The sequence below is a fragment of the Lathamus discolor genome, chromosome 2, assembly GCF_037157495.1.
Source record: "Lathamus discolor isolate bLatDis1 chromosome 2, bLatDis1.hap1, whole genome shotgun sequence".
In the NCBI taxonomy this organism is placed as follows: domain Eukaryota; kingdom Metazoa; phylum Chordata; class Aves; order Psittaciformes; family Psittacidae; genus Lathamus; species Lathamus discolor.
The window spans coordinates 117412804-117484892 of record NC_088885.1 but is presented as its reverse complement, the minus strand read 5'-3'; the positions used below and the strand labels follow the sequence as shown (position 1 = coordinate 117484892).

Genomic DNA, 72089 nt, shown 5'->3' with positions numbered 1-72089 from the left:
GTGGTTTCTGATTGCACCAGAAATTTCATCTGCTTGGTATTATTTTCAGGTTGGGGGTGTCTTCCTTTTATTTAATATATATATATTTGTTTTGTTAAAAGGCATCATATCGGGTAGAATTTTGTCTGATGTTCTTGGTGTATGGAGAAAATCATTCTGCAAAATGAATGCAAGAAGTAGCAACGGACATGGCCCGGATCCAGCACAAGGGTCCCTAAGTGTATATACACAGAAAGATCCCACAAAGCATAAGTGGTCTCAAGATCAGCAGCTTCTTCATTTCATAGATATTAAAAGTCAATTGCATATTCTGAATTTTGCTTTAATCCAAAGGGTACTTTTAATCAATTAGCAAGATCTCAGAGGATTTCTCAGAAGCATAGCAGTGAAAAACTGATCTTAGATTAGTGGGTATTCTGTTAAAACCTTTGGAAATCAAGTCTTTCATGTCCTGTTCTCCTCATGTTCCAAACTGCCCTTAGGGCATAGAGTAAATAAAATCAAAATACAACCAATACATACTTCAGTTCTGTCAGAAAATTCCAGGAGACCAATTTGTATTAATATTCACTATGAAAGCCTGGACTGTTTCTTTGTATTACACTCTCTCTCCTAGGTCAGATCTAATAGAAATATTATTGCATGGCAATACGTATTTTCTTATAAAGCCACAAATATTCTACCTAGATAGCCAAAGGCAAACTCCACTCCTCAACCCCCCCACCCCCCCACTCCCAAATTCTGATTTCTACAAAGACATGAGGCATGAGTTTCAAACAAAACAAGAAAAGGTTAGCAAAGGTGTGCATAATTTCCATGTTAAAATGGTTGGGTCTGATGCACTCAGATGCTAGACCATGTAAGATGGTAAGATGCATAAACTTTTAAAATACATCACAAATTGGCTAGTTAAATCTTAGTAACACTGACAAATATGATTGGAAATATGTCTCTGAGATGAGGCAAAAGAAGACTGGGAAACAACAATAACTGTGTCCATCTTCAAAAAAAGAGGCAGAAGAGAAAGAGCAATTTTTACACTATAGCTCCAGGTTGCCAGAGAAATGCTAGAACAAATAATCAACAAACCATCTGTAAATACCTAGAAAATAAACAACACAATAAGCATGAGCCAGTTTACATTTGCCAGAACAAACTGTGCAAGACCAAAGTACTTCCTACAACCACATAACAGAATTTGCAGATAAAGAAGTCATAGCTGTTCTATAGCTCATCTGAAGAAATGTACCAAACAACATGACAGGATGTGCTTTAGGGAAATTTATGGAAGTGTGGACTAGGTGAAAGGAAAATACAATTCTTCAGAAGGGATCAATCAGTGCTTAAAGGGTCTTTCCTACATCAAGTATTACTCAGTTTTTCAACTAATGATTCAGTAAATAAAATAAAATAAAATATATTTACCAAATATCCAAAATAACTTCTTTATCAAATTTGAAAATGATACTAAGAAAAACTCTTAATGCACTAGGGTACAGAAAAGATACCATAATCCTCCTATACTGGTGTTAACAGTCAGAAAGCCATAGGACACTGCCCACAGGGGAGAGACTATCGCCTCTGTACAAAAATAAACTACTGCATGAACAGCAGATAGAGAATGCATGTCTAAAAAGTATTTAGGTAGGAAAGAACTAGAGGTTATGTAGTGGATCACAGGGTGAACGATGCCGTTGTTCTAATGACACACAGGAACAGCCTGCAAACGAAGATATACAACCTGCAAGAGACTCCCCTTTCAGAGTTTGTGAGGCCTCAGCGGATCTGAGTAAAATATTGAGCATTGAAGACTCCACAGGAGAAATACAAATTGAAAGTCTATAAAATGCGCCTTAGAGGAAAGATTGAAAGATTTGAGGTTGTTTGGCTACTGAAAAGAGGATGGAGGGAATGTGGTAATTGCCTTAAAAGAGACAAAAGAAAGTTATGAGGAGAAAGAATACATTTTCTATGCCCTCGGTGTATAGGACTATATTAGTGGAAAGATATAGATTAGGCATTAGCAAAAGCTTACTAATAATATGAACAGTGAAGCTCTGGAGTGAACGCATAAAGAGACTGTGGACTCTTCAACATGAAGTGTTTCAAGAAAGTGATCAAACATATATAAGACATGCTATGAATATGCTTACTATTGTCTTTCCTTGTCAATAATTTTGATGTCCTCTTTATTCCTGTGGTCCTATGGAAACACAGTCCACAGAGAACTGATTGGCTCTGAGGTCACGGTCTCTAGACCCTTACAAAACAGTGCATCTCTGTAGTACAGTTCTCAAATAAAAGTTTAGTAGCAAGGGCAGACAGTGTCCACAAAAAAGATTGAGGCTTGGCAGTGGTCAGTTAGTTGAAAAAGCTTGAAGATACCAGCACAGGCCCTACCTCAGTGTCTGAACTTATTTTACATTCCACTTTTATTCAGACAGAATCTCACTGAAATAGGGGGAAAAAAAATACTTACCCTCCTTTTTTTTTTCTTAAACTCATAGAAACCAGGAAATTCTCACATTTTTGCCAGCAGTTCAGCAGTACAATTTTTTTCTTTCTTTTTTCTTTTTTTTTTTTTCTTCATACAACTAAAGTAGAGTAACTTTAACCACCCAAGATGTATAATTATCACCTTGAAATGCACTGCCTGGAACGTATTATTGCTGTCATGAAATGGAATTTATACACAGTAAGGAAACAGCCCCACAGATTTACTGGACATTATCGGCAGGTCTATGACACAAGGGCAGCCAATCCAACAGCTCCAAGTGAGCTCAGCACTTACAAACCATTTCATGTGTCTAAGTACTTATTACCAATAAAACAAATGTTATGATTGTGTATTTTTAGGAAGTCCAGTTGATTTGTCAGCCAGTATTTTATATGTTGAAGAGGTCTATGTGGCACCTTGGAGAACTTGAAGACAAGGTGTTTTCTTACACAGCTTTGGTTCTGCATTTCAGGAGCTGCTGAAACAGAAGGTCACATGCAGAATGAAACTACTGCAAACAATCATTTCTTCTGATGGAGAACAAATCCTCATACCATTTTGGCATTTATGGGTATCAAGCTGCAGCTGGACTCAAAGAAGAGGAAAGAACTCCTGGATATTCCTGCTGCAGCCCCAACCACAGCAAGCCCAAAAGGTCTGGCAATGGCTGTGGGTGTCTGTATAACACCTACCCTGGTCCAATGGAGACACTTTGAGCAGTATCTCAGAAAGGCTCCAGCTTATCAACACCAGACAGACCTCACCACACATTAGGATCTGGCTAAGTTTTAGAGCCATGGCACATTTTGGCAGGTTGGTATCCAGCAGTTCAAATGCACCTGCTTGCAATTAGTTACAAGAAATTCCACATAAAATACCTCATTGCTTGGATCCGGGTACCTTGTTTACATACTCATATTTTAACCCTTTCAGTATCCTAGTTTTATTTAAGGTTAGCCACAGAAGTTCCTTTTGACTTTCCTTGACCTTTTCTCCATCTGTGCTTCCTTTTAAGAGTTCAATTTAAAGACCCAAGATTGAGGACAGAAGAAAAAAAGCCATTAACAGCAGTGCAGGAGAGTGAATTGGACTGCCTGAGGACAATTAAAGTAAACATAACCCACTGAACATTCACTGTGATTCTGAGCAGAAATACATTAACTCCTAATATGGAGTTAATACTCTTCCCAAACATACAATAGCATTTCCTTGTACTACTAATTATGACTATAAAACAACTGTGTTTGGAGAGGAAATGAAGAAACACCAGAAATCACCTGGTCACCCAATACACGTGCATTATTGAGCTATAAACTTCCATTTTTGGATATCACTACCACATTCTGCTGCTACACTGATATTTTAATGCCTCACAATATGAACTTTAAGAGAGACAGATTGCCTGGTTTATATACTATTGTGGGGAAATAGAGATTTATACTGGGACACAATAATGAACTATCAAACAAGCATGCACTAATTGTAGCTAATAAATAGTCACAAAATCCTGTTAACTCCAAAAGCCTAGGGCAAAAATGTATTTATTTCAGGAAAATAAGTAGTAAATTAATTTGGGATAGGATGCACCTGGAGGAAGTTTAGAACTGTTGGCCGAAACCTAATGTGAAGGATGTCTGGATCCAGTTCCATATTCATATTCCATCTTGCTTCTATCTCGACAACATGATGGAATGGGAAAAGCCAAACTCCAGATCCAGGAATATTTCAAAGATTAAGATAAAACCTTTTTCTTCTTCAGTGAAACACAGAACATCCTGGTAGTCAGCATGGCACAAAGTGGATGCAAATGTGAGCATAGAAGAATTCTGACACTAACTTCATATCCCTATTGCATTTTTCTCTCAAATGAAAGAAGAGTGAGGCTCATCAGTATCACAATGCTAGAGCAGCAAGAGATACAGAATAAGGATTGAGTACCAGTCTTTTAAAAAACCCTTCCATTCCACTAAAAGTGGGTAAGGAAATTTGTTACCAAAAAAACATTTGTGCTGCTGGTCTCCCATTCTTTTTATTTATTTTTTTTTTTTATTTAGACTTTAGTTACATTAAAAAAAAATCTGGCATTTAGACTGAATGGGCATTTAGAATATGTTGACAATTAAATCAACACTTTCTTGTAAAACCATGGGATTTTTTTCTTTTCTTTTTGAATCATTAAGGTCAAAATAATGTGGTATATTTATCCTCCCCTACTCTAGCTGGCTACTCTCCTGCTTCCTTTCTCCAACTGGAGGGGAAGGTGAGAGGCTGTTTTGCATTGTCTGGCAGGGGACGTTTGTCTCATGGGAGAGAAAATGCCTTCCTACAGACTACAAAAAAAGTCTTGGCAGACAGGATACACAGCACACTCCGTGTAAACTTAATTTTGATGTAATTAAGTGAGACTCCTGAGGCACATCACTTTATGTGTTACTAAGTTTGCTCTGGCATACCCAGGACCTAAGCCCATCTGGGGCCAGAGAGCAAGGAAAATGGTGAAGATTGCAGACTTCCGAGCACAAAACCACCTGGTAAGCTTTAGATGCCTAAATCAAATTGTCACATATAGAGGCACAGTCTGGTTTAGGCCATGTGGCTCTTAATGTCATCAGCATTAGAGAAGCTATCTAATACACTTAGAAGGACTAATACGCTAAGAAAGACTGGAAAGGACACAGATGTTCCTTACAAACTTAAACTGTTAGTAATAGGGTTAATCAAGAAAACATCTCTGACACTTTAGAAAACTTTCAATCTAGTAAAAAAAACTAAGAATCATTACTGCAATGTACAAGAGGAGGGGAACAGGAAAATTACTGTCCACAGCTTTAATTGATTCAAACTTCTATATTATCAATGCAATACAACCAAAGTACTTTTTCACATCTAGTCTACAGAAGCCAGATGCACTTAAAGCGTATGTGTATACATATATGCATGTATACATATAATTCCCATCAAAGTCAGTGGGAGTTGTGTGGCCTCACAAAAGCAACACAGAATTCTGACTTGAAGCACTTCAGCCATGGAAATTACAGAGAACTTATCTTGTTACTAGTTTCTTGGGCTGCCTCTCTCTCCCATTCAGTAGTTCAGGTAGAGCACTTGGAAAAAAAAAAAAGGCAACAGAAATGTTCTGTGAGGTTTTATTAAACACTTCTGTGTAGAGCAAGGTTCAACAAGATGTTTGCCACTCCAGCAAAGATTAATGCCAACGAAAGCCAACTTCGGTCTTCAATATAAACCAAAACCCCCTATAGTTAGTTGAGCTTAGAGGATTCAGTATCACATTCATGTGAATCTAACAGCTGAAAGGATAGAATCTATAACTTATATTTCTCTCCCTATAATTCTTGTTGACTTGACAGAGTACCACTCCCTCCTAACATATTCTTATTTCCCCAAAGCTTAAATCCTAGTGAGAGCTGTAACAGCATCTCAGTTCAACAGCTTTCTGATTGCTCCCTCTTCGTATAATGATTTCCCTGAGTTCTGTGCTTTCTTGACAGCTCTTTTTCATAAAAAGGCTTTCCCTATCTCATTACTCAATAGCCTAGCCTAGCCTAGCCTATACTGTCCTTGAACACAGAGACTTCCCCTTCCCACATTTCAAGTCTCAGTAGGAGACTATGACTCATTTTTGTACTCCCTCCCCAGGAACTATGAGTTTCCCAGGTGCGTTTCACAAGGGAGAAGGCAAATGGTTGCTTAGGCAAAAACATCTTTCAGGTGAATGCACATTGAGGCAAGAGACCAGCAGCATAGAGGAACCAGATTTACCTTTCCCATTGTTTACTTATTCCCAAATCTAATTCCCTTCATAGACTGTATCACCAGTTCCTCCAATTCCTCTTGTTTTTCACATTGGCCTCTGCCTTCCTATATCCTCTTCCCTCTTAATTTTAGTATTCTTAGGAGAGGCAATTCACCCCAAAGAAATTCTTACGGGAAAGCCCTGATGCAGTTATGAAGTACATAAAGAAGAGCTTGTTTGCTCAGCTTATTGACGAGTAGAAACTTTGCCAAGCTGTAAAGAGCAGGAGTGTTACTACTTGATTACGGACAGCTGCTTCACACTGTTACAAAAGTCAGTTTTGCTGAATGTTTGAATTTTGGCTGGTTTGTTCATAACTATTCTGTAGACGTCTGCAAAAACCTCCAAAGCAACAGCTTAACAAATGGTATTTACCATCCTTCTTTTCCTATGGGAGTCATCATTACATTATCCTTACAGGTGTTTTCCTTACAGCAGCCTGGTACTCAAAGTGGGGATCGGCAGCTCTGCTGCATCATTCTCATTTTCCTTTTACTCATGCTGTTTTGTCAAGATTGTTCTCCCTTCCCCCCCTGGTGCCTCCTCTGATCTGTCTTTCGTTGGTACCAAAAGTCTTCCCATTGAATTCCTAGTGAATTGTAGAGGGATTTATTGTCAAATGTGCCTCATTTCCTGTCACTTGTTGTGGTGGATCTTCCCAGAAATCACTGTGGTCAGATCAGCACACTGTGACCTTGTTCTTCCATCAGATTTCCTTCTCATTAGAAAAGATTGATGGAGCTCCAACACAAGTATAAATACTTGGGCAATTTCTTAGCTGGTATCACCAAATAAGTTCATTCCTCGACACTAAATTCTTACCAAAACTGAACCCACAGGAATGCACAGGGATTTCTACTACAAACTGAGAAAACGTCAATCTCCATCATTCCATCTAAAATTAGTAGAAATATTATTAATTTCTCCAGGCCTCATAGATGACTTCTGAAAGGCATAAAACTTGCCAGAAGTGTAAGAAAGGAGACCACAGAATGGAAAGGAAGAGCAAAGGAGGAGAGGAGGCCCTATGTAAGAGCAGCTGGGGAAAGATAAACCCTTCCATTGCATCAGGGGGGCTGTGCTGGCTGCCTCCAGCCCTTTCCTCAGAGTCCATGCAGGTGCTGGGTCTGCTGCTGACCTGATGGCATGGGTGATCAATCACATGCTGCAGCCAGCAATGGCCGGTGTTCTCCAGGTGGGAGCCCTGCCCAAGGCAGGGGACCTTCGGTGGCCACAGGAGTGTGGTGCAGATGCACCTGGCAAAAGGAGATGGATGAAATATATCTCGCCGGAGGTGTGAGGTATGCTATATTCCCAAGAGTAGACTGTGCCGCTCTGCTAAAACCCAGGCTGGATACAGCACTTGTCTTCAGCAGGTTTATGAAGCACATTAGGAAGAAGGTCAGTGTTATTCTTTATATTTCATAGATGGGGGAAATGGAGTGCAGGTGAATGAAATTACTAAGATCACCCAGGAAACGTCTGGCAAGGCCAGGAGTTGAACCCAGTTCTAGCCTAGTGCCTATGTATGGCTTTGGTTAAAGACTATCCTTTCTGGCCTGTCATGTATAAGAACAGATATTTTACAGGCAACCTTTCCTAACAAGATTTTTTTTTTCTATTACTATTCCACTTAAAATAAACCTGCCATTAAAGCACAAGTGAATTCACAGACATAAAACTCCATTTAAATAACATTATATTGACAGAACCTGACACAAAGCCTGGAAATTCAGAGTTATGGTTGGCAGTCCCTGCTGAACTCGAGTCACTGTGCCTTTTATTTTCCACATGAGCATTAGTGTCAGCCTTAAGTATGGATTTCCTGACTTTTTCAGCCTGTGTCACAACCTTCACTTTATTTAAACACAGAATTTTTCCTGCAAATATCTACTGAATAGGTCACCAGAATTACAGGATCATTTTGCTGCTTCTAAAGTAAGATCTGGCAAATAAAGTAGGAAACAATACAAATCTCATCTTTATGAAAAAGAAAAAAGATTGGCTGTGGGTTTCCTTAAAAAAGAAAAAAAAAATAATTTTTTTTCTCTTTCTGTCCAGGGCTGGAAGGAGAAATTGAAAAACACACAAATGGTCTGCTCTCATGGCCTTGTTCTGGTTTTGCAAAGGCAGGGAGTGCAGACAGTTCAGTTACTGCCATATATCTGAGCAAATGCTTTTTATCAGATAAGCCCCTTTGGAAGAGCTGTCAGGGCTTCCATCAATGTGTTGTTGAACTTTTGGCCACAATGAACCAGACAGGCAATTACAGTTCCTAGTGCACACAAAAAGGAGATGCCAAGCCAATATGAGCTGTGGAATAGTTAGTACAGGGAAGGAACATACGCACTTTACTGTCAACATGCCATGCTCTCACTGCTAGTTGACAGACACATGTCCTGATATATGGCATCATGTGCACTTGGCATGTGCTCAGGTGATATTCTGGGCTCATAAGCAGTTTGATGCAAGCAGACCTATCTTATGAGATCAGGACTCAATGTGCATGGACATACACACTGTACGTTCATGTATGCCTGATGGAGACAGGATGAAGTATGGCAAGGACAAGACCAGCAAAGAGCATACTGCCTCAGGAGCAAAATTAGTTTTCCAGCCTCATCTCTGAGAGACCTGGGAAAGAAGGTGATAGGCAGTCAGGCCACAGGTCATCTATGTAGTGCTGCAAAGTCAGATATGGATACACCAGATAGAAATTATCTATTCACTAGCCTTATGATGTACCACTAATGTATCTGTAGTGCTTTCTCTCTAAAATTCTCTCATTCTAAATTCCCTAATTTTGACATGTGTTGTATATTAAACCAATTAAAAGTACAGATGTACTGGGACTGCTCAGCCGCATCTGTAGAGGACTGAAGACATAAACAGCTGGTTATAGCTTCACTGATCCCTGGCCCAAACATGGCCCACAACCCAGGAGATTCAGGGATAACCTTCTTCAGCAAACACTGACCCAGCACACAGGCTTCTCTCCCTGTGCCAGCAGATTGGCTGGTCCAGAGAGCTGGAGGGGATGAAGGAAAAGCTCCAAGCAGTGTTCAGGTCCCCTCCTTTGCTGGTGGCTCCCCTGGGGACCCAAACGTATGTATGGGCAGAGTTTTGGCCCTTGTTCCTTAAGCAAGTACATGTACAAGCAGTGTTTGTATAGACTGCATTTGTACAGACTGACACAAACAAATAACAATTCCTCACGGCAATTCTTTACCACATTTGCTTAAATTCTATTGTTATTGACAGACATCAGGGCTTATTTCCCTCTGCATTAAGGCCACGTCTAACTTAAAGTTCTTGTTGTTCTGAGATGGCAAATTCCAATTTTAAGGTGATATTTCAGTTTATCAGAATGTTTCTGGTTGACTAATTCCCAGATTCTCAAAGACATGGCTCTAGGATGTAACTCAGTAGAAAACTGGGAAGATTATATCTTTATTTGTCTCAAACATAGCCTGGTATTTTAAAACAAAATACTAGATAAAGACCATTTCTATCACTTACGCAATCTCTAAAGTCTGCATGAGAAACTACAGGAGAAGGTCCAGTTCACATAATCCTCTTTAAGATAGAAAATCAGACAAGTCCTTATCACATATTTTACATAGAAGATCACTATATATTGTAGCTCATTTAAGGCTTGGTAGCAAAGCTGCGATGTTGAGATCAAAGTAGTGTTCCAAAAGATAATCTTTCTTTAAGAAGAATCTGTAGATTATGCAGTCTTTGCTGGGTACGATAAACAACCAGCTTCATGAAACCTAATCATTTAGTAGTCTTAAAACAATGATACGTTCTTATAAAGCTTGTCTGGGACAACTCGTTAGTACAGCAGAAAGCTAAACTAACACGTCCTTAGGCCTGACCACTGAAAGGTCTATTCTCAGTTTATGATCACATTCTGACTTACAAAAAGAGAAAACAAAAAAAGGGCATTGTAAAGCCAAAAGAGAAAAAACACTCCCCAGACTAAGGACAGCATAGACTTGGGCTTATGCATGTCAGCAGCACACCCCAGCATGGTGATCTGTAGATTTATTCATATGATCCAGGAGGCAAAGGCCAACACTTTACATCTCAGTTGCTCTAGTGCAAGAGGCATGCAAGGCTGCTGGGACTTGAGCTTACCCTGGGGTTTGCAGCCACTTCTGTTTCCCCAGTACCAGAAATGTGCAGCACAGAGCTGGCCCAGCACTGCTGACAACTGTCAGAAGTTCAAGGGAATGAGCAGCCATAGCTATTATGCATGTACCACAGCATAGCTATAGCATAGCAAATGCATGTAGCACATTTCTGCAAGATCTCAAGACTTTATTCGTTCTAGACCAAGCCAGGGATCGCAATGACTACTCTCATCTATTCAGTGAGGAAGCAGGCATCTGATTTGCTCTGTTGATATGGCCTCTTTGCCAGGATGGTTAATATAGGATTTAACATTATCAACATCCTATGTCTGCTAGTACTTAAGCACAACTATGTACAGTCTTTTTTTTTTTTTTTCTGCTACAATGTTCTTTTTTTTTTTTATAAGCAATTAAAAAGGGGTGAGATACCATTAGTTTTCAAGATTGCTTTTGTAGCATGAATATATAACTAGACAGAATCAAGCAGCACACTAAACTCCTTCTGCCAAAATCTCAAAGATGGAGCAAGAAGAGGAACAAAAAGTGAAAGCCCATCTCTTTTTCCCACCAAGAAGTGAGCACAACTGCAGCTCCTGCTTGGACACAGCAGGAACAAGGAGACTGTGGCAAGAGCAAGCTTCCTCTCTCTGAAATACTGCCATGAAAAGTCCTATTTGGGATCTGTAAGGGCTGGGAAGCTGCTGGCTGTGAAGTTGGTAACACCTGTCAGTCAAACTCAAACCACCAGTGCTGACGGGATGCACCCTCAACCCCAGCTCCAGCTGCCCCACTGGCACCCACACAGTCCCCAGCTCTCCTCCCACATCAGGACATGCAGTGGTGGCTCCAACCCACAGGGTATTGGTAACAAAAAGTGGCAGAAGGTTTTTAATCCACAGGACAGTCTTTTCCTCAATATGTAGCATTGTGAAATCCAGTTTCATGCTTTTGCAATTACTAACCCACATGCAGTGCTTGTTCCTAAAATTACATTGGAAAGGCTTGAGAACACGATGCATAAACATGCCTGTTACAACATAGAGGCTTCTCCCAAAAAGGTAAAAAAAAAAAGAACATAAAAATCTATTTTTCCTCAAATCCAGAAACTTTGACATCACATGTATGCATAAGAGATTAAGCAAAATGCCAAAAGTAACAGTTTCAATTGGATCTCATTACGCTGTGATGAGGTTGTCCTCTGTTATTTTTGGTATAGCTCTTAATGAGCAGAGCAACCATGCCAGTCTAATAAGCATTAGCTTTCAGTCTTTCTTCAATTTAGAGAAAAATTATTTGAAAATAATCACAATTCATTCTGAAGAAGGAGTGACCTAAAAGACTCAGTTACAGAGCAGAACTTTTCTTTCTGGTTCACATTCACGTGGATAAGAGAGTTGCGTTGCTGACCTGCTTTACATTGCCCTTTTTTCTCCTTTTTCTTTTTTTCCTCTACATTTCCGCAAAGCATGAACTGTTCTTTTAATGGTCTGGAACTAGAAGTTTCAGGGGGTGGAGGTGAAGAAAATCAGAGAGAGGAAAAATAATTTCACACTTAATACCTGATAGGGTGGGTCATTTTTGCAGAACGGAATATGGCAGGTTTTTTTAACTGAGTAAAATACGTTTGTCCCATGTTCCTTGCACCTCATTCAGGCGTGAATGTCTTCTTTCTTCACTTATGCTGGAGAAAGATGTCTTCACTCTGGAAAAGACTACGTTAGACAAGTAAGAAGATTCTCTGAGCATGAAGTTGCTTAACAAAAATGGCATATTTCATAACAGAAATGAAAACTCAAAAAGACCTCTCCATGCCTCTGCATGAATTCTTTGTTTAAATGAGTGCCACATGTCAGAGCTTCTCATGGAGAAAGGGCAATTTTTCTTTCTGAAACTCACAAATCAGATGGAGATAAAAATGCAACCAAGCTATGCACAGTTTCACTATGTGGGCTCTTAGGATATTAATGGTGCCTGCTTATCAGAAAAAGCAAATTTAATTTTTTTTTTTTAACAGAAGATACTCATTTTACAGCCACTAGGCCCCTCTTTCGCGGTGAGATTATTAGTGATGAGGTAGAATGCAATCTCATTAAAGCTTGATCTAATTTCCACTTCAGATGTTTTTCCACATTCCTGCAAGTGATAGGCACTGTAAAACTTGAAGATCCATCAAGAGTTTGTTTTTACACCTCAGGAACCTTGTCATTCTCAAAGTCATGGAAGACCTTTTGATGTGTCAATGCAGTGATGCTACTCTGTAACTGGAGGCTTTGGATGCAGGACCTCAAGTGTAGCAGATGGCAGGATTAGGTCCCAAGTGTCCTTGTACACCTCCTTAAACAGCTTCTTTGCAGAGTCCTGAAGATTCTTGATGGGCCTGAAACACAAGAAGGTAGTAAAGGGGAAAAAATGTTTTCTTTTTAACCAGTGTTTGAGAAGCAACACTATATAATGATGAACATATTACCTTAAAATCCTCACAAATAATGACACTAACATATAACTTTCTAAAATAATATTAATTTTGATATTCCTTCAGTGCTAACCATACAAAAAAAAAAACAAAAACAACCAAAAACCACAAAACCCAAACAAACCCACGATTACCTGTTGTCTAATAAATTACTTTTTCTATTTACCCTACCTTTCAGTCTTCTAGGAATAGCCTGGCATATGCTTGGGTGTCTGTTATAAATAGAGATTAATAAACTTATGTTTTAAAGGACCTTAATAAAGTCCAGAACAAATTAAACCAGAAGTAGCACAACAAAAAGCCTATTAATATTGCTACACCAGGGACCTCTTAAAGGCACACAGCTTTGGTGTATTCCAAGTTTCACCTTGCACAGTACCTTGAACAGGATGTGGATTGAGAAGGTTTCACAATGCATCTGGTTCTCAGTAAATCAGTCATTAACTTTAGGGTTACTTTTCACTGAAATTTTCAAATAATCATTGCTCCCAATTTGATTTCTAGAGCATTTGTTCCCTTATTAGATATGTATTTTAGGGCACACAATGACACACACTGGGTTTTGTTTGATCTACCTCTACAGATTCAGTTAGAAAGTTTAATTATTCTAATAACCCTCACAGCTAGGAAACGCTTCTGCCCCAGCACAGTACTTATACCCTCACAGACCACGCAAAATAACTCCCTTTACCATGGAAATGTAGTATTACTTTCAAGTTAGTGATTTGTTACTTTGGGAGTCAAAGAATAAAGTGGGGTGTAGAATACATCCCTGGGATGAGCAAAAGGAGAAGAGAAGGAGTAATTCAGCCATGTTCATTAATCATCTATTAACATTTAGGGCACTTCACTGAATTTAAGATGAGGAACAATTACATGAATCAAAATGCTGAGCTAGTTAGCTGCTTAGTTTGCATTTTCAAAAAGCTGTATATATTTATTTAAATTTAATTAAAGTTCAAAACAACAAAAGATAAAAAATAACTTTTGAATATGAGTAATCATTCATAAATAGCAATAATCATGTAAAGGAAGCAGAGGGAAATATGTCCATATCAGCAAAACCATATCCCATGCATAAGCAGAGCAGTGTTAAGTCAGCTGACTATTTATGGTTAGGTATCTGGGGCTAAATGCACAAATGGATGTAAGTATGGCACCTCTTCCTTTTGAAGTAGCTAACTTTTGGGGCCAATGTTAAATCCATTGCCTTACATCCCTCCCACCATGAGCAGGAAAATAGGGAGTATGGAGCAACGCAAGCAACAGGGACACCCATGGAGACAACATGGGTTAAGGAAGGAGGGAACATGTCTGAGATCCTGTCTCTCTCCTCGACCTATAGGCACCGAATTAGGCACTTGTGGGAAATTGTTCTTGCACTGGGCACCTATGGTTTCTTCCTGTGTATGCATGACAGGCTTATGGTTTCTTTTGAATCACAGCTGAAAGAAGCATCAGCACAGCCCTTCTTATATACAAGGACCTGAGCAGCAGGCCCCCTTTCTTCTAGCTTGGAGCATGAAGTTCTTCATGCACAATGGACAATCCATCATACAAAATACACAGAGGCGGGTGAGAAAGAAAAAGCAAGAGAATGCATTACTTGTGTCTTAACAGCAAGGGCACTCTTGCTGGGAGAGGAAAGACATGGATGATGGCCAGGCAAGCTTATGTAACACAAATTTCTATCCTACTAGGTTTTGACACACAGACAAATGCATACCTACCTTTTATTAAACTTCACCTCTCCCCTGGAGGCTCTTCTCAGTTCTTTTGAACTGTAGGGTGTTTTCCACCTTCTGATATCTCATGCTTTTAGTAACCTTCCCTCAGCCTCTCTGGACCCAGCTCCTTCTCCTTCTCATCCTTGTTGCTGTTTGAATGAGACAGACAAGTCCCTCACTCCAGGTGGTGCCATTCTTTGTTTCTCTCACATGGCCTCCATGCCTGAAGTGGAGCATCCAGCTCAGTCACTCTGCACAGCACCATAGCTAGCAACCATAGACCAACTGTGAGCTGTTAGAAAGCACACAGTATATATTGAATCCCTTTGCTTGTTAGAGTCAAACTTTTATCCAAATACCGCATTCAGCAAGAAAACTATTCCTGGAAATTGCTCTTCAAGTGAAACAAAAGACCCTGTTCTGCCATGCTTTCTTCTTTCAACAAAGAAAATTATAGCATGATAGGAAATAGGTTGGAAGAGATGTCAGAAGATTATTTGACAAGATACCAAAAAGGCCTAAATCTTCTTTCCTCAACGCAAGCTGGAACCAATTTCATTTGAGATAATCCTGATAGGATGTATATGCAACATATTCTTAAACATCTCCAGTACAGCAATTCTGCAGCCTTCCTCAATATTGTACTTAAGATCTCAGTTATCTTTACAACCAGGAAGTTATTCTGAATATATTACTTAAATCACACTGGAGCACAGTTTATTCTTTTTCATTTTATTGATACCTTTTATAAGTTTAAATACTGTTATTGTACTCCTCAGTCTCATTTTCCAGATAAACAAACTCAGTTTTTCCAGTCTTTCCCGTATCTCAGATTTCCTAGCCTCGTCTGGATCCTTCTCAAGAGTTTTATGTCTTTCTTGGCATGCAGGACCCAAAATGGTCACAACTCTCCAGCTGAAGCCTTGAGAGAGGAAAGATGGAGCAGGAGAATTATTTCAAATAGGTGAAAAATGAATTTTACTCATTTCAGAGAAGTGTGGATCTTGGTGAATGAGGCTGGCACAATGACAGTAAGATTACAAAACCTCTTAGTATTTGCTCAGCTACAGGGTTTTTTTTTACAATGTAGACAATTCAGTACTCTTTGAAAAGCAGAGCCTTCAAATGCACGTTAGCAGCATTATGTAGAATCAAACTGTCATTTGCAATGAATATCCCAGAGGTACGGGTGGCCAAAGGCTGATGTCAGCTCTTATATCTGAAACTATTAATCATTAAGTGTGCTTCTATAATTTTTAGCTGAAGGATGAATTTCAGTCTTGATCTTGCAAAAGACTATATATTACTTAAGCCATATTTCTGTGCAGCATTATGGGGGGCCCTTTGCAATGGCATTATTTTCTGTTATGTCGAAAACCAGATTACTTTACAAAGGTGGAATGGAAGACAGAAGAAATTTTGGGGTTCCCAGAAGCTATAAAATTTTTTTGCTTTGAATATCATTTTAGCCAAAAATAGCTCTCATAGGAAAAAATCATTCTCCCTTTGTCTAACACTTTCCAAAATGGAATAAAACCTTTAAATGAGCTAGAAGTTTTTATACCATGGTATTCTACAAGGTTTTAAATTATAGGTTCCTGATTCTTCCATCCCTAAACAGTAGCCAAATATAATAATGTAGGGAATATAATGCCAGTTTAGCAGGTTTGGAAATAATATTGTTGTGTTTCTTAATACAGAGCACTTTCACATGCTGCCTTCTGTGTGACTTTCAAGAATGGTGATGTGGCAATGTATAGTTGGCAAGTTACACTCCATGACAACAGTTAATTAGTAAATAAATGATCCCAGGCCCATTTCCACTGAGTTCCAGTTGTAATAGCACAGTATACAGGTTTAAGCTCCAAGCTGACTAATTCTAAATTATAAATTAAATGTTGCCTTTCTTTCATATATCCTTTAATTTCCTCACTTGACAAGCAATGGATCCAGCATCCAGATATAGTTCTGGTCTATGGCACAGTGACTCAGGGCAGCTTTCCAATATCTGAAGGAGGCCTACAATGATGTTAGAGAGGGACTCTTCATGAGGGACTGTAGCAATAGGACAAGGGGTTTAAACATAAACAGGGGAAGTTCAGGATAGATATAAGGAAGAAGTTCTTTACTGTGAGGGTGGTGAAGAACTGGAATGGGTTGCCCAGAGAAGTGGTGAATGCTCCATCCCTGGCGGTGTTCAAGGCCAGGTTGAACAGAGTCTTGGGGTACATGGTCTAGTGTAAGGTGTCCCTGCCCATGGCAGTTCTAGGTGGAACTAGATGACCTTAAGGTCCTTTCTAACCCTAGCTACTCCATGATTCTACGATTCTATGATTCTATAACTCTAAACCGTGCCACCAGCTAGTGAAACATGTTGAGATGGTAAAACCATCTATACATTGACAAATTATTTTAAACCACTAACTAGAACTGTTCATTCACAGATCTCCATAAGGAGCCAGGACTGTTCCCCTGCCCTCGCCTGTACTAAACCTACACTGGGAAGACTCCTACATGTCCTATCATCAATCTCAAGAAAAGAGACTACAGGAGGTCACACAGGGACCACATCATACAGTTATTTCTAGCAGGAATTTAAGCTTTCCTCTTTGACTTGGCTTTAAGGCACAGTGGCAGCACTCACATGGCAAGTTACAAATAGGAGGCAATTCAGGAAGTTACTACTTTTCAGAAACAGCCAAGAGAGCTCCCTTAATGCAACAGTATGGGAGAATTCATCAGGCACAATTCACTGGACACTCACATGAATTTTGCATGCTTGCTGTGATGGTGAATGTACGCTGTCATTTCACTGGGTATAACCTGAGGAAGAAAGGCTCATCTGGCAGTTTGGAATTGAAAGTCTTTATTGGACTTCTGCTCCACTAAAAGGCCTCCACATGACTAGGGCAAGCCATCAACATTCACAACATTCACCTCGCCCAGCAGGATCTGTCTCTGTCTCTCTCTCCATCTCCCTCTATTCTCTATGGGGGACTATCTTTAGTACCATGCTCATATAAGACTATCTTAGGTACAATGCTGACACAAGTCTTCTATTTTAATAATTTAAACAGTGAAATCCCCTGCAACTTATAAATTAAGGAAGCAGCAAGTGCTCTTTTTTAAATTGCTAAGCATACTATCTAGGTCAATTGAGCTTTGTCATAAATTCTAGGTCAAGATTTTCACATGGTGAGGAAATTTATATGTCTCTTTCCTGTCTTGTTTCTCTAGTTTCTAATAAGGCAGAAATTTATGCTTCAGCCTTAGGATACTGTTAGTCAACAGCAGCAACGTACAAATGCCTTAAAAAGCAGACTCTTCTGCATTCACTGAATGACTTGTTTGGTCAGATCCATATGCTTAATATTGCTACCAGTTTCTAAACAGAAGAACTTAATAACAAAGAGGCCAAATTTTCTGCTGCTGTACATGAGTAAACTTCAAGGAACTCCACGAATATTCACACCCACAGTGATTCTGATCCAAAACACAGTATTTTCTACATGTACAAGTCTGGAGGGTGGCTGAAGAGTAAGATGCCCTGCAGTCATACACAGAACTTCTGCTGATGCCAGTGGGAAGGTCTGGGGTAGTATAAATATTTTACACACACATGGGTATATCCTGTGTCTGTAGAAGAAAATATTTATTTAATTTAAAGTAAATGCATGTAGTGGGTCACATCCTTAACCTGACTACTCTGGCTTCTGTACCAGAACCAGGTCATATTCTGATACTGAAAGAGTGCACAACGTTTTGGATGCTAAAATCCACAGAGAAGATTGAGGATATTTTAAGATTCATAATATACAAAAAAACTTTTACTTTTTATATATTCTCTAAAAATCATTGCCATGGAATATTAGAAAGGATATAAGGAAGACAATAGCATAGACACTTCCACAGTCCATTTAACATGAAATAAAAACTCAGATTCCTATACTTCTCTGAAAAAGATAATTTTAGGACAGGGGAGAAATTTAAATATTCAATAAATATTTTCCATTAAATAAGATGCATGTAGAGTAAACCTTGTTGTTAGACAATCATTTAGATGATATTCTGACTCTCATCAGCTATTACTCTTCTGAAAAATGTGAAAAATCCAGCTATTGCTATGTTTTCTGCTGTTTATCGCCGTTGAACTTTCTAATAACATAAAAAGAGACAGCATATTTCACCTTCTTATGGTAAGGTCAGCTGAGTTAATGTAAGTGCTTTTTGAAAATTATATTTTGTCATTTTAGGGTGCAATTTCATTAAAAAAATATTATTTCATAAGCCACAGTTTGCAAAAAGACACTTAAAAAAAATAAATCTTAACCAAACTTCTCAGAACTTCATTGTAGCAAAAGTCAGACCAGCTACCTCACAAGTTCTGTTTTATATATCAAATGTCCAGTCTTGAGTTGATAAATATATAGTGGCACTTTACTGCAGCCCTGGTTCATCTGTGTGAAGAAGGTGTCACCAAGTAAAATCTGTCAGTAACTGTATCCAGCACAGCTCCAAGCAGGGGTTCACTTTGGTTTATACCTGCACCCATTCTTAATCTCCAAGCACAGAAAACATGCAAAGGATCCAGATACACTGTTTCACTATTAGAAAAGATGACTTTGAGTCTGACTTGAGGGGGGGAATTAGCTCAAATGGTAGAGCGCTCGCTTAGCATGCGAGAGGTAGCGGGATCGATGCCCGCATTCTCCACTGTTATGTTTTTTCAGTCTATAAGAAGGGCAAGAAGGAGGACCCGGGTGATTATAGACTGGTCAGCCTTACCTCCATCCCTGGAAAGGTGATGGAACAACTTATTCTTGACTCCATCACTAGGCATATCAAGGATGAGGGGGTCATTAAGAGCAGCCAACATGGTTTTATGAGGGGGAAGTCATGTATGACCAACCTTATAGCCTTCTATGAGGAAGTGACTAGGTGGAGGGATGATGGTAGAGCGGTAGATGTAGTTTTTCTTGATTTCAGTAAGGCATTTGATACTGTCTCCCACAGCATCCTCATAGATAAGCTAAGGAAGTGTGGGCTTGACGATCAAGTAGTGAGGTGGATCGAGAACTGGTTGAAAGGAAGAAGGCAGAGAGTTGTGGTCAATGGCGCAGAATCTAGCTGGAGGTCTGTGACTAGTGGAGTTCCTCAGGGGTCGGTGCTGGGACCGGTGCTGTTTAATATTTTCATCAATGACCTGGATGAGGGAACTGAGTGCACCCTCAGCAAGTTCGCTGATGACACAAAACTGGGAGGAGTGGCTGACACACCAGAGGACTGTGCTGCCATTCAGCAAGACCTGGACAGGCTGGAGAGTTGGGCGGGGAGAAACTTGATGAAATTTAACAAGGGCAAGTGTAGAGTCTTGCATCTGGGGAAGAACAACCCCATGTACCAGTACAGGTTGGGGGTTGACCTGCTGGAAAGTAGCGAAGGGGAAAGGGACCTGGGGGTCCTGGTGGATAGGAGGATGACCATGAGCCAGCAATGTGCTCTTGTGGCCAAGAAGGCAAATGGCATCTTAGGGTGCATTAGAAAGGGAGTGGTTAGTAGGTCAAGAGAGGTTCTCCTCCCCCTCTACTCAGCCTTGGTGAGGCCGCATCTGGAATATTGCGTCCAGTTCTGGGCCCCTCTGTTCAAGAAGGACAGGGAATTGCTTGAAGGAGTCCAGCGCAGAGCCACAAAGATGATTAAGGGAGTGGAGCATCTCCCTTATGAGGAGAGGCTGAGGGAGCTGGGTCTCTAGCTTGGAGAAGAGGAGACTGAGGGGTGACCTCATCAATGTTTACAAATATGTAAAGGGTAGGTGTCAGGATGATGGAGCTAGGCTTTTTTCAGTGATATCCAGTGATAGGACAAGGGGCAATGGGTGTAAACTGGAGCATAGGAAGTTCCACGTTAACATCAGGAAGAACTTCTTTACTGTAAGAGTGACAGAGCACTGGAACAGGTTGCCCAGGGGGGTTGTGGAGTCTCCCACACTGGAGATATTCAAGGCCCGCCTGGACAAGTTCCTGTGTGATGTACTGTAGGTTACCCTGCTCTTGCAGGGGGGTTGGACTAGATGATCTTTTGAGGTCCCTTCCAACCCTTGGGATTCTGTGATTCTGTGACTTCTCTAACCTCTGCCATAAGTTTTGCAAGGGAAGCTCCTGCTTTAAGACCAGCAGCTGCTTGACTAGAGTGTATCTATCTTTAGAAAAACAGTCATGATCTGAATCATATCAATCAAGTCAATAGTCTTCTGATGGTGGAGGCAAAAATGTAATTCGTACCTAATACCAGCTATCCACAACTGAAACACAAAGCTTATTTCTACTTGATATGTGTTTGACTTTAACTTCAAGTCAATGGATATTGCTATACCTCTTTCTCAAGATCCACTTTTGGTGATTCCCTTATGCTTATGTAGGTATTTCATAGTATCATCATAGAGTGACCCTCTAACATTTGTTTCGGAAAAAAAACCAATTCCTGCACCTCTTTTGATATAAAACTGCTTTTGTAATGTTGTGTTCATCTGAAACCAGCCACCTTATATTCGGCCTTCTTGAGTTGTGAATACTAGAACTGGACACAACATTGCTGTAGCAGTGCTTCTCCACCACACAGAGCTAATGCAACCTCTCAGTTCTCAGTCATACACCGCCATTCACATATTGTGTTTTATCTCCTGTAGCCAAATATTAAAATGAGAACTCATGGCCTCAAAAACCCAACTTCTTTTACCATTTTCTTTCTTCCCAAGCAGACCACTCAGCCTCTGCCTTTCTGCAAGTGACATATGTTTCTTGATGTACAACCTTAAATAGAGTTGAAATAAAAAAAATTACCTAATTTTATAATTCATCATTCCCATCTTTTATGTCACCAACAGTAATTATTAACACCAAATCCATAGGGCTGTTTGTAAAGTATTGAGGAAATTGTTAATGTTAATGACTTTCCATGGGAACTTGTCATGCAGTGATGATTTCCCATTTCAATTTATATCTAAGCCCTATGACTTAATAAAGTCTTCATCTGATTCACATATGACACACTAGCTTTTAATCAGTCTATCTTATTAATAGCCACCATGCCATGTGATCCCTCATCAAACAGCCTACACAAGCCTCGTTATATTCCATTAACATTTATTGATTCCACTAACCTTTATTCGGGCTGAAGACAGAAGGCTATAGACAGGTTGAATAACATTTACTAGCAATAAATAATTCCACAAAGACCCATAGGCAGACATCTAGTTTCCATCCCAGGGAACCCTTAACCTGCTATGCCTGAGTCCAAGTCCGAGTTTCAATTCAACATTTGGACATAGACCCTGGCTATCAATCTGGATTCACTTGCTTTTACCAAGCAAGGGATGGCTCCACCATTCAGTGTCCAATCTACCAGTTTATTCATTTTCAACCATATTATCAAATGTTTTCAGATTAACCAATTTTTCAACTTCCAGTGCATAGTTAGTATGGCTGAAGAAGCCCAGTGTAGTTTTATACAACAGGTGTAACAAACAGGTAATATAAATGTATCAAATCTCCTGATGGGGAAGGCTCAAAATGGAGATTGTTGCCATGGGCTGGATTTATAGCCAGAGTCTGTTGAGTCTTAACAGCGTTTTCTTTCACTCTGCACCAAGTTTTGCTGAATTTATTGATGTAACACCATAGTGATTTACTCTTCAGGCAGTGCCACTTCATGGAATAATACTTGCATGGTAAAAGAACTGCGTCCAGTGAGATGCGTAACAAGAGAAACTTGGGCAAGTGTAGATTGCCTGCTTCTCATTTGAATACTAGAGAATCACACAATTCAGCCTGGAAAACCACACCGGTAAACTTACCCACTTTTCTATGTATCACAACATCATTGAATCATAGAATCATAGAACAGTTAGGGTTGGAAAGGACCTTAAGATCATCTAGTTCCAACCCCCCTGCCATGGGCAGGGACACCTCACACTAAACCATCCCACACAAGGCTCTGTCCAACCTGGCCTTGAACACCGCCAGGGATGGAGCACTCACAGCTTCCCTGGGCGACCCCTTCCAGTGCCTCACCATCCTTACAGTAAAGAACTTCCTGCTTATATCCAATCTAAACTTCCCCTGTTTAAGTTTTAACCCATTACCCCTTGTCCTGTCACTACAGTCCCTAATGAAGAGTCCCTCCCCAGCATCCCTATAGGCCCCCTTCAGGTACTGGAAGGCTGCTATGAGGTCTCCACGCAGCCTTCTCTTCTCCAAGCTGAACAGCCCCAACTTCCTCAGCCTATCTTCATACGGGAGGTGCTCCAGTCCCCTGATCATCCTCATGGCCCTCCTCTGGACTTGTTCCAACAGTTCCATGTCCTTTCTATGTTGAGGACACCAGAACTGCACACAATACTCCAGGTGAGGTCTCACAAGAGCAGAGCATTGACCCAAACTGTGTAAGGAGTTCTACTGAAATGAGGGAGGAATCACATTTAGTGGCAGGTTCTACATTGCATATTCGCACATGGCTGTTTTCCCAGCAGATGTTACTTGCTCTGTTTGAAGAATATTCAGTCAGCAATGCCACAGTGCAGGGCCAAACTGTTAGGACACTGTGACACTGCATTCCTCAGCATCACAGCAGGAGGTACCATTTGTGCAAGGAATCATGGAGTAGCAGTTTGTCCTACACGTCTGGCCACTGTGCTTGCAACCTGAGCATACTGGTTACCATCACAGGTTCATACTTTAAAGGACCATCCCAGCACAAAGTAGTCTTAGGCCTGTAAGAGTTGAGAGGTGAATTTTCCCTCTCCCCTTCAAACTTCATAATGTGTGAATCAGCCAGACCCTGGAGGCTGACCTTGTGTGCATATTTATTCAATCTCCTCTGTATCTTTTACTTCCCAAGCTCCTCCACCCTACCCCTGAGAATTCACTTTGCTAACAGGATTTATTAAGAGATTCAGGTGCCAAAGCCACTCAGCAATTTGGTCATCTTGCTGATGCACTCAAACTCTCAACACCACTAAAAGAAATACACAAAAAAAGGTATGATTTCAACATCTGCTCCCTTAGTCTGAAATAAATAAAATGCAGTAGAGGAAGTCTAGGGGGGGAGGAAAACAAACCCAAGATGAGGAACAGAGTAAGTAATGGAGAACTGAACTCCTTTCAGATGAATTACAGACCTTTGGAAAAGAGGAGAGAGACTGTAGTCATAGAGACATCCCAGAAGAGTCAAGCTCCACACCCAGGACTGGAAGTCTCTGTTACCTTGTCATGGTTTAACCACAGCCAGCAGCTAAGTACCACACAGCTGCTCACTCACTCCACTCCCCTACCTCTGGTGGGATGGGAGCAAGAATCAGAAAAAAGGTAATAAATATGGTTTAAGAATAATTTAATAACTGAAATAAAGTAAAATAGTAGGAAAATAATAGAAAATAAAAAGGAGAAAGTTATAAAACACAATAAATGCAAGTGATGCACAACGCAAGTGCTCAGCACCCACTGACCGAAGCCCATCCCATCCATGAACAGTGAACAGTGGCTCCTGGCCAACTCCCACCAGTTTATATACTGGGCATGACGTGCTGTGGTATGGAATACCCCTTTGGCTAGTTCAGGTCAGGTGTCCTGTCTCCGCTTCCTCCCGGCTTCCTGTGCGCCTCCTCACTCGCAGATCACGGGAAACTAAAAAAGTTCTTGCTTTAGGGTAAGCACTTCTTAGTATCAACTAAACATCGGTGCTTTATCAACATATTCTTGCACCAAATCCCCAACACAGCACTGTACCAGCTACCAAGAAAAATATTAACTCTATCCCAGTCAAAACCAGAATAACCTACAGCTCATGCATGAGTGCAGATATAGGTAGAGATTAATAAGTATTAAGGAGAAGGAGAATTTTGTGTGATTTTTAAAGTTAAAAAAGCATATTAGATTAACATTTTATAGGGAGAGATCTAGTTTATCAGCCTAGTATATTATGGTTTACCCCTAATTTCTCAGTCACAATACTGCATTAAAAATCACGTGCTATACATACATTGAGAATATGACAATATGCTGAATTCAGGAGAGTGCTAGTCAAAACATATGGGTTGCCCATGTAAATGCTCAGGGCACTGGCGTTCAAACAGTGGCAAGAATTTACTCTGCAAGATCCTTGACAGGTCTTGCAAGGAGGCTGATGGTATTACCAGCTTCAGCTGCCTTCACAATCCCTCTCATCATGGTACTCCTGCAGAGCAGACCTGCTAAAGGGAAACACATGCCTGAGCTTCAGCTTCCCTGGTTTACAATTAACATTTACAATTAACAGCCACAATTAACATCCACATGGGTTCAATGAGATGGTATTTGAACATGGAAAAGAGCAACTTGTGAGAAGGAGGTCCAGGATTGATCCCACCGTGACCTAATTCTGAGATGCCCCAAGCAGAATAACAGTCCATCGTCCGAGGTCCTGATGTAATGGCTAAATTATGGTTAAAACACCAAACTCCTCCTCTGCAGGTACAAATGAATAGCCTCACAGTGTACTTCTAACAGTTTAGCATCCACAGATTTCACACGCACAGTTAAGAGCGATGAAACCTGCTGGCCTCTCTCCGCCTCTAGAAAAATGGTTACCGAGCACCTGAACATTACTTGGAGTATTAAGGCATGAAGGAAGAAAGACATGTGGATGAAATAAGGTAAGTTTTGCAGTTGGAAATTAATTCTCCTTTTCAGTGTTCTGGAAGGCTTGACAGCGCCCTGTGAGCACACACAAATGAGAAAGGCATCCTTGAGAATGGAAAAATAGATCCACTAACAAGTCCTCATCACATCTGCCTGTGAGACCTGCCCAGGCTCTCTGAAAATTGCCTGTGTCCAGTGACTGTCCCCCTATGGCTGATCTTGGCAGTGAACAGTGAAGAGGGAGGAAAAGGGCAGAGCCAATTACTACCAGCATTCCACCCAACCACAGTCCCAGCATGCTGTGACTGCAGAGACAGGGCTGCCGCAGGGACCCAGGAGAGACAAGGCACCGCTGGAGACGTGGCCAGCAAGCCCAGCCAATGCACCAGCTTGCAGGCAGCCCATAAAGTCCCTGTGGAATGGTGTCTCCATGGCTAACAAAATATCCCCCCTCTTGTCCCCATCAACACCTTCCTTCACTGACCCACCCTCTGTCGTCACTCTTGGTAAAACCCCCCTGCAAGCTGTGATGCTACAGAAAGTCAGGGAGATGGATGGGGTAAAGTTTAACTGGCAGCACAGAGGGTGCTGGCACTAGGCAGGGGGTTCAGGCTCCCTTTATCATCAAGTCCATGGGAACTGACTGGGCTCCTCTGTCCTTCTTCCTTTGCATCTTGGCAGTCCCCTCTGTGCTGTCAGGCACAAGCAAACCCTACATTAGTCACAGGAAAAACTTTCAGAAGTACTTATTATGGATTTATTCAGTATGGTTAGCTTGCAACCATATTTTCAAATGCGAGATCAATGCCATCAATTTTTTTGTATGTAACAGATTCGTTTTCACACCAGAGTCATGAAGAAGCACAATTTCTAAAGGCCAGCATATTTCATGCTGGGAGAGCACTGTATAGCTACCCCTAATTACGTGCAATACAGACCACAGCTAGAGCCACGTACAGCATGTGATAGGTTGATTAAAGTGAACACTGTGGGCCATAAACCAAGCGCCTAAAACTGTAAATATTACCTAAGCTAAACATGTGAAGAAAAGCAATGCAGAAAACAGATCTGACAAGTCCTTGAACAATGTTTCAGCTTCTCATGGCTTGAAATAATTTGGGACTGTTATTTGCACTAAAGTGATTCTTATGTGAGGGCAAATTCACTGTAACCTTTCCCACACGCCTTCTCTGCAGCACGTACGTGGCTTAAAGAGTAACTTCCATGCTCTGGAAAGCTCACCAGCACACTGGCATTAACTGCAAATTTCCTTCACCTTCCTCGTGGTTCTCTTCATTAGTCTCCTCAGAGGTGCTAATTACCTGCGTTAGTTGTGTCCAAAACCCAGGCTGCTTTCTCTTGAAAGCCCACTTTGCTCTCCTCAGAGAGCTTTCTCCTCCTGAGCTTTCACAGACAACTGCAGGAAGAGGGGATGCATTTCACCCATAAGGGTACATTTACATAGAAAGGCAGACCCTTGCTTCTCTGCTCTTACTCCACCAAGGGCACAAGCTGGTTGCATCCCAGAAGTCATATGGCTCTGTAATCCCAGTATTGTTCCAGGATGAATCTGCCATGTGGCCTCTGCTGTACTGGGCCAGCCCAGGGTACAGCAAAGCAAGCTCACATCTACAACTGATATATGGCCTGAGAAGAAGCAGAAGTGGTTTCTCAAAGTCCCTCCCTACCTACAAGGGACACTTGAGCTCATGCTCCACTGGTGTTTTGAAGCCCATTCCCCTGGTAGCACTCAGCCTACCCCTTGCACCGGAGCCCACAAGGGATCAATCATGTCATATTTATTTGCCCATTCCTATACACTCAAGGATAACTTCCCACCACAAGGGTACATGGAAGATACATTACCTCTGCAACCCACACAGCTGTTTTCTTTCACTTTTGCATAAAGTGTGCAAGGCGATGGGACAATTAGCTCATGCTAAGGACACCTCACTTCAGGCTGAGACAATCTGGCAGCATGGCCTAGATGCTCCAGGGCTTATGGAAATCTTATTCTGAAATCCTTCTTCTATTCCGAATTTATTCTTCTCACCATAATCAGAGTCATTTTATCCTCTCCTTATCCCTGCCCCTGCACCTAAAGCAGCTCCTTCCCTCCAGCTTCCAAGAGTTCCCCTCTCCAAGCTATATTTTATCAAGGGAGTCTCAGTTTTGGCACATTTTGTTCTGGGCTCAGCTGGCTGATGTCTTCCCATCCCGTGCATTCCTCAGGTCAAAGGTATACCCCGAAATGTACTCACTCGCTCTAACCCAAGGGAAGCAATGGAAATTGTCGGACTTGAGGACAGCAGCTGGATCAGAAAAGACAGCCAAAACTGTGGAGTCCACATGATTAATTTCAGGGAGGTACTTATTGAAATAATGTTAGCTTTAAAAAACAGAAAGGGGGGGGGGGAGAGTTCAAAATCTGGGCTGAGGTTCATGGCAGTTGCTATTTTTATCGAAGCAGTTTGCCCATCCCTGGTGGATTTGTGTTATCACAGTCATTCCTATGCTGGCAACTGTCTGCAATGTCAGAAGCACTGAAGTATGATTTCACTACAGCATTAAGCCAGGGGAGAATCTGGATCATGAAGGAGCAAGCTCTGACCAGAACACAAGTAGTTTAAGAACTCACAAATACAGTTTGGGTGAATTTCTTTTTCCTGAAATGCTCCTTCTCCCCACTTCCAGTATGGCATCCCAGAGCCACCTCTTCTGTGCCTTTAGGCTTCAGCCTTGGAAAGAGGGGGCTGAGGGAAAGCAAAACAGGTAGCAGAGGGAATGACTTTTACTCTCAGTCTTCAGACTGTAATCTTTTCATTTTAATGCGTGAAAGAATGTCATAAAATGCAACCCCTATATATGTGAGATTCCTGCTGCAGAGCCTGACTTATTGTAAAGTCATTTATTTCCTGAGAAGAAAATAACAAGCCTTCCATAAATGAATATATGTTTAAGGAACATGGATGAAAGCAGTACAAGGTAACAGAAAACTTATGGAAAATGTGTGTCTCCTGCAATCAGTTTTCCATGAAGGAGGATCTCCTGAGGCAGCAGAAGCAAAACTGAAAGACTTTGGTATTGCTGGAAATAAAGATTTTATTTCAGCATTCAAGAACCTGGTTTGCGCTAAAAGAAACAAAACTTCTATGTAACCTGATGATGATGATGCATAAATTATCTGTGCCCTACAGACCACTTGAAAAACAAAACCTGACTTCTCTTGGTTGATTTCACTTTTTCTGGTGCTGCAAACAAAGTGTCAACTTACATGAAGCGGAAAAGGTGTTTAGTGCTCAGGAAACATGTTCTTTCTAGTGCACAGGGAATGCAACTCTCAGGCAGAAATAGCCCACCAAACCAAAAAAAACCCTTCATGATTTATCATTCTGATTTCCAAGCATGACAACTGTTACCTTTTGTAAAAGGACCACTATTACATCATTGCAGAAACCTATAAATGCCAAAACAAAAAGCAAGGTTTTGTTATCTTGCAACAGAAAAGTTAATTAGAGTGGGTTGACAGATGCCTGTGGAAGTCCTTGAGCCATTTGGTTCCCAAAAAATCCTTATATGCCCATTTCTCTACCTATTTCTCGTTCTGAAAAGCTGTAGGAAGCTGCTGGGCTCACATTAAATCTGTGTGGCCTTCTTACCACAGCCAGCTTCAGCTCAGTTCCTCTAGAACCGACACTGTTGTGTGTCATGGCATGAATAAAACACGGACTGCATCCATGGTGCTTATCACAGAAATGGCAGGCATGGCATACTGCAGCTGCAGTATAGCTGAGGTGCAGCTCGCAACAGGGAGAAGTACTGAGAACAACCCTTTGCACCAGCACCTTGGCACGCAGAGTACAGCTTAATCGAAAAGGTGGCAGGGATGTCTCTCTAAACTAATGCAAACTGCAAAATTCAGGAAGTCCTACTGTGAGGAGGCAAACAGCTCAAGGACTTCCACAGGCATCTGTCAGAAATACTCAAGACAAGAAGCCTCGGGTCAGAGGGCTGAAGCAGATTAACTCCCTCCTAGCTCTAGTTTTCCACCGTTTTTCTTCACTAGAGCCCAGGGAAATTCTTTACCACCACTAAATGCAGTCATGTACGTGCTGCAGAGTGGCTACTTTAAAAAAGGTATTCCAAGAAACCTTGTGTTAACATCTTTAGGATTATGAAACAGTAATATAAAAGACAAATGAATACCTTACAAGTTATATATGCTGTCAGTATCTTGGGGTCCTGAAGAATTTTATCATGAAACAATGAAAAATGGACATATATGATGAAACAAAGACCAGCTTTGATTTCTTGACAGTTACCATCCACTGTCTAAAGGTATGTAACACAATCATGAACAAAGCGGTAAAACAGATACCATGTGCTGCATGTTTTCTCTTCATTGTTTTTCACAGATTTCTTCTGAACTAACAGCAAATGTAACTTGACAGAGTCATATGTCTCCAACATTCTGCAAAAAGCAAAGCACGCTCATAGATGAAGTAGAAATAGACTGGCTGAGGTCTCCTGGAAAAAATCTGGGGGACATAATGTGAAACTTCAGGCCCACAATGGGCCCAGTCACTTCACTGAGATATATTTCATCTCATGGCTTAGTGTAAATGGTATTAAAGCTGAATACAAAAGTAAGCTGATGTACCAAACAAGTCTTAGTGTCAGTGAGGGATGAAAGAAACTGGTTTTTTTTTAATATAGGTCACATTTGCCTTACATTAACAGTAGTCACTCATCAAATCCAACTAATATTATTTGGGAACATGTCAGAGCTACGATAACAATACAAACATTTAGGCTGCATTGGGAATACACTAAACACACAATAAACTATTCCAAGTGCAAAAACAATGTGGGCAGTTTTCTGGCTGAATCAAAACTAGCAAGAAAATAAGGAATTGAACAACAATAACAAAAAGCAACAGCAAATGTGGTTTCAAAGCTGCATGGCAAACATGTTAACAATGTAAAATCAGTGGGTCCATCAACCCATCCACTCCTCTCTTAATGTTTTCCTGTCACGTAATGGGTAATTCTCACAAAACTACAAGAGTCATGTACAAAACTCAGTTACAAAGCCATTCCCACTGAAGCACACAAATACAGCCTGACCTGCAAACAGCAAGGGAAGCTAATAACAGGGTAACAGAGAAGGTGCAAAAAGCTCTGATCTCTTATGAGCTGCTGAGTCTTTTTATTCAAATTATATTTCATATATATGAGACAGGAAGAACGTAGGTGGTTTCTTTGACCCTGGCTGATCCGAGGACCCAGGTGTTTCTGATAACAGCAGAATCCTTTTGTCCTCATAACATTTCATCTCTCTTGCTTCAATATCTGGTTTCTTGCTAAACATTTGCCTTGAAATCTGTCCCAAGGGTGTAGAGTGGTATGATCCCTCAAGAGAGCAGCTGTAAGGTAGTGTGCAGAGGGTTAGTTCTATTACAGCTCTCCCAACTCTGCTGTCCTTTCTCCTCCTCAAGAGAAGTCAAAGCGTACTGGTTTCTTGAGAGGGTCTCCATTAGCCTTCCTTAATAAATTAGGCCATGGGGAGATAAATGAAGTTTCTCACTGCCATGCCAACGGGAATCAGCCCAGCAGTGCTCTCTTTGAGGACAGAGCTTGTTTTTCACAAAAAAAAAAAAAAAAAAAAAAAAAAGAATATCTCAAAGACTTTTAAAAGGTGAAGACAAAGAACGCATTAAAATCAGACTGCATTGCTCTGCTGGCTCTCAAGAAGAAGCTACTAATAGTTGTACCATTAGAAGAGAAAGGAGAAGAAAAAGGCTGGTTATACTTTACAAAAAGAGGAAATGTAATAAAAGGCACACCCACAAAAGGCTGAAAAACAAAAAGCCTGCAAATCCTCATTTCTTTCAGTGAACACTTAGTCAAAGATAATCATGGTACTTTGACTGACTCTTCCCTGCACACTGCCTTTGTTATCTCCTCCTGCATTTGGAAAGGTTTTTCTCTTCCCTTTCTCAGCAGCTGTTGCTACAGGCAAAATTAGCATCTTCTTCACCACTTGCAGGAAATTACAGCGCTAGACATCACTCCATTCACAAATTGTGGCTCCACAACGACTACAATGATGTGAAGCCTGAGTAGCCCAACTGGTTTTAATTTACATCAGGTAACTGGATTTGCACTTGTGCCAATGGGAACAGTACCTGGCCCAGAGAGCCAAGCCATAAACAGGTGGGAAGGAGTTTGGAGAGAGTTCATCACGGGGGATATGAGAAATGTGCGCATGAAAACACTTTAGTCAGCAATCAGTCACCTCTAATTTTTATTTTTTTCCTAACCACAAGGGGTTTATCCAAGAGCCCTGTAGACTTTAATCTGGGTACATTACGCAACCCCGTCTACCCCAGCATTAAAAGGCAGGTGTATTCAGAGACGCGCACGCAGAGATCATTCGCAATCTCTGAATCACGGGGATGTTTCTGCTGGCTCCTTGCTCTGCCACCTGTACACTCATCGTTAAGTCAGAGAACAGACCCGCCAGCCGATCCTACGAGCTCAGAAAATCAAAGCCAGGCAGATGATGGCGTGGGAGGCTGAGCATGAATTGTTGCAAGGCTCTGACTAACGCTCCGGCAGGGAAGCACGCAGGAAGCTGTGCAGAGCCAGGAAGGACACTGCCCCGGTGCTTCCTTTCTGCCACTTCAAAAATATCGACTAACAGACCTCTTCTTAAAAAAAAAGTGCTTTGGACAGACCCTGACGTTAGCTCTTGGCCTTTGCCTCATATTATCTTACCGAAAAATAGAAGGAAAGTACTGCAAGTAGCTAATAGCTTCTCTTAGACAGGATGCTGAGGATAGTGATTACAAGGCACTCTAGAAAAAGATTTTGAAACATGCAAGCTGTGTATTCACAGTCTGGGCATGAATGCAGTTTGTACAAGTCCTTATTGCTGTTTTGTGAACACAGAACACAGTGTTTTCTTTTATTTACTCCCTTCGTAGTCCCTCTTGATGTACTCCCTCTCCACATATTGTTCCAAAAGAGAATGCCAAACAACAAAACAAATGCTTTGTACTGGTCATACTGTATGCAGTCACTTGCATCGCCTTTAGTTGAGGAGTTCACAGAGTTGGAGCCACGCTGAAATTTACGTCTGACATAAGCCATCTAATCGATCTGTGACCTTGAACAAGGTACTTAAACTCCTGGTGCTTCAATTAGTCATGGCATAAAATGTGGTAAAAAGCAGCACCCCAAAGAAATTCATACGCTTCTTTAAAAATGAGGCCATCACCCATAAATAACACACACAGAGGCATACACACAAAAGTGTCTCACACTTTCTTACCTTGCTTTGGTAGCTGCTTTGCTGAAATGCTGCACCATTTCACATCTGTCCTAGTAGTATCAGAATATTAAATTTGCACACAAAGGCATACCTGATTCAAAGCTGAAAAGCAGCCCTTATAAAGTTCATCTTTATGCAAAGTGCCACTATAAGCCTTACTGAGCACATAAGCCATTGCAAGCAGGACTTAAAGTAGCAGGAAGCTTGAACTTAAGAAATGGCAGCTCTGTAATTGCTCCTTGGTTTAAAATTGATAGGTTTGACCTTTTACATTTATCATCTTCTGTGCTCATTAATCAGTTGTGAGGTGAAAGCTGAAGTTGCAACATGCTATGTCATTTCACTATTCATTTTTACTTAAAATTCTAATCTTGCACTTTGCTTGATATTCCACACTGAGAGTGGGTGAAATGGTCCCCAGGAGCTTGATAATCCATGCATAGCAAACCAAGTGCCACACATTCATTGTTAAATTAATTAACAAAAGTGAACACCAAATTATATAGTCTTTTAAGGCTGTAAAGGGATTTCACTCCTACCTCCCAGCTACCTCCAGAAAAAGCTTTAGGATTTATGAACACTATTACAGCCACTGTATTCCCTGCAAAATTTCAGACAGAAAACCTCAAAATCCATCTTCATAAATTCTTGAATCACACTCTTTGATCAATGTCAACTGTACCATTCAAGGATTTTTGTAAATCCTGAGTGCCTTGGGAAATGCAATGTACATGTAGCAAAGAGGCTACCTAACGGCCATATGGAAAGCGGTTTACTCTTGCCCACTTGCAAGTAGCACAGAAATGCCTGTACAAAATACCTCTGGGGGCCTGGTGCGAGACAGATGAAAATTCAGGAAATGGGCAGAGAAGGGAACAGAGGAGCAGCTTTGAATGTTGAACTACCATTCATATCAGCAGGATGTTGAGTCAAAAATGAGGACAGAAATGGATTATCACCTTTCAAAAAGAGCAAAGCCTCTGACATGATTTAAGAGTTGCATCATAGGTACAATCATACCTAAGCTGATGTGTGCCGCTCTATCTGCAGGGCTGCACACATTAAAAACTTAAGCAAACTTTAGGAACCTTAATACTACACAAAGCCCCAATGCATGACCTTTGTATTTATTTCTGAACCAAAAGCTACCTAAAAGAATGAACTTGAAGAAAGTTTGATGTTGACTGACCAGGTCTGACTGTAATTAAGTTTATGAACAGAGAGAAAAATGCCAAATTTTATTAACTACCTGTGGAAGGGATGTCAGGTCCTTAAGTGCCCAGCAAGTTCGTGAAGACAAAAGAGATCAGTTTACAAGGGTTAAGTAAACATAATATTTTATATTACAGTTCAAGTGAATCCAATTTCAACAAGACTGTGTAAGAGTCTAAAAATTGGTTTACCAGAATGAACATTTTTATGAACATTAAAACCCATTACATTGCTCTGAAGTATAGCCACCGAACAACCAGAACCACATAAAGAAACCATTTGTTTCTAAGCCTTATGGGTGAATTGCTTCTAGCCTCCTTGCTATTCATGTCTGGTGGGTTCCCTGTATTTATTTTTACACGCCTACATGTTGTGTCTTTTGTATTCCTCTAAGTTTCCAAGGCCATGTAAAAACAAAATGCATTCCTGAGTGGGTCAGCATAGGAATAGCCGCACCAGACATTAACGTAATAACTTGATGCTTAACTGCAAATCTGAGAAAAGTAACCAGCTGTTGTGAAACACAAATTTCTGGTAAGGGAAGGAGGCAGTACATGAACACAGTGCTCTGAAAAGTGCTGGTTTAACAGTAATTGACCTTAAGGTCCTTTATTTATCTATAGAATAGACATGCATTTATAGCCTCCTCATTCTATTTAACTAACCACTAGGTCTGATGAGGCTGCAAACAAAGCTGCCAATTAGAACTAATTATGATAGCAATATTTCATTCAGATTAACAAGTCTGAACCACTGAACTCCCTTGGAGAGGAAAAGTCCTTTTAAGCAGTTTTCAGAAGATCCACAGCATCCCAAAGAACTAGACCACAGATATTATAAGTGTGTATCTAATGGTGATAGCTCACCATTTGAGGGAAAATAAGCACTAGATAACGGAGATACTGTTATGCAGCATGACACAAACAGAGCGGATCCTGTGTGTCTCCCATAGATTGCAGTACAGTTCTCCCACCAAACCCCACAACTACCTCTGCAAAACACCACTCGTTAGCAGCCACAAAATCCAAACAGCCCTCATCTTGCAACTGATGACGGCTTTTCTGCACAGCTGCTGCTATTACAAGCATTATCAGTTGTCATGGTCTTACTTGGGTCATGTCTGCATTGTGGCCAACACAAAATAGCTGAGGCAAGCCACTCACTCTGGTGAGAGCCCACGGGCCAAAGGCTGCCCTGACGTATGCACCAGAGGCAAGCCATTGAAGACTATGTCAAGCAAAAAAATTTACCTTGGGCATTCAAAGCTGTAGATTTTTATGGCCGAATTACAGGGTAGATAAAACCTTAATGCACCTCGTGAGCAAGCCACACTAGTCCAGGCCTAAGGCTAACAGGTGAAGAAAATCAAGGAAACAAAAAAGTGTGTGTTATACTGCATGCTGAGCTACACTGGCTCAGGTTCTACTGGCCCAGCAGCAGCTCCAAATGTGGCTGTCCAGGGCCGTACCTTGTCTAGTACAGGGATCTGGCACTGTGAGAGAAAATCGATGTCACCACCAGTGGCTCCACACATCAGGAAGGAGACGTGTTTTATTGCACCTGAAACACAATGCTTGGCTTCTCAGGATATGTAAGTAACACATTTGTCAGGTAAGCCAAAAGGGATCCTCCCCTTAGGCACGCCAGCAGAAATGAATGTCAGGCTTGTCTCATCCAGGACTCCACTCTTGCAGCTCTTGTGCTGAAAGGATATGTTGTGGGAAGTGAATTAACACACTGGCATCTGTATTAGCTACATTAAAACCACCCAGATCACCGACAGAGTTGCACATACCATGTCTCCAGAAAGGGAAATGCAGCTTTGTTTCGTGATGAGCTGTGGCTCTTCCTTGCTCTCCTCAAGGTTGGTGATGGGCAGGCTGCCTGCCTACACAGCAAGAGAAGGGTTGGGAAAGGGTCCAAAATCCGAAGGGGAGCTAGGGAGTCACCCAGTGACTGAAGGTCTGGTTTGACCAGGAAAAGCGCAGCCTTCCCAGTAAAGACGATGATGAGTTGCAATAAGAGTGGGTGGGTAGGGTGGGGTGAGAGAAGGCTTGAGAGAATTGAGCCCAAATGACTCCCACACTCCAGAGAGCTGGAGACTGGGAGCCATCCTTGCTGGAAAGCAGTGTGCCGGGGTGTGTGAGGAGCAGAGAAAGACATTACTTCTCATAGAGTTGGCTGGGAGCTGCACTATTTGGATTTGAGTTTCCAATACCACCAAGTACAGAACATGTATGGCTCTGAGCATGCGGACCTAACAGGCCCATCTTCGTTTCCTAAGAATCATGAAGGCAATCTTGCAGCAGCACAGAACACGATTTGGAAAGCCTGTGTTGCTGGGGGAGGCAAAGAGGCATGCCTTAGCCTTCATGGAATAAAAGCTGTTTTGGCAAGGGCAGTAATTAATGAGCCAGCGGTCATTTAAGGTGGGCATAAATATTTGCATCTCAGAAACATTTGCCACCTTCTCCACGCTCCCCTTCTCTCGGTCTGTTTTTCCCCTTCTCTGCAGCCTCCTCTCTCACGCGCTCTTGTTCTCTCCCCTGCTCTCCCTGCCTGCCTGCCTATCATCTTGCTCTAATTGTTTCCAGATTTGTGTGGGAGGTCAGGGCCCGGGAGTGCTGCTTCATGCCAAGTTTATAAACAGAGCAGTGTTTCCAGATGGCCACTGGCTCCAGCCTGGCTAGCAGGTTGATTGGGACCAGAATAACAACAGGTGGAGAACAGACAATGAATTCCTTGACACTTATTTTACTCCCTCTGCTTCTCCCCCCATTCCCTCCTCCCTGCAGCCACCACGGCTACCACCAGCAGACCTTCAAGCTCTTGAATCAGGGCAGGGAGGCGGGACACGGGGGAGGGAGAGAGGAGGAGGAGGAATGATGAAAGAAAGTGCAAGTGACTTCCTTGACCGAAGAAATGGCAGGGCAGGAAAGGAGACACATGCTGCTACTTCCCTGCCAGCCAATACTGCTGCTGTTAATTAAGGTGTCCTTCAAACCTTCATGGAAGAGACCCTAGGAGAATAAACAAGATTTCTTGGACAAATAGGGAGAACGGTAAGATTGATTTAACAATGCTCCTTAGGCAACTGCATGTTGCAGTTCTTGGCACAGAAGCCTGAGCCACCAAGCCCACTGGCAGCGACGACACATCTGCAGTCACAGGGAGCTCTGTACTCTATTTTCCCAGACAGAACTATTCTTCCCCCAGGCTCCAGTTTGCTATCCCCTCTTCCCAGGCTCCTGCCCTTCCCAGTCTCCTTTGCCCCCTCCAAGCTGATGTTTTCTTCCCACTCCCCACACCGAATTCCCACTCTCCTCATTAGAAGTTGTTTATAGAAATTACAGTGGCAGGGAAAAGAGGCTCTGGAAAGTAATAGCAGAGGTGCTTTTCTTTCTGTTTCCTTGCTCTTCCCAGTGCTTTTGGGGAAAAGTTCATTGCTTGGATGACTGGGTTTAAAGCAGATCAAAAGGTTGCCACAGATGACACAAATGCAGATGACTGCAGTTTGGGCCTACAGTAACATAAAGGCACACTTCAAGTGCATACACAGAGTTTAGGCAACCCCTACTACCATATTCCTACTTGAAATTCCCAAAAGGAAGGCATATCCAAGGGGCAAATGGAAGAGCCGGGGTCAGAGGAGTAAAGATAAACTTTAAATGTCTAGGCTGCTTCAAGCTGTGGTAAAACTTCTATGGAAGCATGAATAATAACCCAGCAGGAGGAATTTGCTGCAGCACATTTTGGTTCTGGTGGCTGTGACTGCCACCTTCCCTGTCCCAAAAGAGGACATCAGGACACATGAGCTGGATGCGGTCCCAGCTGGATGCTGGGGTGCCGGTGCTGCTCCTCCTCCTCTCTGAATGCCACAGGGATCCATACACCTGGGAGCCCAATTTCAGAAGGAGGAGATGGGGAAAAGGGAGTGAAAGGGGTACTAATGAGGGGAAATGGGGAGAGACAGTCAGTCTTCCAGATTAATTCATTATATATCACTGAACTGCGAAAGTTCCTATTTCCCTGCGTGGACAAGTTCTGCAATCCTTAGGGTAAGACAGCAGAACCGTTAAGAAGCAAAACTGTAAATGATCAAAAACCATTATAATCTCAAGTGAATCAATGAATAATGAGACTAAATTATTAAAACTGCTGGACATGACTCACCAGGATAGGCTCAACAAACTTGCTATACACAAGAGAAAGAAAAAAGGCTAACGTTTTCTCTCCATTTCCCACTTAAGCTTACACTCTCCAGATGGCTAAATTTAAACTAGGATGACTATCCTAGAAATAAACCCATGGAGAAGTAGTAAAACTGCAAAATTAGAAGCTGCTGTCCTCAAAAAAAAAAAAAGAAAAATTCCTTAAAAATTCAATGGCTGCCTTAAACAGAATGTTATCCAAAGTTGGTAATTAACCCAAGACTCCAAAGCTAATTGTTTATTTTCTTTCTATTTGCTGCACTCCTCACACATAAATAGAGAAACTCAAAAGGCAGTGAAATGGCATACAGCCTCCTCTGTTCAAATAAAGTGATTAGTAAACTGACTAAATTGCTCACATGGGTAAAGCAGACAGGATTTGCCACGTTCATTATTAATAGCGTATTTTCTTATTTGTAACGTTAGATTCAGATTCTTAATGGTTGACATGTACTCTTGAATTGTCTATAAAATACCCCAAAAAACATTTTTGGCACAAGTGTCAGCGTGAAGGTGAACTGAAATTTAATAGCACTACAGTTTGCTGCTACTCGGAAAGCTCTTATATAAATGGTGTGTGAAAAGCAAGCATGATTTAAAAAGCATTTGCTAATATTTGCAATGCAAAAGACTTCAAATTCTTGCATATGAATACCTGGAAGCAGATTTGGAAGCATTTAAGGGTTTTCATGAATGTCAGCAAATTGTTAACAGGTTTCTATTTTCCTGGAGAAATTTCATGACTGGTCTTAGCTGTCAAATTTTATACTGTATAAGTCCTACATCTACAAATAAACACAAAAACATATTAAGCCTGTTAAAAAATCTTTGCACTTCCAAAGCTTCTTATATCTCATGATCTCAAAATACTTTACGCAAATATTGTGCCTAATCCTAAGGATTGGTTTAAACGAGGTCACTCAGCACCTCTTAAGTAGATGCTTAGGACATTTTGCCAGAGTGAACATATAAGATAGATCGTTTTACGGCAATAGGGTAAGCTCCAACAGTTTGGAGATTTTCACAATTTCAGACTGTAAATTCTCTGGGGCAAAAAATGGCTTTGACCATATGCTTAGGCATAGAGTCCTGTTTTTCCTGGGAATTCTGGGCATGGCTGAGATGCAGGTGGATTAACAAAGAAAGAGAGTAGAAAGTGCGAAAGACAAGATGCTCACTGAGGCAGGATTTGGGTTACATCAAAAATGATGACTCTTATGTTCATATGGCGTTCAAAATTCTACTCATGCACAAAACATCCAGTTATTTGTGGAGCATTATTGGGAGTGTAGACCAGTCATTTTTCATGTGCCAGTAGCACCACTGCTTTTGCCATAGCACTATGTTTTGTATAATTCAGAAACACTAAGCTCTACCTTTCCTTGTCAGTGCTCTTGCGTTCTACAGAAATCTGTGTACCAGGTTTTTCAAAAAGGAATTCAGTTCATTGGTTGGTTCATAGATGTTTCTGCTGAACAGATTTATCCAACTCTGACATATCAAATCCTGGATAAGCAAACTCAGAAGCTGACTGTGTACCGAACTCTAAATTTCTATAGTGAAGGTATTAAACTGATGCTGAGCTAGGGATACTTATCTGCAATCCTGGTTTCTCTTTCAGCAGCTCATCACTAACCATAATGACTAGAGTCACTTCTCTCAACAATTCACTTCTCTCTATGGCAAACGATACTTGTATTTTAAACCAACAAAGAATAGCTTTCAATAGGTGGAAAGCTGAAGATAGGCAGGCCTCAGAATTACTAGCCTAAGTGATTCTTTTAAGGTGAAGAGTTTGTTTGCATAATGTTGATTTGCAGTGTTGATGTCCACATGAATACAGCACGGTAAGTAGATGTTCTTGTTCTGGATGTGACTCCTTGCACCTTTTCACACTCTAGGCAGCACAGTGGGAAATGCCAGGGAGTCTGGCTTCCGTCACTGGCTCAGATATCAAGTTAAGCTTGAAAGGTCAAGTTCTGGGAGTCCACACTACAGGAGCTTTATATGTAAATGTAAGCAGGAGGATTCATTTCACCTCACTTCTTAAAGTTAAGCATCTGTTGGAAGATGCTTAGATTACAGGTGCTTCTTCTATAATCAGCAGAGACAGACATCTCCACAGGCATCTTCAGTGGAAGGATCTCTCACTTGTACACAGCTGGCTGTAGACGAACTTCAGAAAACTAAGACAGCTAGACACATAACTTCTTTTAGATGCTAAAATACATTCTGCTCCAAGCATGGCAACAGCTTTTTAGACTTTGCCAAAGATTAAGCTCTTCACACAGACATAGCTTTTGAGAACTACTGGTGCAACAGCATTTTCAAATGTGAATGTTTCTGAGCATTCCCACTGTAGATAAATGCTTCCTGAAATCTAGCTTATTTAGAAGTGAGGTGCATACCTGAACTAATGTTCCTGAAAAAAAAAATCAGCTAAGCTTCTCCTCACATAACTTTTGAAACACCTCAAACCAGAATTAAGTTATTTTTCCCTTTAAGAAGTTGGCAGGGTAGTGAAAAGACTTGTGTGGAGGAGGTGAGAAATACCGTTTCCAAATGCTGAGAAACCCAAGTAAACTGCTCACAGTGAGAACCCATATTCAGTCACTGTGGATTATTTATTATGCTAGTCTGAAATGCTACTCTAAACCATTGAAGATGGAAGAACACATGCATATTGTTCATAAATGCTCCCCTAAATATTTCATTAACTTGGAACTCATGTTTTACAGTTGAAGAGTCCACTCACAAATATTCAAGTAGTTGGGTGCAAACTCCTGACCATTCTAAGACAGCGAATTATGGCCCTCTAAGAGGACCACTGCAAGGCCTCTGAACATTTCAACATATACAGACCCCTCATAAAAGCCTTTTATCAGGAAGCACCTTGCAAATTCAAGTAAACACACACAGTGTAAGATAACCGGACTGGGTGAGTAAGTTAGCTTCATTTGCCAGTGCCCAGTGGCTGATACTCTGAAGAGCAGGCTACAGCTTTGGGCATTAAAATACAGGATTTCTGAATTTCTGCCATCCAAATTCCCTGGGCAAAGAGGCACCACACAATCTCAGTGGGATACCACAGTCCATCCCAGGTGGTCTGAAAGCTACTCAGTAGGTGTAGCAGGTCTCAAGGATAAGCCTAGCACATACTCCAATGTGTATGCTTTGCAATGTGCATAAATGCTGTAAGCAATTTCACTGCAAAGAATCCTGCTAATGAATACAGAAGGAATCAATAACAGAAGTTCTTCGGCTATGTTTTCTGTATAGGAGCTCAATCAAGTCACCTCAGGCAGTTTTTCTTTGCTACCCTAAAGACAGGAGGGCAAACACAGCAAATATGCTTGACCAAAACAGAGAATATCTTAAATGAAAATCATGTCACAGCAGGAGCTGCTCCATCATAGCAAAGAGCAGCAGAAAGATTATAATTATGACCACTGAACATCAGATGTATCAGGTACACTTAGCAAAAAAGGTGGTAATGAACTTTGGATTGAAGGGAAACTAACTGGTGAAACTTAGATAAAGCTTTTGCTCCACAGGAATTTATTGATTACAAGGTCTGAGCAAAGGGAGAAAATCTGAGCCTGGGAGAGTTTTCCTGCATGTGTAATGATGTATTAACTGCCAGATTTAATTAAAAATATGTGTGAGGTAAAAATAAAATAACAAAATAATATTAAGATGACAGAATAATCTGCTCCAACACTTCCATCTGTGTAACTGTTGCACTGGACTGTTCTTTGGCCAAAGAACACTATAGTATGCCTACAACTACTTGCACTTCTCCTACTGCTAGACCCTGTAATGATAGAAAACTCTAGGTCAAGGAGTATGTTTATGGCAATATTCTGCAGTATATAATGTCATAACAGCATATATGGTATAAATAGAAATAAAAAATAAAAAAGTAATACAATGAACCTCAGATGTTAATTGTAATTCCCTACTTATTTTCTGATTTAACTGCAAGTATCGTGGTCTGGAAACTGTTGATAAATGCTGACTGTATAATAACTAGCACTATGCTGTTCTTGTACCTTTTTCATAGAACAATCATCAATGACATCAATGGAGCTCTACCTAAGAGCTGCTGCGATATCATGGGCTGCACAGTGAAGCCCTAAGAAGAGCCGTTAATGTCCGTAAATAATTATAATAGTAATAGTTCATCTAAATCATAGAGCATAAAGAGTCTAATAGATCAACACATTCATCTGTCTGCAAGAGGACTGCCCATGTTCTGAAACTTCACAACAATTCAAAGGAGAGCAAATAATAGTGATTAACAAGCAAAGAACAATTTATTACTGTGGTAAAGCTGATCTCTGAAACAAAGCAGAATTTAGCAGCTAAATAAAGAGGAAGCTATTAACTGCATCTTTATTACTATGCAAAGGCAAGTAGCAACTGTGTAATTTAAATAGGTCCATTATGTAACTTTTTTCTCATTATTCCTGATCTGCTAAACTAATCTCTATTTTTTAGGGGGTTTGAAAATGAATTAAAGGGATGAAAAATGCAGCTGAAAGCCAGGCTTATTTAAGGAATGGAGAACAATAGGAAAGCATGACAAGGAAAGATCAGCCATTTGACAATGAAGCAACATCCTGAGCCTGAAGCATAATATTATTGAGTAAGCAGCTGAGAAAATGTTTTATTTCTTCACCCAGGACGCATTCTCTTTCCTCTTCTTCCTCCCTTCCTAGCAGTAGATTTTGACTTGGTGTTAACCTAGATAAGTTTAACTTGGGGTTTCCTAGACAGGAGTAAGAACTCCATTTGTTAATAACTCTGTAATTCTACATCCTACATTTATAGTGTATACTGGAAGTCCCAGTTTCATCTCATTTAAATATAGGCACTGAAAGGAGACCACTACCCATGGGCTGTAAGACCCCTAAATGCCCTTTACAGTCAATGGGGAGAGACACTCCAACAGCTGACAATTCAACGAGCTCTCTCATCCTCCACTGATTGTAAAGGAAACCTAAAATAGGTTCACTCTTAACACAGGTGGCTCAGGTTAGGTGGGATGATTCCCATCCAACTTTGCATAGTCTTGTGCTTTTACAACTCCTCCACCCTTCTAAAAGTGAAGGTTCACAAAGTCCTTCTCTCTACAAAGTTTGCTGTATGGATTTCAAAAGCTGTTCCTACCATAATTTTCCAAGAAGAATGAGCGAAGATACAATGGTTACAATGCTAGCTTCCTCCAAAAAATGTCTTGCTACATAGTTATCGGAAAATAAATCTTTGTCCATCCAATTATCATGCTGCAATCATGCAAGCCCTAAAGTTTTTATTTTCCAAAGGCACAATGGCGACTGTCAGGCTATACGGAATTTTCATGATATAGAAAATACATGTTGCGCTAAGATTGCAACATGTAAGAGTGGTGCAGCACTGTCAGTTCATTTAGTGCAGCATTTCAATAACGAAAGTCTGGGACTTTTGAAGATTTGGAAAATATATTGAAAGGCTATATATTTAAAACTAACACCTTTTCATTTAGGCATGTAAAACCAGTGTTACCCTTTTATCTAATTTCCTGCCCCTTTTACTAGTGATTTGGTTACAGCTCTTTTCTGTTAGAAACTGGCAGTTCAGTAGTTCAGCGGACCAAAAAGTAATGTAATATTTTGCAAGTTTTGTTGGAAAAGTAATATAGTAGTGTTGTTACTAATGAGGAGCATACTCATATTACGACCGGGCTTTGCTTTAAAAAATTAATGAAAAATAGCAAGCACAGTTTTACCCATTGCTGCACACATACAATCCTTTGCGATTAATAAGAGCTGTACTTTTCTTAGTTGGTGTACAACAAAATTAAAGATGGGTCCAGCTTGAAGCCCTAGGCAAAATGCAGGTTCCAAACACAAACCTCATCCTGAACTAGTTAGTCTCCCTTGCAAAATCAGAGCTTCCAAGTCTCACTCCTTCCTTCAGAAAAACCTGAGAAAGAAAGAATTCTTTAGAAAATTGAATTTTTATTTGTATAATCCAATTTAGAATTTATAGAAGAAAAATTCTGGCCTGACACAATTATTGTATCAACATATGATGATCACTGAAATCACTGGATTCTTTCTTTAACCTTTTGCAATTCAAACCCTTGGGGTTTAATTTGTTGAGTTTCAGGACACCTGACTTAAATGCAGTGACTGTGATCTGGTAACAACAAATTGTGCTTTTCCAACAATTTTGGGCATAGTTTCCTTTCTCTCTTTCTTAATTTCACCTCTAAGCTCCTTTTTTTACATCCACTATATTACTTAATGCTGCATTTTTATTCTTGTGGCTTTTCTTTCCACTCCCCCACCCCCTTTTTTCCTCTACTTCATTCTTTTGCTGTTCTTCATTTTTGCTTAGTCTAACATTTATTGTGGTTTATTTTTAGGATACATATATATTTGGGGTGAAATTATAATCTGAACATTTATATACTGAGTATATGTTTTTGTTGGAAAAATATATAATTGATGACTGTTCTTATTCTTCTGAGAAATGCCAATAACAAATGGCAGGCTCCAGTTGAATGAATCTTTTATTGCTTTAGTAAAACAAAACACTGAAAGCAGGCAAAGAAAGTACAACAGGATAATTTTTTTAAAGTAGAACAGTTTATCCTGGGGTCAAAAATACTGCAAATGCTGGTGTTTGACTGTTTCACATCTGTCACAATCTTCTGCTGAAATACCATTCAAATGTCAATAACATATTCTGAAAAAAACCCACGGAACAGATATACTGTAAATAATCACATTGAGAGGAAATAACACACTTGAAACTGGAAATTCCTTTTTTACTTCTAGGCAGATTTCTCAGTTTATTTAGATGTTAAAGAGATCTATTGCCCTTTAAAGTACAGTATTAATAGCTGGGTTAGTTTAACTGCCCTTTTCCCACACACATATGTTTTTGCAGACTAACACCTACTGATACACTTTTCAAACCCTTAAATCTCCTCCGACTCCCAAAGTGCTCTTCAGTCCTTGTTTCTGGGTGATGGTCACAGAGCACAGAGCCTACTGGAATAAACACAGTTTGGGAATGCAAATTCTATAGGTTTCACTTCTGCTTGAGCATGCACGTAGGTCCTAAAGTTGCATTTGCTTAGAAAAAAACAAATACTGAATTACGGCTTCTTTGAAATTTTATTATCATTTGCCACAGCCAATCTCCTTTAAATCTAATATAATGGGATAGGATTCAAAAGAAGCGTCAGAGAGTGAGTGACTGAGTAAGGATAGGCGTGTGCACATATTTAAATTGAGGCACCCAAGTGAGCCAAAGGAACATATTAACAGCCAGGCAGGCTCTGATGACATTATTGGCACCACTCAGCTCTAGTAAAGTTTTTACTTTTACCTTTGCTACATTAATCCACAGTACTACGTATTTTTTCACAAACGCTCTTTTTTTGTTAGATGTAGAACATCTACTATGTAGTAGTAGTTTCTAAAAGAGAGGATTGGGGAAGGGGGTAGCTGCTGAATTTTGGAAGGAGGATTGTTTGTGTATTTGTTTTCTTACAGCTGGCAAAAGCCCAGCAGCTATTCTTCAGAAATTTCACAAGAAACATTCATATGTGCAGGAAATCTATTGGCAAGAAATGGCAGATGAAAGAGTTATGTACTGCTGAATGAGAGTTTTGCACCTGCACACTGCTTAAGTTGGAGACCATGCTATTGATATAATCATAATAGCATAACCAGTAGGATGCGAAGTCATCTACCAAGAAGATTTTATTTCGAGACTTAAGGGACTTTTGGCATCAGTGCAAGACAAGGAGCTGAATCAATTTCAAATATGTGCTAAATGGAAAGGAAAAGAAAACAAAAACAAACAAACAAAAAAGTTAAACACATACTATCACGATGTCACATTTAAAGTTAAGGACTGTGTAACTGAGCCCAGACCAGTCTACCGGAGGTCCAAGGACACCAAGTGGAATGCCAGGCAGGGATGCCCAGTAAGCAGGGTCAGAGAAATCCATTCACTGGATTCTGTTTTATTTCCATTTTATTCATGGAGAAACCTTTTTTTGTTTGTTTTGTTTCTCCCCTCAGGGTCATTAAACTTAGACTGTAACACAGCTATTCAAGAAACTCCTATGGAATATTTTTTTGGGGTCAGGATTTGGTAACTCATTGAAATAAAAAATACGTCCAATGCATATCAAAACACATCAACAAAGCTTCAAAACAAGTGTTGTCCCAGTTTTGAAACCTGGAAGCACTGAGGACTCTAGTTCAAGGGTAGACTATCTGGTGGGCCATCCTGCAATGACAGGCCATCAGTCCCCTATCCTGGCTGTCAGAGGATTGAGCAATGATCTGCCAGCCAGTCAGGGCTCCTCCAGAGCCCTGCAGGCTTCTGGAAGAACTTAGCCAAAATCCAACCGCCCCTGCAGAAAGTTTAGATTTCAGTCACCTGCCAAGGTCTCTCTGAAGTTTGCTGAACAACTTTACTTTTTAGACTGGTTGCATCAGCTTTCCTGCATTATTTTTTTTCCAAATCAATCATTTCATAGAATCACAGAATCATAGAATAGTTAGGGTTGGAAAGGACCTCAAGATCATCTAGTTCCAACCCCCCTGCCATGGGCAGGGACACCTCACACTAAACCATCCCACCCAAGGCTTCATCCAACCTGGCCTTGAACACTGCCAGGGATGGAGCACTCACAACCTCCCTGGGCAACCGATTCCAGTGTCTCACCACCCTAACAGGAAAGAATTTCCTCCTTCTATCCAATTTAAGCTTCCCCTGTTTAAGTCTTAACCCGTTACCCTTTTTCTTGTCACTACAGTCCCTGACGAAGAGTCCCTCCCCAGCATCCCTATAGGCCCCCTTCAGGTACTGGAAGGCTGCTATTAGGTCCCCACGCAGCCTTCTCTTCCCCAGGCTGAACACCCCCAACTTCCTCAGCCTGTCTTCATACAGGCTCTGTATGTATACCTCTTCATACGGGAGGTGCTCCAGTCCCCTGATCATCCTCGTGGCCCTCCTCTGGACTTGTTCCAGCAGTTCCTTGTCCTCTTTATGTTGAGGACACCAGAACTGCACACAATACTCCAGGTGAGGTCTCACAAGAGCAGAGTAGAGGGGCAGGATCACCTCCTTCGACCTGCTGGTCACGCTCCTTTTGATGCAGCCCAGGATACGGTTGGCTTTCTGGGCTGCGAGCGCACACTGAAGCCGGCTCATGTTCATTTTCTCATCAACCAGCACCCCCAAGTCCTTCTCTGCAGGGCCGCTCTGAATCTCTTCTCTGCCCAGTCTGTAGCTGTGCCTGGGATTGCTCCGACCCAGGTGTAGGACCTTGCACTTGTTGTGGTTGAACTTCATAAGGTTGGCATCAGCCCACCTCACAAGCGTGTCAAGGTCCCTCTGGATGGCATCCCTTCCCTCCAGCATATCAACTGGACCACACAGCTTGGTGTCATCGGCAAACTTGCTGAGGGTGCACTCAAACCCACTGTCCATGTCAGTGATGAAGATGTTAAACAAGACCGGTCCCAACACCGATCCCTGAGGGACACCACTCGTTACTGGTCTCCAGCCGGACATCGAGCCATTGACCACAACTCTTTGTGTGCGGCCGTCCAGCCAGTTCTTTATCCACCGAGTGGTCCATCCATCAAATTGATATCTCTCCAATTTAGAGAGGAGGATGTCGTGTGGGACAGTGTCAAATGCTTTGCACAAGTCCAGGTAGAAACAAACCATTTTATCTACCTCAGTAATCACCTAGATCATGCAAAATGGTGTACCGGCCCTGGATTTGTCCGAGGACCCATGATGCTGCTTCAGGTTTCAGGCACAGAAAGGTTATTACAGACCTTGGAGATGTGCAGTCTTTCCAAGCTGGCCAACAACCACTGACATGCAATCAATCAGTTCCCTCCTTACTGAATTTCACCTCGAGTGGTTTTTAAACAGCCACAGGGAGGTGATACCCAGTGCTTCCCTGGGTGAGAAGGCTGAGACCTGGCCATGGTGGCTCATGAGGAATTTTGGCCCTTTCCCACTGAGATCTAATTGCCAGGCAAGTAAGAGAAAAATGATTCTGAAGAAAACAACTAAGCCAGTATTCATTAAAAACAGTTAATACAGAAGTATTCAACCTATATTGCTATCTCTTGAATAAGTATTATATCATATCAATACAGAACATACAACAGTAATCATAAGAGGTCCATGGGGGGATGCACTGCTGAAACTTTGCACTATCATACTACAAGAGCTGCTGCTCAGCCACACTTGCAGCTCAGGCCAAATTTTTCCTAAGTGATAAATATGCCAGTCTCCATCAAGAGTCGTGGGAGCAACCTACTCGACTGGAAGGTCACTATTTAATCCACCAAACTTGTGAGCTGAGGGGAGATGATGAACCAACATCCCTAGAAAAGAGTACAGTGATAAAAGGTTTTCTAATCCTATAAACAAAAATGTTTTCGGGGCTGACCCACAGTGGTTTATTCATGGAATTACTGAGCAAGATTGATCAACAGTCTCCATACTGGGTAAACCACTGCTTTCATCTGAACGTGAATTTCACTACATACTTTAAAGACAGCTAAATCAACATAGCAATGCATCAGGATGTTATCAGCAGCCGTGTCTGCTGAGATTTAAGATTTGTTTTCTCTCCTTTATTTACTGCAAAATCTATTGAGTTACAAGGAGTACTGAGAGGGAAAAGCCATTTTAAATTGCATGTTTATAATGTTAATGTCATTTGAACAGCTAAACTATAAACTTTGTCATTTTGCTTTTAGAAAGAAGAAATAAAAGCTATATAAAGCTTGTAAAGAATCGCAGAGTACTCGTCCAGATTACTGACAGTCAGTAAATGCCTCAAAAATCTCTCCCACTTCTTTACAGAGACTCAAATTCAGCAGTCCAGTGAACTGGGCTATAAAATCAGCGTATCTGCCCCAAAAGGACCATGCTTTTTCTTTCAGTAACACAGCCACAATGCATTTGCGGGACAGCAGGCTGGCTCTGGGCCGTGAAAGGTATTCGCCATTTTGTAAAACAAAGCAGCCATCCATAATCTTTTTCGTTTCCAGATAATAAAAGGAAAGTCTCATTTTGCGACTACAACAAAAACTTAAAGCAGTACAGCTGTAAGCAGAAATCCAGTCCATTTGTGGTTTAAAGAGCTCCACGCCTACTGTATATAAAATAATACGCTGGTATCATTAGCATAGACAACAGCTTGTTTTCAATTTGGCTGTAGATAATGAAATTATCCCCCAAATTACCATAAAGTGGAACAAATAAACACAAAAGCAAACTCTTTCTCCCCACCCCCCCACCCCCCCTTTAGCAGCGCTGGCTTTCAGCTATTTAGAATAAAAGCAAGGCTTCTGTTTTTCCAGAGCTCCAGTTTGACCTCAAGCAGATAAAGAACATGAAATGACAAACACGCAGCAAAGAGTTACTGTGTCCTTCCCCCCCGGCCTCTGTTTACATTAGGAAATGTACCCGGGGAGGAGGGAACGGGAGGCAGGAGGGCTGCCTTTCAGCGCCGTGCTCAGCTCTGCTGGCTCCGGCTGGAGCTGGCCCCTGTTTCTGAGTAAGCTTACTCCACTCCAGATGTGCCTCGGCTCCAGCGTGGCTGCCATGTACAGTAAATCGGCATCTGAGGGCTCGTCAATCTGTGGGGTAGAGCAATTGCGGTCTCGCCAGGCCGCCCCACTGGCACAAACAGAAATCTGCGCTGCTGAACTGGAAAAGGAGAAGGAGGAGGAGGAGGGAATGGGGCGACAGGGAGGGATGGAGGCAAATAACAGGAGAGCAGTGTGTGAAAGGTGAGGGGCTGAAAGGTGTCCACTCCCAGGAGGAGAAGGGGAAGAAATAAACACTAACAGCCAACTGGGGAAATGTTCTTAATGCATTTGTAAATTTACTTGTAAATGTTTTACACTTAGAGAGAAAGGGGAATGCTGCGTATCATTTGGCAATGTTGGCTGTCTATAGGTCCCCACGGACATACTGGCTTAGTACGACTTGTAACGAGGGCAAGAGAAACATAAAATAGCTGGGAGAACACAGCCAATTAGTCATTACATGTAGATTGTAAAAACAAGTGAGAGAGACAGAGACAGAGAAATAAATACCCTTAGCAAATCGAATCCCTCTTGTTTATGTCCCTGCAACATGAGTACAAAAAAAGCAGCGGCAATGACGCCTTCTAATCAAAGTGCAACTTGCAAACCAGCCAGGGCTCCCATTCAAAATCCTCCAGGATTTCCTGATGCTCACAAGATTTACCTATTTGCTGTCATTGTAAAATACAAATTGTTTCGCTAATCAGGCAGTTTGCTTTGGACCTGACCCCAGTTGTACGAACTCCAAGTTGGATGTTCATTTCTGATCTCCTGCCGCCTACACAGCCGTTGCTAACTGAGTTTTAATAGGATGAGAAAACAATCTTTTCTTTTATAGTGGGTTCAAATGAGCTACCCAGCTTCAAGCTGACTATAGCTGTGTTTTCCTAATCACCATTTTTTTACAGCAATTCTGAGGACGAAAATGCCTGCTTCCCCCTCCCTTCTCTTCCAGCAACGCCAAGTCTAAGAATGTAAATAAGTGTTAAATTGAAACACAGAACAAAAATTGGTTAGATTCAGTGTAATTGAGTCACAGTTAAATTTAGGCTGCTTTTATTTGCAAATATGCACTTTAACAGCAGCTCTATGCAGCATCTCTGTGTAGAATGAGATGCCTCATTTATTTATTATTTTTATTGTGGTTGTGCCTGAAATTCTTAGTGAAGGCTCCCGGGCCCATTGTGCCGTGTACTGTAAAAGATGAGCAATGCATTTTAAAGAGTCTCCTTTGCCAGAGAGACTATCCTCTGAGTGCTATCTGGGTAAGATGGCAGCACCTTAAGTGGACAGAAATATTGCCAGCTGTTCCACATCCTTAAAAATTGTGAATCAAAGCTGAAAAAAGTCATGAGGCTGCAGGAAAAAAAAGTCGTAAGATTTTCCAAAGGGTATATGTAACATCCTTTATTGTCTCCTAATTTGTGAACCTTCGAACCTTCCCAATATATTTTGTGAGTATAAAAGCTACCTTTTAAAAAGAAACGCTCAGATTCTTGCAGTGTGCCTTCATTTAAGGAATGAAGGTTTAAAAACATCAAATATCATTACGATCTGAAGTAAAGCCATAAGACTTGGCAATAGAACAAACAGTTGTATAGGAGACTTGATTTTCCTTAGCACCCCATTGACTGGATGGGGTAGTAAGCTCTCTTTCCCCTATGTTAAATCAATCCCGCAAGGTACAAGGTACTCTCTGACTACGAAAAACATATGCAATTGTATATGATTAAACAATTAAAGAAAACGTAATTATTCTTACGCATAAATTTCATACTGGGTTTTCAGACACTGGAGGCACTGGGATCGTTACCTTAGATGCAGGGCAATAGAGTAGCTCAACAAGCCCCCAGTAAGCAATCAGGCATGCATCTGCCAAAGCGAACAAGGCCATGCACAAGAATATGTGCCACATTACCAACTCCTCTGCATCATCCAGAAGGAGGCATGCTGCCTCCCACTTCTTCCTCTCACCTCAGCATCCAACCATGCCCCGGCTAGCCCCAGAAGAGGGTTCTCACCATTGCTTATGCTTTATACAGTCATATACAGTAGGACAAAATGTACATAAAACAAGTGTATTGAACCAAGGTGGCAAGATTAGGATCAAAATGACCTCAAGAGCTGTTTAAAATTAGACTGGCCCAAGCACTGATAAATGTACAATTGGGATTTCCCTTACACTGACAGAAATATGAACTGGGTGATCAAACAGGTGCTTTCAACGGCCAGCATTTCCATGCAGAAAGGCAACACAGACCAGTCTCATTAGACAGTAGCTAAATTTGGTGAGGAATGTGACTTTTTCCACCCCATGTTGAATGAGTGGCCCAGGGGAAATGCGATACTTAAGAGGACACCAAGAGCGGCACAGATCTTAGCTCATCCACCACAATAATGGCACTAATTTGAGAATAAGTGAGCGTAAAGCTGATAATAGTTGTCTGTAAAGAAGCATGTATGATGGTAAAATGATATGAGACAATGCTAAGTGACCATGGAGGAATGTATCTAGAAGCCAGGACACAAAATGAGTGAAGCATGAAGAGGGTGTTGAAAATGAATCGGTGAGAGAGATTGAACAGCAGAGCAAATAGTGCAGGCCCCCTTCAGAGAAGCCCCTCTCAGTATTATGCTCCTAACTCACAGCAATGTTGCACTTCCACTTTAATCTTAGCCATGTTTTTACAATATCAAATCAAGTCCTTGTTTACACATGTATCGTAAGTGCAGCCACTTAACCTCAGATTTATTGTGCATAGGGTCAGAAACGGCAATTTCCCTGAAAAAAAAAAAGCTCAAAAAAGGACAAAATAAATCGATAATCTTACTGAAGTATAAAAACATTTTCTTTCTTTAATGGCTCACCTAACACAATGTTCCGTCTTGCAAGAGAGCAGGTACTAACTAAAGAAACTAATTAACTCAAGAAAAATTGCCTGAATATCTGAAAAGAAATCGTGTTTCCTATTTCCAACTATAACTGCCTTTTAATTGTGCATTAGAATCTTGGATCTCCTATTTTCTTCGGGTTTTCCTCTATACACTTTCCAATGCACCTGACAACTGAAGGAAGGACTGTACTGTCCAGCCATTGTGTGGGCAGATGTTGTGTAAATTTCCACAAAAGATTCTGCCAAGCCTCCCTCTTACACAGACCCTCTGACACCTGCATTATTTGGAAGGATTACTTTCTATATCAGTGAATGTCCCCCAGGGACTGAGACAAGATGAGCAACTGAGAACATGGCTGCAGAGCAATCCTGCAGTGTCAATAGGAATGTAATCACCCTTCCCTACTTAAGGACAGTGCAGCAGCCCCAGGTTCCATGCTCACACCACACATCTCCTGAAAAAGTGGAGATTAACAAAAGTTAGTTAAGTATTCTGTCTACAATCATTTAAAAGTAAAATAAAATCTAAAAGGACTGCAAAAATTGGCTGTGTTGTCATTTAATTTATCTACACAGACACAGACTGCAAACTTGGCATTTCTGTTCATAAAAGAACTATCAGTAAGTCCACCAGGCTTATATTTGCCAAATGTTTAACATCCCAGTAGCATGGTCTTTATGATGCCTTTGACACCTGCAGAGAAATTACATCAAATCTGTAGCAGCAGCATTAGGTAATGCACCAGAGTTCAATGTTCAAAACATCCTGTGCTTTACATAGCCTCTTGTCTTACACAAAAGCAGTTAAAAATAATAGAGCTTGTTCAAGTGCCAGATTTACGAGCTTGTGTTCATAGACTTTGTAAGGGTCATCTTGCAAGGTTGTTTTGTTATACCTGTGGGCTGGGAAAGGGCAGGCAGGAGAAGGCAAGAAAGGGAGGAAAGTTTTGTGAATCGATGGCTTCAAGCCTTCAGGAAAAAATTAGATAAATCAATTAAAAAAAGAAAGAAAGAAAGAAAGAAATTCAAATAATGCTTTCATGACAATCAGTTTACTTTTCTGAAAATAAAATTAGTAAGAAGTGAAATTTGTGAGAAGTGAATAATAGAATAAGTATCCTGTTGCTGGACTGGAGATAGATTAAAGTGATGGAACATTTATATTTGTAGTTTGAGATGTGGAGGCTTGGATCAGCTAATTAGTAAGACATGCCATTTGCAAAACTTGGATGTTGATCCTGATGCAAATTTTGAGCTCATCAATCTTTTGGAATGTTTAGAGGAGAGAAAGCTTGGCTCTCCTCTCGAATTTCACACTAGAAAGCTCTGGCTGGCTTCAGTGGTGAAAGAAGAAGAAATGTAGGCTTCTACAGCCTTGCTATGTTACATGTACATTGTAATTACCTCAGTGTTGCTGTTACAAGACTATGTGAGTAACAGGCCCTCTTCTCACTGGGATCTGGGGTTCCTGTTGTTGATGAGGGAAATCTGAGCAGAACAATGCAATCCAATGTTCTTGTCACATTCATGAGTCCTATGACTAATCTCTTTGCAATCAAGACCCAAAGCTGTAATTAATTCTTTTATTCTTATTTTCACAAGACATTAAAAGCCTTGCTAATATTCACTTTGTCTATGAAATGCTCATTTTCACTGGGAAGCAGTGTTGGACTAGGAATAAAGGCACGAGGCTCAGCGCATCAGTGAAGTCTGCTACCAGCTCCTGGCCTTCAAAACATTTCTTAGGCACAGATTGTATTTACAGTTAACAAGTCTAAAACCTGTAAAGACTTTCATTACTGCTTAATAAGGTGTTTTGAGATCACAGATGAATTGCAGCAGGAAAAAATACCAGTAATTTGTACAAGTGCTGCAGACTTGAAGCACCAAGCACAAAGCAGCTGAATTTCACATTTCCATTGAAGAGTCTCCAGTTTATACCAGACCAGATTTAAGCCCAGCTATTTTGTCCAAACACCTACATACAATCTATTTGCAATGTATAAAAAAAAAAAGCTCTTCGTCTTACTTCCACTGAATAGGAGTATTGCAAAACTGCACAAAGGAAGTGGAAGTTTAAAAGTTTTGCAGAGACCAGATGGAAAATGTGATAGGAAACTGAAAAACAAACATTTTGTGTTTTCATATATATTAATTACAGATAACAAAGGTTAACTTCCACTCATATCTTTGCCTCATTCTTTTTCAGCCAGAACTTTTCATTCTTGTACTAACAGTTATACACTGCAAGGGCTCCTACCAATAACAATAATAAGAGTCTGGTAAATGTTTTGTTATCAAAGGCAGCAAAAAGTCTTATTTTATGTAGAGGAAATAAGCCAGAATCAATAAAGATATAACCTATTGCTTTTATTAAATCACTAGAACAAGGCCTCTCAATTAATTTTTACCAACATGCAGTTCCCTTTACTGGGATTCTCTGGGTGATTTTTACCGAGTTTTCTCTGCAGGAAATAGTGGACAAACTCCAGATCTCTGAAAGAATGACAAAACTGTATGAAATACAGGGTCTCTCACAAGAATCGTAGGGACTTCATCTCTCACGGACCTGGGAAAGACCAAACAAAAGTTACGCATGGCCCAAATCCAGACTCAGGTTTGGCATTTGAATAATCCTTTAGTATTTTCAATCCATCTCAATCTATCTTCTCACTGGTTTATTTCCTAAAGCAGGTTAATCTCAGAAGAGCTTATTTAGGGCACTGTTATATCATCAGATTCTCAAATTCTTAGCATCTACGAGCACACCTGAAGGTATTTTGTGTTGTAAAATGTGAAATAAATATTTGAGCATTTTAAGTTTATCAACTTATTTGGAATGCTTTATCTTTCGCAGTTACTGGCCACTAAAGATTGATGTTGCCCTGTAACTCCTTGCTGATGAACACATTCCTCTGGATGCCTAATTTGTGAGAGATTTACACTGTGAAAACATTATTTACAGAGAGCACTCAATTCTCTCTAAATCAATTAGATATGCCTTTTCAAGCACGTTTTCTGTTGAAGGCTACCAGAAGAGGGTTTTCTTTTTTACCTGCAATGAGGATTCCAAAACCACATCACCTCTGAGAAGCCACAGGGTGGCTTGGAAATAGAATGGTCCTGCCCGTGCAGCCTCCAGTATAATTGAAATGCAATTTAAGAGATCTTCAGAGGAATTTCTCCAACTCTGGAGGAGGCCAATCAACAATCTGACCTCCAATAAAGACAACAGAAGGAAGCTCCCTTTGAAAGATAGTAAGGAAACCTTCTTTGAAAAGCATTCTTAGGTGCCGTCTGCTGATACAGTGCAGATTTATTTCCTGAGGTCCAGACATGTCTGTGTTACTGATTATGCCAATATTCCTCACGTGGCTCTCACTGCCCTTATCTAAGAATGGGAAAAGTCAAGGAGAGCAAGTGAAAAACAAAACAGAACCCTACCTAACAGAGAGGTTTATCATCAAAAGTTTTCTAAATGCACCCAGAGAAATCTCCCTGCATATATATGAAGTTTAGGAATTTTACCATTTTATTGCTCTCTGGAAACAATGACACTGTCAACAAAAAAAACCCAGCAAAATGTGCTTATAAACCTGGTGGATACATGTACAAGCAGTTAATTGTATTTGCAACTATGCATCATGTATGGAAAATGAGCATATGTACCTAAAGGTATACATGAGTTCATGACAGTCCACAGAGGCAAATACTAAGTCCTGCATCTGGGATAGTCTAAAGGCCAATTGATTAGAAAGCAGCTTTGCAAAAAGAACCTGGGACTCCTAGAGGACAATCTGAACATGAATCAGCAGTGACTTTTCAGCATTAAAAGCCAACCTCATACTGGGCTGTTTTATTAACAAAATAACCAGTAAGTCAAGGAAGTGATTATTCCCCTCTGTTCAGCACTTGTGAGACCACATCTGGAGTACTGCATCCAATTCTGGGACACTGACAAACCAGAGCAAGTAAAGCTGAGGGCCACCAAGGCGGACAAAGGCCTGGAGTGTGTGACTTGAGAGGACAGCTGAGTGAGCTGGGTTGGTTTGGCCTGGAAAAGGGAGAACGGAAGGAGAGGGTCTCACCACCACTGTCACAACCTAAATTGTTCATTAAGTTTACATTAGTACACAAAAGTTCATCTGTTATGGCTAACCTGTCTTCCATCTCACATCAAAAACTGAGTAAGTGAGTTTACAATTTGTGGAACAGTCACCCACTGCTGGGGCAGAGTGAGACTAAAGAAGTCCTAGAGTCAAGGCAATCAGCATGCCTCAAGCAAGCCAGAGCAGTGCAATAAACTAACCAAATCCATCCAAACTACAGCAAAAATTCCCATGACTCAGCCGTCTCCATAGCCTGTCAGCTCTACCTCCCACCTCCACAGCCCTATCTAACACTAGAGACCAGGCTGCCAGATACTTCAATCCAAACATTGTGGTTATACAGACCCCCTCCAAGCCTAAGGCCCAGATCCATGAATCCGGCTTTAATCCACTCCTGAGAATGTGTGTATTCTTTGGTCAGAATTTCAGTTGTCTGTATTTGGAAAGTCTCACCCACAGCCTTTAGCTGACTAAAGGAAGCCAAAGAAAATGCAAGAAGTAGTGGTTACCAAAAAAGAAATCCTCCCTCAATATGACTGTTACTTATGTATTTATGCACTGTATATGTGCCCACCAAACCTCTAGGAACTCAGCCTGCTCCTTATTTCATTTATAAGGAAGGGATGAGAAAGAGTCCATTTCTACAGAATTCCCCAGATGAAATCTACTGGAGAGTACATCATTAATAAAGGATTTTTCTATTTATTTGTTTCACCCTGAGCAGCTGGACACTCATATCTCTCTGGGGCATGTCAACTAATACATATTATTTCATAAGTTGAACATTTCTGAATAATACTGTCTTGTCCCTTCCATTTGTATTACATTACATGGAGCAAGGAAGTATGTTTGAATTTCACTGTAGAAATTTAAGGTGAAAGTATGTTTCTGAAACACTAGAAAAGGACTGAGCAGAACTGATGATTATTAAATGCTGATAAACCTTTGTCTAAGAGGCTGTGTTTCACAAGGAGGCTGAGAATAAATCTGAATCATGCTCATGTGAGGTAGAACTAGTGAATGACAACCAAGGAAAATGTATTAAAAGCAACAATTAGCTTTTTTTCCCAACAGATCTCAAAGCACTGAAGTGCCACTGAACTCAATAGGAATCTATTATAGATTTCAGTGAGAAAACCTGGCCCACTAGCCTCATTTTCACAGTTGGAGAAACTGAGACACAAAAATGTTAAATGAGTTGCAGGATATTACCCAGCAAATGGCAGGGCTGGGAATAGTACTCAGCTCCCCTGGAGGCCAGTCCGTGCGTCATGCACTGCACCACTTCCTCATACTAGAAGGCAGCAAAAGAGCACAAATTTCAGGGATTTTGTTTAATGAGAATGAGAGATGGAGAGATCTGGAAGCTCACCTCTGAAGTATAGGAATGCCAGGATTGTTTGACTGTTACATCCAATACACAACTGCTGACACTAAAATATGAACATGTCTTTGCTCATATGCAGACAATTATGGAAAAAGTCAGAGAATCAGGAATGATCACACAGAGAAAAAAAATAATTCAGTTGATTTTAAAAACAAACACATAGCAAGGCAGATTCTGTACACATGGAGTCAGGAGGCAAGTTTGCAAATCTTAATCAAATGTGATTTAAACACTGTTTCTGCTAAAGCAGTTGAATTGACTCACTGACTGATATAAAAGGAACACAAGGAAAGGGTCTTCCTTTACATCAGATGCATACCAAGCCTGTTTTCTACAGGTTACTTCTCTTCAGCTTGAAACAGATTGTATCAGGCTCCTTAATAGGAGACATGACTTGTAGCATTATTATTTATGTCTGACCACTGTAAGGGTGGCATATCACTTTAGTCCTGAGACAGATGCACTGACTTTGCAGCTTATTCCTACAAGGATATTTTAATCATTTGAAATGATAACTATGAATCCATTTTCACGGCAAATACTGTTCAACAATCTCCTCTCCCTGTGGTCATTTTTGTACATGATTAGCCTCCCATCCTAGGAGGTTCTTCATCCTCTAAAGAATGCATGGGATGGGACATGGCTAAAAGGCACCAATTTCTCATTGTCTTGCTGAATGGTTTCACCTATGGACCCAGAACATTTCAGGCTGCCAAAATGCTCATAGTTGAGAAATTGCCAAAAAAAATGCCAGCCCCAGGTAAGGGGTCACTTTCCTTAGGCCAGCAGATCATGCCCTGGTAGGAGTACCCTGATACTGGGAGAAGAGCAGTGGCTGCTGATACTGCTTTGGAGCAGACCCACTGGCCTTAGCATGGCTTCCTTTTCTGGAAGGTTCCAAATCACTTTACCAAGCTGACTGCTATGCACTACTGTTGTGATGGTTTTGTGAGAAGCAAGGTATAAGACATGGCCAAGACTATCTGAGATGGTTGCTAATTTCAAGTGATTTAAATTGAAAGACTTTGTAAATATTTAACATGCTACCTTAAATGAAGGCAATGTGTGAATGGCTGAGCAGCAAAAAGATCACAGGATTCATATCTTACAGTTCAGCAGCTTTTCAGATGGACCACGCCATGACTCAGGGACAGAAAATCCCTGCTCTTCAATTCACTTTAAGCCTTCTGACTTTATTGCCTTAATAGAAACCAACTACATAATTTAGCTTCATGACTGCTAGTGGGAAATAAATTTTACTGAAGCTTCATTCTTTGAACATTTCAAACTTTTCCTCTGATTTCAATCTTTGAAATCTTGTAAATAAACTTGTAACTTTGACATTACAGTCCTTCAGCAAACACTTTCTTCTTAATGACATTTTACTCATTACACTGTTCCCACCTACAAGGAGCTTCACTTTTGGACTGGGTTTGGCTTTTATTGTTTTGGGTTTTTAAAAAAACTAAAAAATTATTAGTATGCAGCTGTGTAATATATGACAATAGGGGGTGATAAATATTGCACAGCTGAAGCTGAAAACGAGTTAATGGAATGAACTGAAGGTGATGACACTTTTTTTTTTTAACACAGAAAGTCATGAGATATTTTAAACAATACGTTTTACACAAACACAAAAAGAAATCTTCATTTTTCCCTGAAGAGTCTCTGGTGCGAAATTCATTCCCACTGGAGAACAGCCACCAAAAAAAATAAATCCTAACCTCTATTTAATGACTTCATGAACTCACACAAACTGGGATAACATTTATGCTTCTAAAATCCAGTTGAAGTGGCAGTCCTCTATTCTGCTGCTAAGATCCTCTTGTTGCTGGCGACTGCTAGAAATTAAAGAGTTAAAATGGAGACCACTGAAAAAGAGTAAAGCATATGTTATATGCAGCATGTTACTTGCTCATTGGGCTTCCCATGGGCCAGTGAAGGTTGGGAACCACTTCTGTAAAGGAAATGTACATAGTGTCAAGTTATAGACAGTCCTGTGTGTTAGCTCGATCTCTGCAACTGATTAGCTCCAGAATGACTTTGGCTTCACATAGTTTCTTACAAACATTATATAGTCAGTCTTCAAAACTTCAGTAGGCAACGCTGTTATTCCCAGTTTACAGATGCGTTATAAGTGCAAGGGTTAACAGCTACTGCAAGGGGGCCATTAAATGAGCATCAGAAGCTGGAATAAAATTGTTTCCAACCTTTGCCCACTTAACCATAATGTCCATGGTCAGAAAAAAAAAAAAAATTAAGCTCCTTCACTGAAACCACGTCTCCTGAAGCCATTTCTGATGCCTAAGTAAGCACTGTAATTTTTAGAACTACTTTGCACCTGCAGCTTCCAAATTGTTTCCAAAGATCACCTACCTATCCTAATTTTTACAAGTCTCAGCTTCTTAAGTCTTTCAAAACATGGAAAGAATAGCTATCTGTCTCATAGTCTTCCTGCCCACTGAGGTTAATGAGAGACTTTTCTTTGACTTCGGTGGCTGGAGGACTTCCCTCCCATATTCTTTTCCTTCAGTTTGGGAAAGCAATTGTCCCAGGGTGGGTAAATGCTTCAAGAGAAACTGTTGTGTTGAGAATCATTACCACCCATGCACCACACAATACAAACAGTAAAAATGATGAGCAAATGAAACAGCATAAAAATAAAGAATAAGAAAACAGAATAATCATCCTAACAGCAATGGCTGGAAATTCATCTTGGAAAGCTTAACTGTTCCTGTGGCACAGAAGCTAGGAGTGATTGTTCTGTGCTGCCATGGCATTGCCCAATAACCATTTCTGTCTAAACTACCAGAGCTGGCTAAATTATCCTGCCCTGCGTTCTCTTTTAATTGATTGTTTAGTTAAACAGAGGCTAAAAAAGTCTGGCTGGGATCCAAACTCAACTGCCTGCTGCTATGACAGAAAAAGTACTGATCAGAATATTTCTCTGCAGAATGAAATGTGTATCTCCCGGGCTTTTAGCAATAGCAAAATAAGTTTACATTTCTGTCTTTAATAAGATTCTTTCCTCTAAGTCATAAACAGCTCATTGATCCCTTCTCTTATTCCTGACCCCTTTATCTTATTTATTGAAACTTGTAATATAAACAGTATTTCTTCACCTACTGTCTTTTTGAATTGGTGATTGTCTGGAAAATGGCACTAGCACAAGGTTTCAGGGCATTTTCTCTCCTTAGCAATAGTGTTTCAGTCACATGTGGGTACTGTCAGACACCCGCTGTCATTTAGGGCCATCAGGGGCAACTCAGGGAGCAAGATACTGGGCCAGTGTAAACAAGCACAGCACAATGTGACCTCAGGAGTATCAGGCAGATTCGCACAAGGCTGAGGATCTGGCCATGTGACTGTTTCCAGCTAAAATCACATTCTTCCCTCACCACACACTGGAAAATTAGAGACTGCAGATCTTCTAAACATGTTTGTGGATGTAGAAAACCCTTTCATAAGGCAGGAGGGGTGTAGGGGGGAGAGGTTTCTTCTGAAAGGCAGCATAGGACAGGATTGGAAGTGCCAGCATTTTTGCCCCCTCGTTGTCACATTCCTTTCCCAGGCCCAACCGATGAGGCGGTCTGTGAGCCGCTCTGGCTGGGAAGGATCACACTGCTGAACGGGGACGGAAAAGGGAATGTGGTTTCCTGAAAGGTTTCCAGCAAGTACATGGGAATGGAGCTCTTGAAAGAGACATGGAGCTGAAAGCACTTCCCTTCTGAGAAACACTTCCAATCCAGTCCCTGGGCCAAATGTAATAACAGCTCTGACATTATTATTGCAAAGGGGGGAAAAGTCATTCTTCCAGCTCACTGCTGCGATTTCTCCATTTTGAAGCCACACCTTCTTTGAGACCTGTAAGTCATGTGGTTTAACATGCAAGCCTGCTCACAAGGGATGCTTCTTGGGCACTTCTCTACCAGTACTTATCACCAAGTCTTTCTGAAGGTGCCAGGAATGCTTCTGGCAATGAAAAAAAACCCCAAAACTTAGAGATGTGTTTTTGTACTTGGGTCCCTCATTATATCTCTTGAGTTACTTGGAATATATTGCCACAAATTGCCTGCATATTTCAACAAGCTTTTTCCTACTGTCAGTCATGAGCCAATATCTAGATATGAGGGAAAAGTCTCTCTGTAAACCATTTGTTGTAGCAAATTTTACATTTCATGGGATCCTTCTATAGCTGCAAATTCTCTCCCTTTACCCATTTAATACACTACACTGCACAACAAATGAACATAAATTATTTGAAATGTCTCTCTAAACAACCCATTGGAGATCATACTGACTGGTCCTTACAACTGAACACTAACAGAGGCATGCCAAAAATTCAGACTGTCACTAGAAGAGTTAGGAAATAACGTATGAAGGAAGAAATGAAGAAGCAAAAGCAAGGGACCCAGTTTCTGGTTTGCCGTCCAGGAATATGCTGGAATGCACATTTTGTAACAGAAGAGTTACAAAACAAGTGCTGTTGACAGTACAAGGGGGAAAATAAAGCCATTAGAAACAGTATAAATTGTACTGGCATGAATAATGTTTCTCCCCAGACTTCATCTAGAGAAAAAGGGGGTGGCATTAATTCAGTAACCTACGTTTCTAAATAGGTTCAGTTAAATTGGTACAATTTTTGTTTAGATAAGGCCTCAGACTCACTGACTCTCTGGAACCCCTTCTTAGTCTTACCTCTAACCACTTTTTCCAGCCCATGGCAGGGAAAAATGTACCACAGGAGGCAGAGCCAGACACCAGTTATACCGTAAGAGTCTCAACCAAGAGTGTCTCAGCAAATGCAGGGCCAGAATCCACCCTTGCTCACAGTGAGCAATTCATTTGATTGGGAATACTTGAAGAGGCAGTTTTTAAGCTGCCAGTTAACTGACACCTGACAGCCATCAGCCTGCAGTGCCTAAGCTGCTATAAAACATGAGTCAGTCAATGAATTACATGGGTTTTGGAAAATAAGAGTAATTTAGAACATTCTATTCACATTTCTGTGTACAGATCATTTGACCTCGTGGGTGTTTTGTTATTCTTTTTTTATGTTAACTAAACATATAAAAGGAATAAAAACACAAAAGTTTTTACTAATATCAGGAAAAAGTAAAAGACCATTTTTTCACAGGGTTATAGCATATTCTAAAGAGCAGGAAGTTCTTTGGACTTTGGAGAAAATACAACCTTAACTATACAACCCAAAACCAACAGCAAACTTTTCTTAAAATTCAAAATACAGGATCTTAAGCAGGTGATGGCTAATTTTAGCTGAGGTTAGAAACTCACATAACAATTGAGAGAGCTGTTTCTGCAGTATTTCTGTGTTTGTAGCTAACTCAAATATTCATACACTTCACAGCCTCATTTCCATGGAAATTTTTTTTATGAAATAAATATACTATATTTTGGATGAGTGTTTTTTCTTTCAGTTTGATTCTTTCAGTCAAATAGAAACAGCCAAGAGATCAAAGATTCATAATGGGATGTAGAAAATCCCGCTGAAAATATCAAGTTGCAACAAAAGTGTCACCAGACCAAAGAACTCATAAATTGCAATCAGTTCATGCAAAAGGCTGTACAAATACGTCTGAGGACACAGGTTCTTGCAATCAAAGGTAGGTAGATATGAAGCACCTAAATCCAAAATGGTGACAAAAAGCCCTGCCTAAACCTGATGGCTAAAATCACTGGAACCCTTCTTACTTGACACAGTACCAGGTTGTAGATTACTTCTACAGAAGTGCAAGACTGCCAGAATTTGGGTTCATAAAGTCCCAGTCAGGATGTAGAAACAAGGTGTTTCTCAGTTTGTGTCCTCCAAGAAGACAAATTCAGTGGGTGCTTTCAGGCCAAGCTCAGCATACACTGATGAATTGAGGTCTCCACAAAAAGCCAGTTGTGGATACTGTGTTTCAATGGAAGGAAGAGGAATTTGTGCCATTGACATCTTTGCACTTCTCATTCAACACCAGGTTAATAATATACAGACATGGGCCTGGGCGGAGGATTCCTTCCTCCCTCCCAACAGAGCGCCCTAGGCACTAATCAACAGTCACACCACTTTTTGCTCACTCTGGTTCAATGAATCCCAAGGTCCCTGAAAGCAGCTGACAGTGGCACAAACAATAAACTACTCCGGGTCCTCTTGTTTCACACCTGGTAGGCCAACTTTTTGGGGGGAAATCCTAAGAAGAGGATTTGATTCCTCCTTCCCCCTCCAAAGAGACTAAGGAGAAAACAGAGCCCACATCTAACCCACCCAGACAAGCACTCTAACCTGCAAGCTTTCCCTCTGGTTTCACTGTGAGATAGCAGTTGCCTTCTTGCTTTTGCACACTTCAAAAAGAATGATAGGATCTGGATCACAGCTAGATAGAGGAATCTGCCTGCAAACCTTGCTGAGGCTTAGCGATGGCTATGACTTCAGGAGCATCCTCGCTAAAGTGCAGTGCTCCCTCCTGGCTCGCTCTAGACAGCTGGCTATTCAGTGTGAGGGTTTTCCAACTCATCCTTATGAATCACCACATTTTGGTGTACAGTCTAGAGTACTTAGACTGATGGTTTCCCATCTGGTGAGAAGATTGCTGAGCTCATCAGACATAGCATTAATTAACAACGTGACAGTTACAGACAAACAAGCACCCCTTCATATTTGCCTTGCTTTCCTGCTCTTCTTCTGATGTAAAGGCACTGGAACAGCACGTTATTACCATCCTCTGTTTTATTAGTATGACGGTCCTCATGTACGTCAACAAGAGATTTACATGGCAGGCCAGCATGACACTGACATTCTGAATCGCCAGCAACCCCATCTGGTTTCTGCAGGGCCTCATAAAACCAGCATGTGTGCCCATAAACTCAGAAATGCCATCAGCACCACAGAGGAAGTTGCCACTCAGGCAGGATTACCTTCATGTGATCTTCAAGGTTGCAGAGCTGAATGTAATTTTCAACAGACCAGGCTCAAAAAATTCTGACAGTGCATCCTGTGCACAAGCCAGAGGAAGGGAACCTAGAGGGCAAGCCATCAATAATTATAAAATCCAAGATTAAGTGACCAAGCAGCAACGAATTCCGCCAAGTTTAGGAAATTAAGGTCACCCACTTTGATCTTGTATTTGAATATTTCTAGCATGTTCTATCATTCTGCTTCAGCTCCCATCACGCTTTTCGCAAATACTCCATAGAGACCTCGCTGCTCTCCATCCCTGAGCTTGACACTGTGCTCCACAGTGAATTAATGTGGTGTCCCTGCTGGGTGTGCTGGGCCTGCCACTCCAATTAAGAAAAAAGAAGATGAGGGAAAGCAGCCACCAGACCTAGCAGAAATGTGGCTGAAATTATTCTGAAATGATCCTACTGTCTACATTGCTCCCTGCCAAATCTCCCCACCCTCTGCTGTCATTTTCTCCTCTCTTTTATAAGAGGAAATGGATCCTAAATCAGCAAGTTAGGCTTGCTCCTTAACATAACAATTGCTAACAATACACCTTTTCCCCTTTGTTATAAATTACTTTAGTGTGTAATTCAGCCAAATGAGAAGACAGGCAACACTTATACACACTGTCTTCATCCTTTTGTATAGGCCCAGGACTAGCTGCATTCACCAGCCTATAGAGCTGCAAAACAACAGCTTTTTCCTTGCACTCTGACAACATCCGCAGCTCTCCTGCTACTACCTCTCTCCAACCCCAGGAAACCAGGACCCCAGGAAATGAACTGTTGTAGGCAGAGGAAGGATGGGAGTTCAGTCATTCAAGATACTGAAGACTAGAGCTTAACCTTCAGTTATTGCACAGATTTATATTTTTTTCCTGTTAGGTTGGCCCAAAAAACCTATTTAGCACTACTTCCTATTTAAACATCAAACTCTATTTGAGTTACAAGTATAAATGCTTTTGGAGACTGTCCTTGGCTTCTTCAGCTATACAAAACATGCCCTCCTAGGTCATCCAGCAATGATGGAGCGTATCGTTGCACAAACACCAACAGCACCCTTAGGCACGGCATCAGTCCCACAAAACCTGGCGGCATTCCCCAACAACCTCTTTCTAGGCTTTGCACTATAGCCATCCCATCTGCACCATACCTACCTCACAACCCGGACATATGGCACTGACTCACACTGCTATTTGATAGCCCTTTAGCACAGGGAGACCAAAGAGGTGTGAAGAAAAAATGTGAGCCAAGGGAAAGTGTGGGTCAATCACCTTCCAGACTCCCACCCTAACTTAATGATATCCCTAGCAGGCAGTTCACATTGGAGACAAGAGGCAATATCTGCCTCCTAGGCTTCATGTGCCTTGATGTCTCATGGGAAAGAGCTGTCCTGTCCCAAAGACTGTGTATGGGTTATACTGCCCTATAGACATTTACCTTGTTTCTTTATTGTATTCTCAACGGCTCTAGGGAGCATACAGAGCTAGATGGAATCAGGAGGACTCACCAACACCCATGCACATGGCAAAGCCCAGATGGAGAGGAAGAGCAATGGAGAAGTGCCCCAGTGTATTATGTGCACAGGGGACTGGGAGTGAAGACCTTGCCTCTGGAAGTCACACAAAGCACTAGGCAAAGGAAACAGCCTTCCAGCCCACACCAACCTGCTTTGCAGCCAGGCAGCTTGCAGGGAGTTTAGCTTACACTACCAAAACCCTGATATGTCAGCTTTGCAAAAGATAGGAAACATCAAGAGAAGTCTCTTTGGCCATAGCTCTGCACAGATGCTCTTGTCAAATCTCTGTGCCAACAGCATTTGGCTCTAATTCTTACACAATCCAGTCAAGGACATGTGTTCTCCCTACCTCCTGGGCAACCTTCAAATCAAAAGCAAGGAGTGACCATACAGACTCTTAGACAGGTGACCTCTAGGTAATAGTGCAGATGTCCTAAAACTCACTCTCTGACAGAAGAGGAATTAAAAAGGCATGCCCTACTCTGCCCTGCCTTGTGGGCACTCATTTGTTCCAACACCTTGCACAGAGGAGCCAGGTGGTGACTGCAGTGCTGCCTGCAGGACACAGAAGAAACTGCAAAAGGGAATTTGCCCCAAGGCTTGACGCCCATCTCCATCTCCTGCCAGCCCTCCCAGCTGTTGAACTCCAAATCTGATTGTTCGAAACTTGTCGGCAGGCTGAAGAGGAGACTTTCACACAGCCTAGGGATACCAAGTTATGTGGATGTGCCAGTACGTGCACAGTTTGGGCCCATAAGAGCTGAATAACTATCTGTACAAATTAGGATTCATTTCAGAATTTAGTCAAATTTAAAGGCAATTGTTATTTCCAGTTCATCTGAGAGAGCAAGCCTGAGGTTCACAGATGTCTGTATTTTCTTCACATGCATACTGCGTAATTTTAACTCCCTGTTGACTTGCTCTGTTGAAGATACTAGTGTAAAAAATGTTCATTATTAAGTGATTTATTACAATATTAAACATTAAAAGCCAATTCCACAATTGAAGCAACGAGTGCAGCTGAAGTCCATGAATGATCGCTAATTTACACAAGTGGGTAGTCTTGTACTTAAAGTATCAGGATTAAAAAAACCACTTTAATTTCTGTCCAGCTGAATTAGTGTGGGGAGGGAGCAGTGTCAGTGCTCTTCGACAAGGCTCTCTCAGCTTCTTATCTGTTCCCACAAAGCTTCCACTCAAGTTTCGCAAACTCAGACATTTAGTTTCTGTAGTTTCAATACAGATCTCAGCCTATAAATGCTCAGCTGAAGAAACCACCAATTCCAATCCTCTGGTAGCTCACCTATCATCACCAGTGTAAACCAACCAGCCTTTCCTCCAGCAGCAGCCTAAATTCCCCAAAGCACTGTTTCCAGATTGGGAAACTGCCTATACAGACACCTGTTACATCTTATAATATCAGATAGCACATCATCTGTAATTCTACCTCAGACTCATTCTTCAACTTTGTGAGTCAAACTACATGTTTCACGTACCCGGTGAGCTAAAGCAAACAAACAGGAACTATTTGTATTCTTCTTATTTATGCTGGGGCTTATAATAAGCCCCTTTGGAAACACTTCCGAACAGGTAGCAGCCGGCACACAGGTTTTGCCAAGGTTTTAAACTAGTCTTTACCTGTTGCAGCTGTTGGGAAATTTCTAGGTGTTGCTAGAAGTGTACTTGTACCTGCATGCTGGGATTGGGAGCGTGAGCAGGTGTTTGCAAACCACAGTTATACCGGTAACCATGCTTACTGTCTCAGACTCATTACACATCATACTAGCAATGCCTGCTACCTGCAGTATCTTGCTACAAAGACTCTCATTCAATTTGTTTTACAACAGTGATCAGACCTGCTGTAAGCTATAAAAGCCTCTCCAGCTAATTTCTGTGTGCAGTGTGATGCTCCTTACCCTGGAGGCCTTTTAAGATTTGACCCCTTTCACTGTTTTCGCTGCTGTCAGCCGGGACAGCAAAAGAAGAGGTGGTATGCAGGCTGAAAAGCCAAGCAGCCCTCAATCAGCCCTTTGTCTTTCATGACCAGCTTTTTATCCAGGGGCAACAGTCTTTTTCCATTACCAGTAAAAATGAACCCCCCAGTAGGGGTGATGAAGAAACAATAAAACTAATCATTAAGCAGGCCTGCTGAGAAGTGAATTCCAGTCCCAGGTCAGATCTAATTGCATTCTGACACTGAAGCAATGGCCTGGTCATTTATATTAGCAACATCATGTTTCTTTTTATTTATTTGTCTCCATTCTGCTCTCTGTCCCCATAAAGAAAGAAATATAAACGTGTGGATCGATGAAAAGCTGTATGTAGAGATCAAAATATACATACTACGCTGTGGTGTACTTTGCAAGTTTTTAAAATACTCTATTCTTAGCCAAGATCAATTGTGGAAAACCTAAAAACAAATATAGCATTTTGGAAAATGATGAGCAACTGTAAAAAGGAGATTTAGTAAAAATTATGGTAGTGTTATGGCCTATTACCAAGTAAAACCATGTACACAGGGAAGGAAAGACAAACTTAATCATGCATATAAGCGCACAATATATATACGTGGAGGTGTGATTTATGAAACTAAGAAGTTTTTAGATACCTACCTTTGAGTAATTACAACAGAAATACTCTTTTGAGTTCAAGTGCAGCTCATGCAGGCACATGGCCTATGCATACATCATGAATATATTCCTGAAAATATAACTATCTTTAGGTCCCTTTCCTCCCTTGCCACCTTCCTTTTACTGCTTTCATCATTAATGATATTTTGCCCCGGTTTGCATCCTCAGCTTCCTCCCCCACTGTTTTTTGCCCAGACTCCCGACCAGCCTCCCAGCCTGAAACTCTTCCTTCAAGAATCTAAACAAGATGCCTTTGCATCTGACTGAACACAATAGGACTCTCTTCAAAGCCAAGCAACATTTTTCCTATCATTGTTTGCAGGGGAAGAGTCACTCTGCACCCGCTCAGATATTACGGTCACACAAGCCTTAGTAGCTAACGGGTTGATTTGCTGTCATAAGAGAGTTTGTACAACTAACAAGATTGCTTAATCCTTTCCTAGGTCCCTCAGCATTTGTAACAAGTTTTGTAATTGCCTTTTAAATAAAATGCTCTGACCTTGGAAAATCATTTGCAAGTCAGCTCAGTCCTCTGGCATTTTTCCCTTCATATAGCTTTTATGACCTCTCCTATCTTGATATCAAGCCCTTTCTCAGAATTATCTTAGTCCAATTCTCTTGATGCTATCCAGAGCTAAAAGCCCTCAGCATGTGCTTTGGATCCATTCCCTACCTGGCTGCTGTGCTCAGAGGGGCGTTGATCAAATCTGGTAACAGCAAATCAGGGCCCAGAAAATGTATTTTTAGAACCTGGAGCTGTTCCATGTAATTGCAAGCAGGCTTTCACAACTCATTTACTGAAGAGAACTTACTTATCAGGTGAGGATGTGACTAACTTCCACCCAGATTTCATATTGTGGTTCTTATCAAAAACACTTGGAAAGATTTTTCCTTTATCCATGGAATCTGCTTTCAAAACTTGCTTTACCAAAAGCCCCAACATGGCACGGTGACAGTTTTGCCTAGTGTTTGCCATGCACTTCAGGTTCTAGGGTTAGCTGAGCTATGCCTGGTGACACAGGAGCGAAGCAGGCTAGCACAGCTATGCCGCAGTTAGCATAGGTATGCCACAGTTAGCATAGGTATGCCACAGTTAGCTTTTCGTATTAAGCTCCATGCCACTATGAATACTGCGCTACCAGTATCCAAGGTAGCTAGTTTGACAACTCCTTTATTCCCAATAGTTTCCAGCCCTGTGAACATTAATCATTGTCAGGGCACACACACATTGTCTGTTGCATTTGTGTGCACGCACTTTTTTTAGTTACCTGTGGTGAATCTCTCAAAAGCTACCCATGGATGCCAGGCTGATAACCTCTGTGATGCTGTAGCACGCTCCAGCCCTCTCTGTGCCCACAGGCCATCAGAGACAGGCAGTAATGCCCAGGTTCTGCTTCTGACACTGAACTGTTGGACAAATTTGAACAAATCACGTAATTTGTGCCTACATCTGATCAGCCTATCATCTAATGTATACAGGGGAGATCTCTACTTCTCTAAGGTATTCTTTAACACTTACAGGGTGGGCCCAATCAGTGTGTAACAAGGTGGAAAGGACTTGGATTTTAATCAAGAACTATTAACTTACAGAGGATCTAAATCACATCAAAAGCTACAGGCATTTCATTCCCAAGAAGGTAACCATCTAAAACGTACCCAAAACATTACAGAAATTACTGAAATGTAATTAAATAGTAAATGTTATTATAGTAATAACTTAGCACTTTGCTTTCCAAGACTGAAAAAACATTCTGGTAAACTCTAATTAAGACTCAACTCATGAAACATAACCTCTTTGCAGTGGATAGCAATATATGCGTGATGGTGTGCAGCAACATGACCCAACAGATGAGAGCAGGAAAGCAAGGAGAATACCACATCCAACCTGCAAGTTCAGAGGGAATTAGGTAAACATAAGGATCCCAGGTGGAACTGGGATTAGGGCAACATGAAGTAAATGAACTCTACTGCCAGAGAAACGATTGCAGAACACTTAAGACCAGTAATTGCGAAGAAGCTTTTTAATATATTTTCTAAAAATACTACCTGCATCAGCAGTGTTCCCTACATCCTATTGAGACATGGGTACTGACTCAGGTGAGGACATGCCACCTACAGAGGAACTGCTGCTGACTGCAGCATTTGAGGGCTGCAAGACCTATACCAGCCCCACTCAGACTTCAGAATGGTGCTAGGCAGCGAAAGCCTCTTGCACAAGGCACTTCATAGGATCCTCTCTTTTCTCAATACGAAGCTGCCTGGGACCTTTTTCTCCCGTAGTCCCGCATATCTCAAAACATGAGCAGAAGAACTTAATTGCAAACAGGCTCTGCTCCTCTTATATCCACAACTACAAGCTACTAATATATTTTATACCTTGCATAAGTAAACTATATTCATTTTCACCAATTATTTTCCCTTAAGCTCTATGACTTTCCCTAATCCTGATAAAAAGATTTGAAGTTTTAAATCCATTTAATTTTCCAGTATTTGTCATTAGTGCAATGTATTTACTGTTGTTCCTGAAACTGCAAGCTGTACCTTAAACTCCTCTTCCTTTATACTTTTTTATTTTTCTGAAATATAGTTGTGCACCAGAAAACACTTGTTTTAATGCAAAACACACCACTTAAAACCATCATGTATTATTTATCAGAAATAAATGAAAATTTGCCATTTCATAATTTTTATTAATTACATAACACATCACATATATATATATATATATATATATATATATATGGATGGATGCATGTTTATGCAAATGTGCCTGGTACAAAAATTTCAAACACCTCCAAACTCAAGACTACTTTGACACTTCAAGCTAAGTCTGCCAGGTCTTGATTCAGAGCTCTTTGAACCCAGAGAAACTCAATTCATTGACTTT

At 41.0% G+C, this 72089-nt stretch overlaps 2 long non-coding RNA genes and 1 other non-coding gene across 5 annotated transcripts; 1 reads left to right on the top strand and 2 right to left on the bottom strand.

Annotated features, from left to right (window-relative positions):
- Positions 1 to 12386: 12386 nt before the first annotated feature.
- On the bottom strand, positions 12387 to 49865 carry LOC136009364 (uncharacterized). Of its 2 annotated transcripts, none has more exons than XR_010610526.1 (3): positions 49594 to 49865; positions 14654 to 14799; positions 12387 to 12827 (listed from the first exon to the last, which is right to left on the bottom strand). It is a non-coding gene; the product is annotated as an uncharacterized LOC136009364 (long non-coding RNA). The 2 variants fall into 2 exon arrangements; XR_010610527.1 differs by having other exon boundaries at positions 49695 to 49865.
- On the top strand, positions 19291 to 19363 carry TRNAA-AGC (transfer RNA alanine (anticodon AGC)). Its single transcript has one exon. It is a non-coding gene; the product is annotated as a tRNA-Ala (tRNA).
- Positions 33980 to 36387, bottom strand: LOC136009363 (uncharacterized). 2 transcript variants are annotated; one of them, XR_010610525.1, is made up of 3 exons: positions 36339 to 36387; positions 35667 to 35759; positions 33980 to 35573 (listed from the first exon to the last, which is right to left on the bottom strand). It is a non-coding gene; the product is annotated as an uncharacterized LOC136009363 (long non-coding RNA). The 2 variants fall into 2 exon arrangements; XR_010610524.1 differs by lacking the exon at positions 36339 to 36387 and having other exon boundaries at positions 35667 to 35832.
- Positions 49866 to 72089: the final 22224 nt, after the last annotated feature.